The sequence below is a fragment of the Elephas maximus genome, chromosome 8, assembly GCF_024166365.1.
Source record: "Elephas maximus indicus isolate mEleMax1 chromosome 8, mEleMax1 primary haplotype, whole genome shotgun sequence".
Taxonomy (NCBI): Eukaryota; Metazoa; Chordata; class Mammalia; order Proboscidea; family Elephantidae; genus Elephas; species Elephas maximus.
Genome location: NC_064826.1, coordinates 7413715 through 7485803, shown reverse-complemented (window position 1 = coordinate 7485803; position 72089 = coordinate 7413715). Strand labels below are relative to the sequence as shown.

General features: G+C 45.2%; 2 pseudogenes and 4 gene segments (V, D, J or C); all 6 read left to right on the top strand.

Annotated features, from left to right (window-relative positions):
* Window positions 1-21607: 21607 nt before the first annotated feature.
* Window positions 21608-22639, top strand: LOC126082152 (T cell receptor beta variable 20-1-like). The segment is given in 2 exon segments: window positions 21608-21696; window positions 22230-22639. Coding segments are annotated over 2 exon segments (441 nt in total).
* Window positions 22640-31834: 9195 nt separating this feature from the next.
* Window positions 31835-33073, top strand: LOC126081536 (T cell receptor beta variable 3-1-like). The segment is given in 2 exon segments: window positions 31835-32339; window positions 32677-33073. Coding segments are annotated over 2 exon segments (402 nt in total).
* An 8254-nt stretch (window positions 33074-41327) lies between these two features.
* Window positions 41328-42297, top strand: LOC126082151 (T cell receptor beta variable 20-1-like; annotated as a pseudogene).
* An 8875-nt stretch (window positions 42298-51172) lies between these two features.
* On the top strand, window positions 51173-52108 carry LOC126081533 (T cell receptor beta variable 19-like). The segment is given in 2 exon segments: window positions 51173-51516; window positions 51635-52108. Coding segments are annotated over 2 exon segments (405 nt in total).
* A 1028-nt stretch (window positions 52109-53136) lies between these two features.
* LOC126082150 (uncharacterized) lies at window positions 53137-67477 on the top strand (annotated as a pseudogene).
* A 3086-nt stretch (window positions 67478-70563) lies between these two features.
* Window positions 70564-71064, top strand: LOC126082149 (T cell receptor beta variable 10-2-like). The segment is given in 2 exon segments: window positions 70564-70614; window positions 70724-71064. Coding segments are annotated over 2 exon segments (390 nt in total).
* Window positions 71065-72089: the final 1025 nt, after the last annotated feature.

Here is a 72089-nt window from a genome sequence, read left to right as displayed (position 1 = left end):
CAACAAATATACACTTAAAGGGGAAAAGTCACTCAACTTCAGTGAATATTGCTAACACTACTCATGTTCAAGAAGTAACAGGACAAATTAAAAAAAAAAAAAACATTTTAAACATTAAAAAATTCAGCTAAATCTTTCTTAAGGAATTAGGTAATGACAGAGCAAAGTGATTATACTTGTATAATTGTAAAACTAAAAAGCTGTAATTGAAATTCTATGTAAAGCATGGAACCATCAAGATTTGGGAAAACCAAGTGTGTTGATGAAAAATTGGTGACTTATATTGCTCTCTCCTATAGGGTTGCTATGAGTCGGAATCGACTCGATGGCACGGGGTTTGGTTTGGTTTTTTTATACCCTTACAAGGAATTTTTCTAATGGAAATAGTATATATTCAAATTTGGGGCACCACCAGGCATTGGCAATTTATAATTGGCGAGTTGCTATGATACCATTTAATCTTGCTATTTGTCTTAGTTTCTTAATGCTAACCTAAACCTAACCTAACCCATTGCTGCCGAATCAATTCTGACTTGTAGCAACCCTATAGACAGAGTAGAACACCTCCATAGAGTTTCCAAGGAGCCCCTGGTGGATTTGAACTGCCAGCCTGTTGGTTAGCAGCCATATCTCTTAACCACTACACTGCCAGGGTTTCCAAAACCTAACCAAATGCCATCGAGTCTATTTCAAATCATAGCAACCCTACAGGACAGAGTAGAACTGCCCCATGTTTTCCAAGGAGCACCTGGTGAATCTGAAAAGCAGACCTTTTTGGTTAGCAGCTATAGCTCTTAACCACTATGCCACTGCTGTCACAGAATTACCACAAGTAGGTGGCTTTAATGAACAGAAATTTATTTTGTCATAGTTAAGGAGTCTCTAGAGGTCCAAATTGAAGTCACTAGCTCTCAGGGAAGGCTATGTCTGTCAGCTCTGGGGGAAAATCCTTGCCTAAACTTCTCTAGCTAGCCAACCTAGGAGTTCCAGGGCTTGCGGACCATTCTTTCCCAGTCATCTTCAGAGAGTATTATTCTTCCGCCTGTGTCTGTCTTCTTCTCTGTCTAATCTGCTCTTTTTTTAATCTCAAAAGCAGTTGGTTTAAAATATACCCTACACTGATCTGGCTTCATTAGGATAACAAAGAAAGCCCTATTCCCATATGAGATTACATCTACAGGTATAGGGGTTTGGATTTACAACACATATTTGGGGGGACACAATTCAACCCTTAACACTGTTGAACCTCTGCGGTGTCACAATGGGCAAGACAGCAGCACAGACTGGGGGGACAGGAGAATAGAAAGCTAGTTCTCAGGTGTCAGCTAGTGTGGCCTCAGGGGTAATTTAATTGATCTACTCTTGTAAACCATTTCATGGTCTCTGGGACCTGACCTGATTGCCCAGTGGTGGTCCCACGAGCAGATCCAAAGGAACAGCAGTTGGTATTGAGGAAGAGGCCTCAGAAATGCCCCAAAAGGCTGCTCATCTCTTGCTGTTCCCAGGCATAATGGTTGGGTCTGAGGTGTTAAGAAAACCCCAATCCTGAGAATCTTAGAGGAAAACATTTGTTCTCAACTCCCTCTTGGGGAGGAGGGAGGTTGTCCAGAACAATGTCTGGCCCACCTCCTTCCCCTCACTCTCCCACAAGTAGAAGAAGGGGATCATTTGATTAGTGACTTTGAAAGGACCTGGCATGCTCAGTTCCAGCCTCCTGCTTCCATTTTTGTACTTGTCTCCCTGTGGGACTGATGTTTTCTCTTCTCCTGCCTCTGATTATAGGGAAGTTAGTGAGAGGACCCTTTACTCAGTGGGGATGCCTGGATGCTTGGGAGGGCTGGTCAGGGATGGATAGATCCAAGTCAGGAGTGTGCCTGTCTGATGCCCTGTTTAGCTCCAGCTTGAGCCCCAGCTTTACCGGCACTAAAGCTGACATTCTGACTTCAGTACCCCTCTCTCAGGTGTTCAGTCTTAGAAAGAGGGTCATTATTTTTGAATGTCTTAAACACCAACTGTAACTCTCCCTTGCGCCTAAAACAATGTAACACAGCATGGTTCAAGTTCACTTTGGAGCTTGACCAAAGTTGGCTCATTTCTGGTAGCTCTGCCCCACTGGCCACTAGGAGGCGCTGCGGGCTGGGCAATGGCTCCATGGGGGCTCTGAGAGAACTGCCTGGTATTGGGGCCTCAGGAAAAGCTCAGGCTTGGTCTCTGAATCCTGAGGTCCATTTGCAGACACCAGCCCAGTGTTGGAGAGGGGAGGGGAGGCCTTAAGGCTTCTCTCATTGTTGTGCAAAAGGCTTCAGACCAGTGGTGAGCACGGAATTACAGGGAAGCTTTGGATTGGTGTCATGCAAAGGATTTGCAGATATGCACAACACTAGCATCTCCACCATTAGGAAAGTCTCACTGTTAGAACTCGGAAGCTACAGGTCCTAGGCTCCCCTGTCTTCTCACAGGCTCCCAGATGTGGGGAGTTGGAGCAATGTCACTCTGTGCCAACAGCAAAGGCAGGAAGTGTATGTCTGTCTTCTCTGCAAACAGAGGTCTTGTTATTTATGCACAGCCCATTCTCCAGTTTTGTCGCCTCACCACCAGAAGTAGTTGATCTGTGAGTACTGGCTGCTTGACTAGTGAGAGAACACCAGGTGTTAGTCCTTGAAGAGCCTTGCTAGAAGTTAGAGGAAGATGAGCGTTAGCTGGTAGGCACGTTCATGTGGATCCCTGGAGAGTGTTCAAATCCCCTCCAACACCACAGAGCTCACACCAGAGCCTGAAAGATTTCTGCCATGTTGAGCCTCACCGTGGAGAAGCCAGGTGGGACCCCCTACAGGGTGGAAATAATAAACTTACAGGAGGTGCTGCTCTGTGGGCTGAAGACACCAGGCTCAGCCTTCACCAGAGAAATTCTTCACAGTCCTCTCTCTTTTCAGGGCGTCAATAGGCCCCTTAGTCACAAACACTGTGGCCAAGTTGAAATGCTCCAAGAGGGATTCTGGGACAAAGCCCCAAATAAGAGACGGGTTATTTTGATTTTGTGTGTCCAACAGATAGGAAAGACAGTGAGAAGAATAATGAAGGTCTTGAGATTAAAACCGTAATTTACTTATATCTAGATTTTGAGGTCCTGAAGGCCCAGCCCAGTGGAATTTCCAGTAGGCTTCTGCTCTGTGACACATCAGAAAATGCAGATGCTCCATGTCATGTGTGGTCCCTGAAACACTGGGGCTCTGACAGGCAACACCTGATGGATGGGATTGTGTGGCATCTTTAAGTGAGCCGCCTGCACACGGGTATAGGTATAATTCATTTCTGTCACTCCTGCAGGCACCCCCACAAAGGGTGATGTTCTTCTTGGGGATGAGGTCCCATCGTGGCATCAGAGACTGCAACATCACTGCCCTCTGCCCTCCACCACGTGGAGACAGGAAGGCCTAGGCTCCTCACCAACCTCCTTCATGCCCACAATTAGGGAAAGCCTCCTCCTGCCTGTCCCTGCCATGGCCACCAGGCTCCTCTGCTGGGTTGACAGTGTCTCCTGAGGGCAGGTGTGATCCCAGAAATAAGGAATCTGCCTTTTCGACATTCCCAGTAACGATGACAATTATTTGCCTTACGATGTTCTCTAATTCTGTCTTCTTCTGCAGAGCACAAGCTGGAGTGACTCAGACACCCAGGTACATGGTAGCAGAGATGGGACATGGGGTCACCCCAAGATGTGAGCCCATTTCTGGACACCATGCCCTTTTCTGGTACAGACAGACGTTGGCGTGGGGACTGGAGCTTCTGATTTATTTCCACAGCCAGGCTGTTATAGAGCAGGCAGAGATGCTCAAGGACCAGTTCTCTGGTGAGATGCCTGATGGATCATCCTCTACCCTGAGGATCCAACACGTGGAGCTGGCGGACTTGGCCTTGTACCTCTGTGGCAATAGCTCAGCCACAGCTCTGCAGAGTCATTCCCTCCTTGGGCAGAAACCCTTGTACTTCCTTTCGCCCCCTCATAGCATACACAGGTGACACCTGCTATGGAGAAAGGAAAAGGCAGGCTAAGGTAAAGCAGCCCTGGAGTGCCTGAGTAGGAAGCTTTGGAACTGTAGCTAAGTTGTTCAGAGTTGGCCCGATGAGAAGATGATCTTTGAACAAAGACTTGTAGGAGATGAAGGAGAGATACATGCAACCACCTTGGGGAAGAACAGTGCAGGCCAAGGGCCTAAGGAATATTCAAGGGACAACAAGGAGTCTAGGATGACAAGAAACCAAGGAAGAGAGCGGTGGGGGATTATGTCAGCAAAGTGATGGGCCAGGGATGGACCATGTAAGACATCCAAGGCCTTAAGAGCTTTGCTTTCTTATTCTAAATAAAATTGGGAGTGAGTAGAGGGCCTGGAGCCAATGAGCAGCACGCTCTGACATGATCTAGAAGCTCTCACTTTGCCAGCTAGTTAGGAAGTGAGGTGAAAGCAGAGAGACGAGGTAGGTATCTACTGTAGTAATCCAGGCCAAAGGCGGTGGTGGTCTGGTCCAGAGTATTAGCAATGGAGGTGATGAAAGTGAATGGATTCTGAGTACATGTTGATGATATAGCCTGTTGCATATCCCAGTGGATTGTTGATAGCGAGAAACAGACGATCAGGAGTCGAGGATATTCTACGGGTTTTAACCCAATCAATCAACAAGCTGCAACTGGAGCACAGTGGAGGATAATTTTTCACTTTCTGAGCAGGCTGAGTATTAGAGTAATGGCGACAAAAACTTGATTGGAGTGAGTTTAAGAGCAACTAGGAACATAGACTTTTGACATAACAAATGTTGATAATAAGAAATGACAAGAATAGCAAGCAGAGCCACTTTGAAGTTGAAATTTCCATCTTTTGGGATGTGACATGTGAGAGAAAGACGGGCTAGGTGGGGCTGAGTAGGATCCATGCATCAGACCTAAGACTATGTGAGTGCTGACTTCTCTCTCAACACATATGCAGTTAACACCTATTTAAACACACAAGCAGGAAAATTTTTATTGATTTTGGTTCTTCTCCGTCACTCATCAAGCTCAACTGCCCCAGAGAACCCTTGCTCTCTTCTGCTCCTACTTCCCTAGAGGAAGCCACCGAGGCTGTGGATGTTGGCAAGCACAGTGATGTCACTATAGGGCCACACCTCACAAGGCCAAGGGGAGACAGATGTCCTTCCTCCTTCTGCTCAGAATTAGCTGCTCCCTCATCTAGAGATGTTCTAGCTGTTACCTTGGCCATGCCCTTGGCTCCAGGCTCCTCCTTCTTTGTCTCTTGGGAGCCAGTGAGTCCTCCGGAATTTGAGCCCCTCCACCCTGCCCTTTCCCAGTCATCACTCCTGCACACTTTGTCTTAAACTCTGTGTTTTTGTCTCCTCCACAGGGCATGTGGTGGCTGGGTCACCCAGGTTCCCAGGCATAGGGTCACTCTGAAATGTGACTCAAATCATAGACATGATGCTCATGTCTGGTACCAGCATGCTGAGGGGCAAGGAATAGACTTTCTGGTTTACTTTCTGAGGGCAGACGCACAGGACGACTCGGGGGCCCAGCACCCGTTCTCAGTGGAGAGGAACACAGTCCACTCTACAGATCCAGCCTAGGAGCTGGGAACTGGAGTGCATTTCTGTGCCACCAGATATCCTTCCTGGGCAAAACTATCCCCTTCTCCCCTTTCCTTTCAGCTCAGAGCAGCCTGAACTGGAGATTTTCCCTGTTTCTCCTCCTCAAGGAAGTGGAGAGGAGAACCAGGATTGACTCTTGAAGTATGAGAGTATCTCAAGAAAATTCGGATAGGATGTTTGTGACTTGGGAGCTTTCCAAAGTACCTTACAAGAGCTCAAACTGTGTTCTTCTATTTTCTAAGTGTGCATGTTATTTGGAGCCCTGGCAGTGCAATGGTTAAGAGCTATGGCTGCTAACCAAAAGGTCACCAGTTCTGATCCACCAGCTTCTCCATGGAAACCGTATGGGGAAGTTCTACTATGTCGCATGACCCTGCTGGCATCTGAATATCGGTGGCATAGCTTCCACCATCACAGCAACACACCAGCCCCCAGAGTATGACAAACTGACAGACACGTGGGGAGGACAGGTTTCAGCTGAGCTTCCAAACTAAGACAGACTAGGAAGAAGGACTCGGCAGTCTACATCTGAAAAGCATTAGCCAGTGAAAATCTTATAAATAGCAGTGGAACATTGTCTGATACAGTGCTGGAAGATGAGCCCCCCAGGTTGGAAGGCACTGAAAAGATGACTGAGGAAGAGCTGCCTCCTTAAAGTAGAGTCAACCTTAATGATGTGGATGGAATAAACCTTTCGGGACCTTTATTTGCTGATGTGGCATGACTCAAAATAAGAAGAAACAGCTCCAAAACATCCATTAATAATCGGAACCTGGAATGTACAAAGCATGAATCTAGGAAAACTGGAAATCGTCAAAAATGAAATGGAACACATAAACATTGATATCCTGGGCATTAGTGAGCTGAAATGCACTGGTATTGGCCATTTTGAATTGGACAATCATATAGTCTACTATGCTGTGATTGACAACTCGAAGAAGAATGGTGTTGCATTCATCGTCAAAAAGAACCTTTCAAGATCTATCCTGAAGTACAACGCTGTCAGTGATAGGATAATATCCATATGCCTATAAGGAAGACCAGTTAATACAACTATTATTCAAATTTATGCACCAACCACTAGGGTCAAAGATGAAGAAATACAATATTTTTATCAGCTGATGCAGTCTAAAACTGATCGAACATGCAATCAAGATGCATTGATAATTACCGGTGATTGGAATGGGAAAGTTGGAAACAAAGAAAAAGGATCTGTAGTTGGAAAATATGGCCGTGGTGATAGAAACAATGCTGGAAGTCGAATGATAGCATTTTGCAAGACTAATGACTTCTTCATTGCAAATACCTCCTTTCACCAACATGAACGGCGACTATACACATGGACCTCGCCAGATGGAACACACAGGAATCAAATTCACTACATCTGTGGGAAGAGATGATGGAAAAGCTCAATATCATCAGTCAGAACAAGGCCAGGGGCTGACTGTGGAACAGACCATCAATTGCTCATATGCAAGTTCAAGCTGAAACAGAAGAAAATCAGGGCAAGCCCACGAGAGCCAAAATATGACCTTGAGTATATGCCACCTGAATTAAGAGACCATCTGAAGAATAGTTATGATGCATTGAACACTAGTGACCGCAGACCAGACGAGTTGTGGAATGACATCAAGGACATCATCCATGAAGAAAGCAAGAGGTCACTGAAAAGACAGGAAAGAAAGAAAAGACCAAAATGGATGTCAGAAGAGACTCTGAAACTTGCTCTTGAGCATCGAGCAGCTAAAGCAAAATGAAGAATTGATGAAGTAAAAGAACTGAACAGAAAATTTCAAAGGGCCTCTCGAGAAGACAAAGTAAAGTATTATAATGACATGTGCAAAGAGCTGGAGATAGAAAACCAAAAGGGAAGAACATGCTCGGCATTTCTCAAGCTGAAAGAACTGAAGAACAAATTCAAGCCTCGAGTTGCAATAGTGAAGGATTCCATGGGGAAAATATTAAACAGCACAGGAAGCATCAAAAGAAGATGGACAGAATACACAGAGTCATTATATCAAAAAGAATCAGTCGATATTCAATCGTTTCAAGAAGTGGTATATGATCAGGAACCGATGGTGCTGAAGGAAGAAGTCCAAGCTGCTCTGAAGGCATTGGTGAAAAACAAGGCTCCAGGAATTGATGGAATATCAATTGAGATGTTTCAACAAACAGATGCAGTGCTGGAGGTGCTCACTCACCCATGCCAAGAAATATGGAAGACAGCTTCCTGGCCAACTGACTGGAAGAGATCCATACTTATGCCTATTCCCAAGAAAGCTGATCCAACCGAATGTGGAAATTATAGAAAAATAGCATTAATATCACACACAAGCAAAATTTTGCTGAAGATCATTCAAAAACGGCTGCAGCAGTGTATCGACAGGGAACTGCCAGAAATTCAGGCTGGTTTCAGAAGAGGACATGGAACCAGGGATATCACTGCTGATGTCAGATGGGTCCTGGCTGAAAGCAGAGAATTCCAGAAGGATGTTTACCTGTGTTTTATTGACTATGCAAAGGCATTTGACTGTGTGGATCATAACAAACTATGGATAACACTGCGAAGAATGGGAATTCCAGAACACTTAATTGTGCTCATGAGAAACCTTTACATAGATCAAGAGGGAGTTGTTCAGACAGAACAAGGGGATATTGATTGGTTTAAAGTCAGGAAAGGTGTGTGTCAGGGTTGTATTCTTTCAGCATACCTATTTAATCTGTATGCTGAACAAATAATCCGAGAAGCTGGACTATATGAAGAAGAACAGGGCATCAGGATTGGAGGAAGACTCATTAACAACCTGTGTTATGCAGATTACACAACCTTGCTTGCTGAAAGTGAAGAGGACTTGAAGCACTTACTAATGAAGATCAAAGACCACAGCCTTCAGAATCGATTACACCTCAATAAAAAGAAAACAAAAATCCTCACAACTGGACCAGTGAGCAACATCATGATAAACAGAGAAAAGATTGAAGTTGTCAAGGATTTCATTTGACTTAGATCCACAATCAACAGCCATGGAAGCAGCAGTCGAGAAATCAAAGGACACATTGCATTGGGCAAATCTGCTGCAAAGGACCTCTTCAAAGTGTTGAAGAGCAAAGAAGTCACCCTGAAGACTAAGGTGCGCCTGACCCAAGTCATGGTATTTTCAATCACATCATATACATGTGAAAGCTGGACAGTGAATAAGGAAGACCGAAGACGAGTTGACACCTTTGAATTGTGGTGTTGGCGAAGAATATTGAATATACCATGGACTGCCAAAAGGACAAACAAATCTGTCTTAGAAGAAGTGCGGCCAGAATGCTCCTTAGAGGCAAGGATGGTGAGACTGCCTCTTATATACTTTGGGCGTGTTGTCAGGAGGGATCAGTCTCTGGAGAAGGACACCATGCTTGGCAGAGTACAGGGTCAGCGGAAAAGAGGAAGACCCACAACGAGGGTCGCTATGAGTTGGAACCGACTCAATGGCACCTAACAACAACAACAACTACGTCTCGTAGGGCCGCTATGAGTTGGACTTGACTTCATGGCAACAAGTTTGGTTTTCTGGTTTTGTTGTCATTCTGGCACAAACAATATATGCTCAACTTACTAACTTAAAGGCTGATGCTTTGAACCTACCCTGGAGCTCTGCAGAAGAAAGGCCTGGAGATATGCTTCTGCAGAAATTACAGCCAAGAAAACCCTGTGGTGCAGTCCTACTCTATCACATGGAGTCTCCATGAGTTGGAATTGACTCACTAGCAATGCGTTTATTTCAGTGTGTTTATCCTGGTATAACTCAAGAAGGCCCCTTGTCTACCCTGCTGCCATAAGCTGAAATATTTGGGACTCGGACTGTAACTACCTCCTCATGTCTTTCCTATCAGTAAGATTAAGGAAGTCTCCCTGATGAAAATAAAAATGAATAAAAATTCATCCACTGCTGGTTTGAAGACTCTTGATGAGAATGACGGTGAAGTTGGTGGTTATTTTTAAGCTAAATTTGTGTAGAATATATTCATTTCCAACTACTTTTAAAAGTCTGTTTTTTTAGTGAGAGAGCCAGGTACATTATCAGATTAAAGCTAATATCCCTTTCTCCATAGGGAGACACTTTTTGGTGTAAATAGCATGGGTTGTGTATAAAATGTTAGGTGTAGTACGAACCCCCAATGTGGAGGTGTTCTAGAAATAAGCAGAAGAAAAGCTATGGTTATAGAAGGGGAGAAAAAAAAAAACATCATAGGAAGCTGATATAAAGACTGAATATCAGGGGCAGTTAGGGCAATATTCTGGTCCATTTCCCCAAACATCTGAACAGACTCAGCATGGTCACAGGAAAGGCAGGAACACCTGCAGTGAGTACTGTATAGCCAGACTTAAAGAAAGGAGAGAAGGAGCTAGAAGACTTAATCACCCCAGTCCACTAGTGAGGTGGCCTGAACACACAGGTCTGGTAGCACAGCGAGGAACTGGAAGATTTTCTAAGCCCCACTGTAGCTCATTCTAGTGCACAGGTTTCCTTTGACCAGTATAGGAAGGGAGCTTCTAGAGACTTCCCCACTGGCCACAAGGAGGCATCATGGTGCCACTGATAGCTGAGAGTGGTTGAGTATTTCTAGACACTCTCTAAAAAGTGGACAAAGACAGAGAAATCTCTGGGCTAGAATGCTGTATTAGGGTGAAGATAGTTTGCAGATGGAGTTGCTGGGTGGTGCAAAAGGTTGAAGCACTTGGCTGCTAACTGAAGGGTTGGAGGTTCGAGTCCACCCAGAGTCATCTTGGAAGAAAGGCCTGGTGATCTGCTTCCAAACATTCAGTCACTGAAAACACTATGGTGGACAGTGTACTCTACACACATGGGGTCGCCACAAGTCAAGTCAACATCACAGCACTTGTTTACTTTTTATGTATCAGCCATCCATCTGTGATGTGGGTGTAAGATGCAAAAGCACTCTCTCAGCAGGTTTGCAAAACTGTGCATGTGTAGAGGGACCTCTGAGCCACCCTACACCAAAAAAAAAACTGCTGCCATCGAGTTGACTCCAACTCATACTGACCTCATTTAACGGGGTAAAACTGTCGCATAGGGTTTCCTATGTTGTAAATCTTTATGGAAGCAAACTACCACATCTTTTTCCTACAGGATGGCTGGTGGGTTCACACCACTGACCTTTTTTTTTTGGCAGCCGAATGCTTAAACACTGCACCACTAGGAATCCTTAAGCCATGAGCCAACCTATAGGATGTGAGAAAACAGGGGTTGGGTGGAGAGGTCTGGAAGGACATGGTGCAGAGACAAATAAGGGAAACCCTGTGTTAAAGAAGCAGTAAATGGTGTCGGGGACGAACTATTGCTCTGTGCCTGACCAGCCACGCCCAGACTTCCTGCCAAAAAAGAAGCTGGCTATAATATCACAGAGACAGGTGAGCTTCACCCTGTGACGTCAACAGCAGCTCTGTCACCACAGGCAAATCTATCTACCAGGGACCAGGGACCAGGGACTCTGAACTCTCTCTCCCGACCCAGAGATCAGAGCCTGGAACAGACAGACACTCCACTCCCGCTCTGGACCTGCCATGGGCCCCAGGTTTCTCCCCGTATGGTCCTTTGTCTTCTGAAACCAGGTGAGTCCTGTGAGAAAGGATGTCTTTGACTAAGGCTCTCTTGTGCTCAGTTCTAAAGTCCCTGGGTGGTGCAAATAGGTAACACACTTAGCTGTTAACTGAAAGGTCAGAAGCGTAAGTCCACCCAGAGGGGCCTTGTAAGAAAGGCCTGGACATCTGCTTCTGAACAGTCACTGTAAACCCTATAGCACCCAGTTCTACTCTGATACACATGGGTCATGATGAGTCGGAGCCGACTTGAGACAACAGGGCTGTTCCTCCGTTCTGTGACTTTCTTTTGTGGCAAAACATCAGCCTCTTTCTGACCCTGAGTGTCCCTTGTCTCTCTACAGGTCCCATGGGTGCTATGGTTATTCAAAGTCCAAAATACCAGGTCACCAGGGTGGGAAAATCAGTAAGCCTGAGTTGTTCTCAGACTCTGAATCATGATGCCATGTAGTGGTACCAGCAGAAGCATAGCCAAGCTCCAAAGCTGCTGTTCTACTACTTCCATACAGAACTTAACAATGAAACAGGCACCTCTGATAACTTCCAACCCAGTCGGCCCAACACTTCCTTCTGTGGGCTTGGCATCCGCTCACCAGGTGTGGGGGACTCCGCCGTGTACCTTTGTGCCAGCAGTAGAGACACAGAGATGAGCCCTTGTCTCCCCTCTGCTCATAAACCTCCTGTACCCCAGATAAAAGGGCCTTCTCTAGGGCCCACCCTCCTTCTTACGGCAACAACAGGAAGTGGGTTTATGGCTGCTATGATCTCATCTGTAGGCAGGAGATAGGCATAAACCTGCAAAAACCATTGTCAGGTATGCAGAGAGTGGAGAAGTGGCTACACTCACCTGATATTCAGTTTGCAGTATTTTCCCCAACATTCAGTTTGTGGTATTTTCCTCCGTATTCAGTTTGTGATATTTTCCTCAATACTCAGTTTGTGGTATGTTTCCAGGATGAACTTTATTACACACTCTTCCTTGCACCATTGATTTAAAGTTAAATGCATTCTGTCTACTTCAACAGAAAAATAAGAACTCCTTTCTTTTTTTTATTTGTTTGTTTTAATGTAAATTAAAACCAGAAACCAAACCTGTTGCTGTGAAGTGGATTCCAACCCATAGCAAACCTACAAGACAGGGTAGAGCGCCTCATAGGGTTTCCAAGAAGCACCTGGTGGATTAGAACTGCCGACCTTTTTGGTTAGCAGCCAAGCTCTGAACGAATGCATCACCAGGACCCCTAAATCTAAATTAGAGGCTTAGAAATACAAGAGGCGTCATGTGAAGGATTGGGGAATCCCAATGCACATGAACTTGATTCTCTGGCACTTGATCAACTCTGACAGTCTTCAGTATGCCAGAAGGATCCATGGGCTTTCAGCACAGACCTGGGGCAACTTGCACACTAATAGGAGAATGAAAGCAGAAATACCCCCTAAATAAAAATACCCCAGGGGAGAAACCATCTTAGAAAAAAAGGCACTACTCTAGACTGCTCATATCTGGAGTTGGAGGTGATGTTGGAACGGTCAAATGAAAGCCCAAAATAGTTAAATCAGACTGCAAGAGAGTTTGTTTGGAAATCTATAGAATGGAGTCATTTGTATGGAAGAGGACGATAAATCCACTGAGTCACAAGAGAGCTCCAGGCAAAGTCAAAAAGGAAGGTTCCAGGAGTGAGGGAGATGGGCTTCCCATGTCTAGCTAAATGGAACTCCTTGTGCCTGGTCACAGGGGAGTGTGATGTCTTATAATTCATCCCTGGGTAAGAATGGTGTTCTGAATTCAGGCAAAAACCATAAAGACTGATAAGGTTGTCCACCTAAAAATGTAAAATCCTCTACATTAAAAAAGTATGATAATCTAGAAAAATATTTCAGGGGTAGTAAAAAGAGGTATTTACATATTTATAATGTGTTTAATGATGGTAACGATAGTAATAATAGCTGTTGTTCGATAAGCACTTGGTATAAAGAGGCACTAAGCTTGTTTCTTTTTTTAACGTATTTTAGCTTGTGTGAGGAAATAAAGAAGGAAGGAAGGCAGAGACCATGAGCATTCTTTTTCTCCCTCCTCCCACCCCCAGTTCTGTGTCACAGAAACTCTATTCCGGGCAAGCGCAGCCAAGAGCCCTGCACTCCCTACTTTCAACCAGCACCCACTTGTAGGTTGGAAGTTCTGCCCCAGGCTCAACAGGCCAAGAATACTGGGACCAGTCTTCCTCACCCAGCTTTTTCATGGGGAGGATATTCCACACAGGGAGAGGCAGACCAAAAAAAATGCTGACTGCCACACCTCCCCCAGGGTACCCCACTCATGGAGCAGGGGTATTCTTCTAGGAGATTCAAAGAGAGCCCAGCTGAAATCTTTGTCACCCCTGTAAGGACGGGAGTCAGGGAGACTTCACCACGCCAAGGCCATGCCCTCTGAGGAGTGACAGCATCGGAGACTGCACACAGCAGAGGAAGTTGTCTGTTCCAGTCAAGCCACTAAACAAACAAGTAAACAAATAAACAAGGAGCCGGCTGGAGCAGGGAACTCGGTATCCAGAGCTGCTGAAATACATGACATAAAATGTTTAGATCCATTCAAAGCACTGAAAGAAAAGAAAAAACAAACTTGTCAACCAAGAATCTTATACCCAGCAAAACTATCACTCAAAGAAATGAAGGTGAAATAAAGGCATTTTCAACAAACACAAGCTGAGAGAATTTGTTGCTACCACACAACCTTATAAGAAATACTAAAGAGAATTTTTCAAGCTGAAAGCAAGTGATATCAGTGACATTTGCCCTGTGATTCTAGCCCACCTAATGAAACAAAGAGCACCAGGAAAGACGATGACGTAGGGAGTTACAGTAGAGAGTGTAACTGCCTGTTTCTTCTTTGTTCTTATCTTAACCCATTTCAAAACAATTGCATGTACAACAATATGTATATAATTGTATCATTGGGCCTGTGGCTACAGAAATGTAATATATTTTATAATAATAGCACCTAGGAGGTGAGTGGGAGCAAAGTTCTGTTGGAGAAGAAAATGATGTTTGCTGCTGTTAATTACTGTGGAGTTAATTTCGACTCATGGTGACCCCGTGCACGTCAAAGTAGAACTTTGCTCCATAGGTTTTTCAGTGGCTGATTTTTTCCAAGTAGATTATCAGGGCTTTCTTTCAAGGCACCTCTGGGTGGTTTAAAACTGTGAAACTTCTGGTTAGCAGTAGGGCACAAGCCATTTGCAGATCAAATCCACAGGAAGAAATGAAGAGAACCAGAAATGTAAATAAGAAGGTTAACATGACAAACTATAAATATAAACTAGCTCTCCTTTTCTCTCTCAGCTTCTTTAAAAGACATAGCAGGGTCACAAGACAGAATGTTTGAAATGAAATGAGCACGAAAAAGAATAAACAATATATATAAATCATGAATCACAAGCATAATTTTGAAGTTAAACCATGTATATTGTAGAAAAATACAGTGTGATTCCAATTATAAAACAAAACAAAATGATACAAATTTTAGATATGTTTACAAATCTGCAAAAACTAGGAAGAAATTCAAGGGATTAGTAGAAGTGTTTAAAATAATGGTCGACTCTATTGGGGAGGGAGAGAGGAGGATGGTTTAGGGAAGAGAACTGACTACAGGATACTGCACGAATTGTACCTATTCATCTGCTTTTGAGTACATGGGTATTAATTTTATTAAAATCCTTTCTACATTATTTATAGTTAAAATATTTTTACATGTTCAATATAAAACTTTTTTTCAAAAGTGAAATATGAATATATGAGCATGTAAAGGCCAGGAAAAATCCACATAACACTATTGGTTGGTTACCTGGAATGGGTGGGAATTTCTGAAAAGGTAGAAAGGGTAGGGGATGGGAGACAAGAAAAGCATTAAAGTATTGTCTGAGACCTTTTTTTTTTTTTTAATGGAAGAAAAGCAGAGACGGAGAAGCACAGAAAGGCATGTTAAGCATGATTTACCTAGAAATTAACAATGTCACATGGTCTCCCCTTTGAGCGAGGGTAAAGCTCCCTCCCGTGTTCTGTGAAGTACTCTTGTCTCATAGAGACCCCATGTGTGCAGAGTAGAACTGTGCTCCATAGGGCTTTCAAGGCTATGGTCTTTCAAAAGCCGATTTCCAGGCCTTTCTTTCAAGGCACATGTGGGTGGGTTCCTATCACCAATCTTTTGGTTAGTAGTCATGCGCGTAACCATTTGTATCACCCAGGGACTCCATAAAACATCAAAACAAGACACAGAAATTGCTCAGAAACAATCTGGAATGAAGTCTTACAACTATGACATGGCCGACTTTACAACTGATTTCTCTTTCCACCTTGTTTGTGTCATGATTCTTCCTTTTCATAAATTGTCTTCTCCATTTCTTAGATCTCATAATATGTAGATTATAGATTCTGATTGTAGTCTTCCAACTACATTGAGAATGGCCAATTTGACTTTCTCTCAACCTACATTATAAAATCCAGAAGACAGGACAGATTGGCTCTGCTTTTCTCAAGAAAGTGCTCTTGGAAAACCCAACTCTAGTTACAGGGGTTGTGTCGTTTTGAACAGCACACCTGGGGCCTGCCGCTTTTACTTGACGGAGCAATAAGGGAGGACTTCAGGGAGTCGAATTTCCAAGTTAGGGGCCCGGGCACCCAAGAGGTGTCCATTACAAGTGAGCAGGGGAATCGTTAATGTATTTGCTGGATAGAGAGACCCTGGGAGAAGAGAAAGAAATGGCGAGGATATCAAACGTGAGTTTTCAGAAGCATGTCCAAACCAGTGAAGACTCCAGTTAATCTCTTTTTAAGGGGTTAAGCCTGGGCAGCACTAATAGCACGCTAATTTTAAGCGTGACAACATCAGAATCTGCGAAGTCGCTTATTGGTTTCTAGAAAGCTGAGAAGAGCAGACTAGTGTGTTATCAGTGGGAAGGTACCTGAGGTGCAGACAAGTAAACAGTTGTCAGGTGTGTGATTGAAATGTAGTAGGGACAACACACTCAACATCGATACAGGTGTAGCGAGCCGCTGGGTTATTAACTCACCTAGCTGGGTCATTACATTTACACAGAGCAGACCAAGAATTCAACACAGCTCTGTTAAAATTATGTAATCCATTCTGGCCACAAAACTGGCCATTTCTAGCCACCCCTCCACTCAGCTTTGGAGAAGTTATAGATTCTGACTAGACACATCTTCCCTTTTTCAATATAAGCTGAACTAATTTGTCTTACCCTCAGAGTTCCAAACCTACTTCTTTTTTCAGACTTAATTTCATTCTGACCCCTTGAAACAGCAGCTCTCACTTTGCTGCTGTAATTTTATGGCCTCTTATTTTTATTTATAAAAATAAATAAAAATTTTTTTCTTATTTTTGTTTAAGCGGGAACAAATCAGTCTCAGAAGAAACACAACAAGAATGTTCCTTAGAAGTGAGGATGGAGAGTCTTCTACTCTCACACTGTGGACCTATCATCAGGAAAGAGCAATCAATAGAAAAAGACAGCAAAGTAGAGGGTCAACAAAAAAGGTGGCGACCCTTAATGAGATGGGCTGACAAAACTGCCGAAACGATGGACTCAAACATAACAAAGATTGTGAAGATGGCACAGGACCGGGCAATGTTTCATTCTGTTATATCTAAGGTTGCCATGATCCAGAGCCAACTCGACAACAACTAACAATATTTCAGATTACTTTTCCAGCTCTCTATAAGGAGTGTTCCTTAGTGCCCCATTCTTGGTCCCCTCCAAATCCACTGTTACTCCTGGTGCCCAACACCTTTGCTCTTGTCACAGGGGAGTCATGCTGTCATCAACCTTCTCTTGGACCTACTTCCACTCTGATGAAGCTGCTGTCCTACCAGTCCAAACTGCCTATGACCAGACCAAAAAACATGTTTACTTCTTTGCCTGCTTGATCTCTTTGAAGAATGTGGCAATACTGACCATACAATAAGTCTGCAGATGTCTCTCAGCTGTGTCATTCATAGGCTTTCCAATTAACTTTTTTATTTTCTTTTGTTTTCTTGAATGCGGTATTCAGAACCTAAATTTTTCCATTGAATCTTTCCTTTCCCAGGAAAATTCCTCTTGTTCTCTTTATATTTTAACCTTTTAGTTTAATGACTTAGCTATTCATTATTCTTGTTGTTGTTGTCAGTTTAAACTTTTAAAAATCTCTCCTCAAAACCTATTAAAATGTCATGTGCAGACAACTTGTCCAGGGTCACCTGAGGTACAGGTACAAGGCCTTTCCAGGGTGTGGTCAGAAGTTGAGAGTCAGAATATCTGGAGGTAGGCTATGGGAATACGTATTAATTTTACTAAGCCCCTAATGATTTCTTGTTAGTGGTAAATTTGAGGACTACGATTACAGGGACTTTAAAACCCATTGCCATTGAGTCCGTTCAGACTCAGCGACCCTATAGGACAGGATAGAACTGTCCCATAGGGTTTCCAAGGCTATAAACTTTACGGAAGCAGACTGCCACATCTTTCTCCCACACAGCGGCTGGTGGGTTAGAACTGCCCACCTTTCAACTAACAGCCGAGCACTTAACCACTGCACCACCAGGGCTCATAGCCAGACTTAAGGGACTAATAAAACAGCAGCTCCACCTAAGCTTCTACCATTTTGTCTTTGCTCTTTTTCTTCTCTCTCTTCTTTCTTTTTTCCATTTGCTCTTAGGTTTTCCCTAAACTTCCACTTTCCAGAGGCCCCTGAAATGGGGCTGGAGGCTTGTTTGCATTGTCCATGTAAGAAAACAAAGATAAGGTCAAGAATTTGGACAGAGGTCTCTCCTCTGCGGAGGGAGCCCTGAGGTTGGGGTGTGTCCAGGGCAGGGAAGTAACTGTAGAATGCACTTTGCAGGCCAGGGTCACAGCATCTCCCTTCCTCTCTGCCTTGAGCATTGGGAACCAGTGCTGAGAGACTCCATCCTGCTCATCCACGTGGACACCAGGCTCCTCAGCTGGATGGCCCTCTGCTTCCTGGGGGCAGATTAGCTCAGGGACACGGGAGAGTCTGAAGAAAGAATGCTTCTCCAGTTTGCCCTGCATGCTCCCTGACCTCGGTCCTCTTCTCCTGCAGGCCACACAGAACCTGGAGTCCTCTAAACTCCCCATCACAGGCTCACAGAGGTGGGCCAGAAGGTGACCCTGAAGTGTGACTCCTCCCTTCTGGTCACATATTTGTGTACTGGTGCCATCAGAGTCAGGGACAGGGCATGAAGTTCCTGGTTTCCTTTCAATATCAAAAAGCTGAGGTTGTGTCAGGGATGCCCAGGGAGTGGATCTTGCCCAAGAGGCCCAAAAGGCCCTTCTCCACACTGAGCATACAGCCTGAGGAGCATGGGGACTCAGCGGTGTGCCCGCATGCCAGAGGCTGCGGGGACACCACACAGTGTGGCCAATCCCTCAGCCCATGCACAAACCCTTGGCTTTCTCCCACTCCTGACTTTAAAAACACCTTCCAGCTTGGTCTTCCCGCCACAGAAGCAATACAAAGATTGACTGTTTTGGTTCCAGCTGCTCCCAGTGGAGAGAAAGACCATGAACGATGTCTTCAATCATCACCATGGGTGTGCTCTGGGGCACTGGCTTCTGAAACACCTAAAAAAACCACACAGCATCGGGCAGTCTGAAGAAGACAAGCTTAGAAGTAGAGGCTCCAGGACAAATCTTATATATGTATATATATATATACACACACACACACATATACATATATATATATATATATATAGTGTATGCATATATGTATTTATATATTATATATGTATAAGAAACCCTTTGCCGTCAAGTCAATTCTGACTCATAGCAACCCTGTAGGACAGAGTAGAACTGCCCCATAGGGTTTCCAAGGAGTGGCTGGTGGATTCGACTATGGATCTTTTGGTTAGCTGCTGAGGCCTTAAGCACTGCACCACTAGGGCTACAATATATATGTACATATGTGTGCATATACATATATCTGTTTAGATATGTTTTATACATATATTTATACATGTGTATGTGTGTATGCATACACCTATATGTATATAGATATTACCAAAGGACATTGAAGAAAGGCCAGGAAACAACCAAGAGGATGAAATTGACATAAATAAACACCTAAAACTGGCCAGAGAGGAAGTGGCCAATTGGAGGTAAGACCCTGGTGTGAGGGCCCTCGTGGACCCAAGTGCAGCCACCATGCTCGGCTCGGCAGCAGACATGAGTGGTGCGTTGATTTCCACAGCTGCTGCGGGTACCTGGGACCGAATCCAGGGGTCCCTCTTACCCTGAAAAAGATGACGGGATCTAGAGGCATCCTGCAGGACCAGGGTCTCTGTGAGCTCCTATGGGCAATCAAAGCATCACCATAAAAAATAAATAAATAATTTTTTTTTTTTTTTTTTTACCTTAAGCAGAAGGTAAAACAGACCCGCCAGTCCGAGGAAGCTTCCTGGGAAGTGCGGAGGCACCGCCCCCAGGGCAGAGGAAAATGCACAGGCCCTGAGACCCATGAGGAGGTGCACTGACTCCTGTCTCCTGGCCTTAGGCTTCTCATCTGCAGAATTAGGGAGCCTGCATTGAGTGGCCTCAGGATCCCTGCCGCTGTTCATCTAGCCTTCTAAGGATTTCGTATATTCGGCCAGGGAGTCCCCAGAGTGTTCCCCTTCCCCTCTCTCCTCAAGTGCCGGGGACACAAGGAGAGCCCTCCCCGCAATGGCCAGACAGGCCCTCTGCTTCATGGCCCTTTGTCTCCTGGGAGCAGGTGAGTGTGGGCTCAGGGAGGGATTCCTGCCCCACCTGCCATGATCTGCTCTCAGCCCCCCAGGGACAGCAGCATCAGCACCTCCTCTCTGGGCTACAGCTTCTTTCTCTTCCCTCACAGGCATCGCAGATTCTGGAATCTCTCAGACCCAAAATACCTGGTCTGAGAGAAAGGACAGAACATGTCCCTGAGCTGTGAACAGAGTTTTGATGACTACTCCATGGACTGGTACCAGCAGGACCCAGGGCAGGGGCTGAAGCTGGTCTACTACTCACCTGTGATAAATGACATCCAGAAAGGAGGTGCAGCTGCAGTCCACAGTGCCTCTCCGCAGAAGAAGGAGTGCTTCCCTCTGGCGGTGACACGGGACCAAATGACCCACACAGCTCTGTACCTCTGTGCCAGCAGCAAGCCACAGAGAAGCACAGCCGCCTCCTCCCCGTGCATAAACGTGTCCCAACCACAGGCCTGGGCATTCTGTGTCCACACCCTGCCCTCCTCCTACAGCCCAGCCAGGCACACAAAGCTGCTGCAGCTATATAAAAATGAACTAAAAGGAGGGCATATAAAAATGAAAGCAAAATGCTTTGGAGAAAACCCTCAGGCTCTTTGCAATTGCTCTTCATTTCCAGGAGTAATCCTGCAGGTCAAGTAGTCCAGCACACGCAAAGCAGAGAGAAATTCCCTAAATTTCCTAGGACCCGTTTCCACGGGCCAATACTCAACTATGACGTCCACTACAGTAAAGTAACTCGAATTAATTATCCTCCAGTCTCCATGTTGCTTTACACAGAGACCTGTGAGCAATGATCAATAAACACTTCCAGGATCAGGCCCATCATTCTATGAGGTGAACTGTCATGCCATAGTCCTGAAGTAAATGCCACATGGAGTGAACAAAGGGGTGTCCTCATCACCCAAAATACCAAACCCACTACTGTGGAGTCAATTCTGACTCCTAGCTACTCTATAGGACAGAGGAGAACAGCCTCATAGGATTTTCTAGGCTGTAATCTTTATGGAAACAGACTGCCACATCTTTCTCCTGTGGAGAGGCTGGTGGGTTCAAACTGCCTTTCAGTTAGCAGTCGAGTGCTTAACCACTGCGAAACCAGGCTCCTTTGTCCTCTTCACAGCCATGAAGAAACACTGCACCTACAGCCTAGGATTTCCTATGCTCACCAGTAGCTGTCATGATTAACCATGATTTGTCTTAGTCTGATAACTGAAAACATTGCACAGAAGAAAAAAACTGACCATAACACCATCCACTACACAGATACCCCCTTTCCTTTTATACGGCTAAGAAAGTTGCGTAGTTGTTGTTGTGAGCTGCCATCGAGCCGATTCCCACTCATTACAACCCAGTGTGAAGGTGCATAAGCCATTTCAAAGCTCCAAGTCTCAGCTTATCTCTTATAAAATTAGAGGCTGGGTTAGAAAGCCTGAGCCCCCTTTTGGGAATGCCTAGTTCTCTGACCTTTGAGAAATGGATGCAGGTTGCACCATTGGTGAGCTCATCCCAAGGGGGCAGATCAGAGCGTTCCTCAGGAGAGCCCCCTAGGGGTGCAGAGAAGAACGCAGAGCAGGACCCAGTCTCTTGAGAGAAAGTGTGGTGAGAGGCCAGCAGTGGAGGATGCTGGTGCTGCTTCTGCTCCTGGGGCCCGGTATGTGCCTCATGTGGGTGGGTGTGTGTTTGTGTGGGTGTGTTTGAGTGTGTGTAAGTGTGTGTATGTGTGTGAAGGAGTGTGTGTATGAGCGTGAGAGTGAGTATGTGTATGTGTGTGCATGTGTGAGAGTGTATGTGAGTGTGTGTATGAGGTGTGTACAAGTATGTGTGTATGAGTGGATATGTGAGTGTCTGCATGAGCATGTGTACCCGTGTGTATGTGAATGTGTGTGTATGTGTATATGTGTGTGAACGTGTAAGTGTGTGTATATGACTGTGTCTGTCTGTCTGTGTGTGTGCGTGTGACTGTGAGAAGGTGCGGCCGTGCCCTCCAACAGCTAAAGGGCAAGGTGAGAGATGACCAGTCAGGGGGCTGGGGTTGTGATCCTGAGAGCAGGACAGGGAGATTTCACAGAACAAATAGGGCTCTCTGGAGCTGGGGGAAGAGTGGGGAGTGAGGCTGAGGTATCTCCTTGGGTCAGTTAGGGCTTCTGGCCTAGAGCCCCTCACCCTTGGCCTCTGTGTCTCCAGGCTCCATGCTGGGTGCCCTTGTCTCTCAACACCCGAGCTGGGCCATCTGCAAGAATGGGACCTCAGTGGAGATCAAGTGCCGCGTCACGGGCATCCAGGCAACAACGATGTTCTGGTATCTCCAGCTTCCAGAGCAGGGCTTCACCCTGATAGCAACTTCTGTCCAGGGCTCCGGCGTCACCCACGAGCAAGGCTTCACTGGGGCCAAGTTCCCCATCAGCCACCCAGACCACACGTTTTCAAATCTAACGGTGACCAACGCACAGGCTCAGGACAGCAGCCTCTACTTCTGTGGTGCCAGTGACACAGTGCCAGGCAGAGATCAGGGACCTGAGCAAGAACCTCTGCCTGGACGCCCCCTTCTGTTCCCCAGGGGTCCGTGGGCCCTGTGGGAGGGGTGTGCAGGGTAGGAAACCACAGCTCCTTGAACTGAGACACCTGTGAGTGTGTGTGTGTATAGAGGGAGATTGAGAGTGTGTGTGTGCGTATGTGTAGAGAGGGAATGTGTATGTTCGTATGTATATATAGAGTGTCTGAGTGTGAAGTATGGGGGCACCTTGTGTGAAACCCAGAAAACGGTCATGGCGCTGGGTCTATAAGTGACCACCGACATGGAGACATCCCTGGACTGAAAGTTATAAAACCTGGATGGTTGTCCTGACTCTGCCACATGTTAATCATGGAAAACATGATTGGAAAAATTCACTATAGGTAGAAAAAAAAATGTAATAATAAAATTCCTGAGATTTTTGTGGTGAACGTGGACTTCAGCTTTCCTAGACTATTCAACACCATCTTCTCACCATGTTGGGCCCTCGAGATAAAGAGGGATAAGTCAGCCAAACAAGAGCTTCACTCATGAGAACATTTCCATGATGAACTACATAGTGCTTTGCTTGATGAATGAACAGGTAAGAAGAGGTACAGGGAAGGTGTTGGCTGAGCTAACTCTTGAGAGAGGTGACTAAGGAGAGAGAAGGCAGAGGAGCATATAAGGGAGACTTCTAACAACACGGCTTGTCTAAGGACATAGAGAGCTCTGTCAGAAGCCAGATGCAGAGAAGTGAAGCAGTGAGTGCAATCCCTTGCACAGAAACCTTTCCCTAGGGAAAACCAAATATTACACTGACCACTGATCTTGTATGACCCAGAAGGAAGGGGAAAAAACAAACAAACATGCACATGCGTTTAATAGAAGAAGAAATATATTTGACCAATAAACAGAGGAAGAGATATTTAATTTTATTGGAGATCAGGAAAATTTGAAGCAAGACATAATGATATGCAAGCTTAGATGCATACGATTATTGTCTTAGTTATCTAGTGGTTGTTTTTTTACTCTAACAGAAAGACCACAAGAGGATGGTTTCAACAAACAGAAGTTTATTCTCTCACAGTCTAGTAGACTACAAGTCCAAATTGAGGGTGCAGCTCTGGGGGAAGGCTTTCTCTCTCTGTCGGCCCTGGGGGCAGGTCCTTGTCATCAATCTTCCCTTGATCGATGAGCTCCTCAGCACAGTCACCCCAGGTCCAAAGGACAAGCTCTGCTCCTGGCACTACTTTCTTGGTGTTATGAGGTGTCCCTGGTGAGTCAAGGGGTTTAGGAATGTTCAACTATATGAGATAATGCCTAACTGCCTCCAGATTGTTTCTGTCATTATGCTCCCACCAGCGATGAGCAATTCATCCTGTCTATCCTCACCTTTGCCAACATTCGATGTTGTCTTTTCATACTTTTATAATTGTTATGGATTGAATTGTGTTCCACTTGGTTAGGCCATGATTCTAAATATTGTGTAATCATCCAACATTTTGACATCTGATGTGATTTTCTATGTGTTGTAAATCCTCCATCTATGATGTTAATGAAGCAGGATTAGAGGCTGTTATGTTAATGAGGGAGGACTCAGTCTACAGGTTTACACCCAGGGAGACTCTCACATACACACACGGAAGGACACAGATGTCACGGTGCTCTTAGGTAGCTCTGTTCACAATAGCAAACCATGAAACCACACCGCATAGGCATTGACAAGAGTGAATAAATACAGAAAGAAAGTGCTACATCTAAAAAAGAACTACACATTTAGATCATGAAAATGCTCTACGATTTTACTTTGATGGTCCTGGTCCGAGAAGGACAAATTTGGATGGAATTGCAGTCAATACTGTGGCCATATTTGCCCAAGGGAATGGATGTGAGCCGAGTCTCCAACAGTCAGCAGGGTTGAGAAAGGCAAGTCTGGACACAGCCCCAGTTCATGCCAACTGACACAGGGATCTTGTACTCTTAAGATGGTCTAGGACGATGATGGTGTGGGTAGAAATACAGGGAAGTGAGGGATTTAAAATATGTTTAGGTAGTCAAACAAAAGGATGGGTAACTGGTTAGACATGGGAGTCACTAGACAGGGAGGCAGTGGAGATGACTACTAGAGCTGGGTGGCTTGGGAGAGCCAGGGTGGGGAAGACCACGATTTACTTTCAGACCAGGTGCTGTTGGGGCAGAAATCCCACAGGAAGTACGCAGGAATCAGCTGGATGCTCAAGAAGGGAACTGGATGGAGGGAGAGACTCGGCACATTTATCACATCTGGAGAATGAAATTGCATACGATCCCTCGATGAGCAAATGTACAGGGAGAAAGGCAAAGAGCTTAGAATAAGAGACTCAGGAGCACACTCCCCTTGAGTGCAGCTAGAGAGGTTAACGAGGCAACTGTCAGTTCATATTAATGGCCGGATAATGGTGTAGCTATAACAAAATTCAGCGGAGGATGCTGGCAGGTCACCACACCAGCTACAGCTTCTTCCCAACTCCACTACGTACTGGCTGTTCCTCACCCGCTGGAGCCGTCCACTCCCCACTGACCTCAGGGGAGGGGAAGGACTGTAGGAAATGTCCACAGACGTCTGGTGAATACATCCCTTTGACCACCACGGAACAATGCGGATCTTTCTGTAAAATACGCCTACAGCCTAAAGAGCAGGCCCAGATCTTCACCTGGCAAGAGAAGCTGTTAGATCTTTGTACCAGGTGGATAATTGCCAGGGGTGGATTAACCAGTAAGCACCATAGGCACTAGTTTACAGTAACCAAGGTACCCACTGCAGTCAAGTCGGTCCTGATTCATAGCAACCCCATAGGTTTCAAGGCTGTAAATGTCTGCCAAAGCAGACTGCTACATCTTTCTTCTGCAGAGCAGCTGGTGATTTCCCCCCAACAAACTTTTCATTTAGCACTCTAGTGCTTTAACCACTGCGCCACCAGTGCTCCTAACTGTGTTTACTTACTAATCTGTAGTTTACAATTTCACATGTGTTTCACCACATCTTTTGAAAAACAGGCAAAATTGTGCATTACAGATTGGTAAGTAAGTACAATTAAGCCCGTGTGTACCCTGCTTATTGGATAGTTCATCCCTGATAATGACTTGCACATATCCTGGCATGCGAACAGATCCTATAAGAGAAGGATCTGATCTGACACTTTGGAATCCCATAGCATCTACTGTAACTTGGTCCCATGAATGCCAGTAAATTTCTATTAGTACTTAAACTAGCCCAAGCCAGATTTGGCTCACCCTGCATGCACAGAAGGGCCAGCTGTGACCACTAAAGGACCTCAACAGAGGACGCTGCAACAGGAGGAATGAACCAGAAGGAAAATCACCATCTGGACTCTATTCTGAAGCAAGAAGTCCGACAAGAACCATGTCACCTCCTGTTTTCTGGCTGCATTCTGGAATTTTCCCTCCCAAGTACACCTGCGCAGCCACCGTCTTGATGCACGAATCACAGATAAGCAGTGCTTCCCCATACCCCAGGGAGCTGGATCTGAGGAACTTCCTCCCGGCTCCTTGCTCTGGGCATTGCATTAAAGTTACTTTCTCTTCCTCAAGGATTGGTGTCCAGATATGTGGCAAGTCACAGAGTGCTCGATAAGGACTCACCTTCTAGGGTTCAGTAACTCTACCTCATTGCTGACACCTGTATTTGTCTGATTCATACATAACTGACAAATAAATAAATAAAGAAATATGTATGAAGAGGTATGCGACTGAGTCTAGGGTAAGATCTTTATACCACACGATTCTACTTTAAACCAAAGCTGTTATGCTAGGGAGTCACCCTGGCATTACATCAGTGATAAAAGAGGTATTAATTTGTGGAAAAACTGATGTCCAAATTCTCCGTATTGGGAAAAGAGATTTATGGAGGAACACTCACTAGCTTTCCTGGAGAAGAGCCTGGCCTGGGTGTGGATGAACTGAGGAACAAGGGATCTCCCTCTGACTCAGCAATCTCACTCCTAGGCACCTTCCTGAGGAACCTGCTAATATGTTTAACAGGAATGTTCGTAACATCTTTATTCAAAATAGCTAAAACCCAGAATCGATCAAATTCCAATAAAGAAGAAAAAAAAGTTAATGTATTCATATAATACTACCCAGAAGAAGGAGGAAAAAGAAGGAGTAGAAGGAGGAGGAGGGGGAGGAGGAAAAGAAGGAGAATGAGAAGAAGAAGGAGAGAGGGACAAAAGGGGAGAGGATGAGAAGGAGAGAGAGAAGAAAAACTACTGACACACAGAACAAAATGGATAAATCCCAGGACATTATGTTGTGTGAAAGAAGCCAGGCATGAAGGGTACATAATTTATGATTTTATTCATATACAAGTTAAGAACAGGTAGAACTAATATTTATTCATAGAAATCCAAACAGTAGTGAGGAGGAACAAGGGATTGGAGGATTACTGCATATACTGAAAATATGTATTCTGTAGTGTAATCTGGGAGGTGGTTACATGAGTGCATACAATGTAAAAATCTCATGTAAGTACAGCAAAGGGATTAAAAATGACATAAGCCCTTAACAAAAGGTGACCGGGAAAGAAGACAATAACGAAGCTTTAGGGGCATAGAGAACATGACAAAGTGAGTGATAATGGGTGTAGCAGACCTCAGACAGTTAACAACTGAGTTGGCAGTTGGGGGAGACCAGAAAGTAGCTAATTCCCATTCCTCAGGATCCCAGAAATATTTGGGAATTGGAAGCCCAAATAATCCCTCTGAAATGCATGGTGCAGCTGTGCTGAAATGAGGGTGACTGATTCAAGGCCTGCTTAGGGAGCTTTTCCCCTCCTAGATGCCCTGCTCCACCCTGCACAGCTCTGACCCAGGAGAGCCTGGGTCGCTCTCCAGAGAAGAGAAACAAGATGCAGGGCTTCTCAACCCCAGCAGGACCTTAGAATCACGTGGGGACATTTCAAGAATGCCAATGCCAAGGGCACACCCCATGCCAGCTAAATCAGAATTTCTGGGCATTATCACAATCAACACCCGTGGAAGCAGTAGTCAAAAAAAGCAAACAACGCGTTGCATGGAGCAAACCTGCTGCAAAAGAACTCTTTAGAGTGTTAAAAAGCAGAGATGTCATTTTAAGGACTAAGGTCCACCTGACCCAAGACATGATGTTTTCAATGGCCTCGTGTGCATGTGAAAGCTGAGCAACGAATGAGGGAGACTGAAGAATTGACCCCTTTGAATTGTGGTACTGGCGAACAATATTGAATATGCCATGGACTGCCAAAAGAACCAACAAATCTGTCTTGGAAGAAGCACAGCCACAATGCTCCTTAGAAGCGAAGATGGCAAGACTTTGTCTCACATACTTTGGGCATGCTATGAGAAAGGATCAGTCCCTAGAGAAGGGCATTCAGCTTGGTAAAGTAGGTGGCCAGCAAAAATGAGGAAGACCCTCAACGTGATGGATTGACACAATGACTGCAACAATGGGCTCAAATATAACAACCATCACAAGGATGGTATATGACTGGGCAGTGTTTCTTTCTGTTGTACACAGGGTCTCAATGAGTTGGAATCAACTCGATGTCACCCAACAACAACAGTGGCCCAGTGGTTAAGAGCTCAGCTGCTAACCAAAGGTTGGCAGTTGGAATCCACCAACCACTCCTTGGAAACCCTATTGGGCAGTTCTATTCTGTTGCCGTGAGTTGGAATCTACTGTATGGCAACGGGTTTTTTGGTTTTTGGTATCAGTAACTTTAAAGGTAAGCATCAGATGCAGAGGAGAGAGAATAGTCCACACTGAAAACAGATTAACAGAAGCCTAAGCACTGAATTTTGAGCCCCAAATGCTTTTCCCCTACTTGGATATTCACGTCTATACCCCACCGCTCTCCAATACAAAATTGGAATGTCCCTTTCTGTGAATATTTACCAACTGAAGGGGAAAGTCTAAAATTTACAAGGACAGTTGGGGTCGTCAGTCCTCAAAACAATCTAGAATGTCCACCCTACATTGATGGTCTGCCTAAAAAATAAAATTAAAAAAAAAAATTAATGGCAAGAGAGGAGAGAGAACATTTACAAATAATAATATGACATATAAAACACCTAGGGGGAAAAAATCTATCAGAGGGTAAACAGATCTTAGTGGAGAATGTTGTTTTAAAAAATTAAGAGGAAGACTTTTAAAAGTCTGAAATAGAAAGATATACTATGTTCATGAATAAGTAAACCCAGTCATAAAAATATTCCAAATGCCTGAAATATTAGCTACGTCTTGATTGAATGCATTATTAACCAAAATCATCAGAAATATTTTTATGAAATTTGACAGGGAGAATCTAAAGTTTATGTGAAAAAGAGAGACAAGGAAAGGCAAGATAATCTTAAAGAAGTACAGCATAAGGTGACTTACTTTACTGTTTATCAAATTATTGTACAATTTCAGATAATGAAAGATGCACAAATAAATGGACCAATGGAAAATAATAGTAAGATGAAAACTAGGCCCATGAATATATAGCAACTTAATACATGATAGAGCTGTTGTTACCGATATATGGGAGAAAATGTAATATAAAATAAGTTATTGTGGAACAAGTGGATAACTGCACACAAAAAGAAAAAGTGAAATTAAACCCTTCCTCACAGCATAAACAAAACACATTCTAAATGGGTTAAATGTTTAAACGTAAATTGTAAAAATTCTAGTAAATAATATGGGAGAATATCTTTATGACATCGGACTACAGAAAGATTTCTTATAAAGACTGAAAACTGTATGCCCAAAGGAAAGAATGATAAATTCTCCTATATTAAGAAATTGTGCTCAGCAGAAAGCATGAGAAAAAGAGTGCTAACACAAGCCAAAAAAGACTAAAGACATTAGCAACACAAATAACTGACAAAGCTTTAGTACCCAAAATTTGTAAAGAACTCCTAAAAATAAGTATTAGCAAATCAACCAAAATGAAATATGGCCAAAACGCACTTTGCAGAAAACACTCCCAGTTGCCTTTGGGTCTATTCTGACTGATAGCAACTGTGTACGACAGAGTAGAACTCCCCGACAGTATTTCCTAGGCTGTAATTTTTACGGGAGCGCATGACTAGGTCTTTTCTTTCTCGGAGTGGCTGGTGGGGTTGAACCACCAACCTTTCAATTAGCAGCTGAGTAGTTAGCCACTGCTCCACCAAGGCGCCTGCAGAGAACACTAGAGACCTATAAATATAAAAATGTCTTCAATCTCCTGAGCAATCAGAAAAATACAAAGTAGAACTAATGTACACTTTTGCCCTAATAGACTGGCAAAATTGAAGGGATGTTAAATATTAACTGCAGTCCTAGATGTGGAACACTTACAAAGGTTCTTGGAATGTTGGGAGGACTACTTATTTGCATGACTTAATCGGAAAACATTTTGTTGTTATTCCGCAAAACAGATATGTGGACGCACAGACTCAGTCTTCACCTTCCAGGTAAAGGGACCCTCTTGCACATAGCAGGGCAGAGACAGGTACAAGAGTGCAGTACTGATTCTAGTAGCTTTGTGGTCCTTGTTAGGTGCCCACGAGTTGGCTCCGACTCATAGTGACCTTATGTGCAACCAATAAAATGTGACCTGGTCCTGCACCATCCTCAAAATTGTTAATATGTTTGAGGCCGTTGTTGCAGCCACTGTGTCAATCCATCCCGTTGAGGGTCTTCCACTTTTTCACTCGCTCTCTACTTTCTCGAGCATGATGTCCCTCCCCAGGGACTGGCCCCTCCTGATGGCCTGCCACAGCCAGAAGATGAAATCTCACCATCCTCACTTCTGAGGAGCGTCCTGGCTGCACTTCTGGCAGCTCTGCAGAAGATAGGCCTGGAGATCTGCTTGTGTAAAAATTACAGCCAAGAAAACCCTATGGGGCAGCTCTACTGTGTCACGTGGGGTCTGCATGAGTCGGAACTGATCCAGCAGCAGTGGGCTTATTTCTGTGTGTTTATTCTGGTGTAACTCCAGAAGGCTCCTTGCTTACCCTGTTTCTCTAATCTGAAACATTTGGGACTCGGACTGTGACTACCTCCTCAAATCTCTTCTATTAATAAGATTAAACAAGTTTCCCCAACAAAAACTAAAATGAATAAAAATCCATTCACTGCTGGTTTGAAGGACTCTTGATGAGAACGATGGTGATGTTGGTGGTTATTTTTTTAAGTTACATTTGTGTAGAATATATTTATTTCCAACTACTTTTAAAAGTCTGATTTTTTAGTTAGAGAGCCAGGTCTGTTATCAGAGATTGAAGCTAATTTCCCTTTCTCCAGAGGGCTGACTTTTTTTACTGTGAAGAGCATGGGTTGCTTATAAGATGTTGGGTATATTACAGATCCCCAATAAGGAGGTGTTCTAGAAATAAGCAGAAGAAAAGCTATAGTTATAGAAGGGGACACAAAAAAATGTCATAGGAAGCTGTATATAAAGTGAATATCAGGGGCATTTAGGGTAATATTCCTGTCCATTTCCCCAAACATCTGAAGAGACTCAGCATGGTCACAGGAAAGGCAGGAACACCTGCACTGAGTACTGTATAGTCAGACTTAAAGAAAGGAGAGAAGGAGCTAGAAGACTTAATCTCCCCAGTCTACTAGTGAGGTGGTCTGACCACACAGGTCTGGTAGCATAGTGAGGAACTGGAAGATTTTCTAAGCCCCACAGTAGCTCATTCTAGTGCACAGGTTTCCTTTGACCAGTGTAGGAAGGGAGCTTCTAGAGACTTCTCCACTGGCCACAAGGAGGCATCATGGTGCCACTGATAGCCAAGGGTGGTTGAGAATTTCTAGACACCCTCTAAAAAGTGGGCATAGATAGAGGACCCCCTGGGCTGGGATGCTGTATTAGGGAGGAAATAGTTTTCAGACGGAGTCCCTGGGTGGTGGAAACAGTTGAAGCACTCGGCTGCTAACTGAAAGGTTGGAGGTTCGAGTCCACCCAGTGTAACCTTGGAGAAAAGGCCCCATGATCTGCTTCCAAACATTCAGTCACTGAGAACACTATGGAGGACAGTTATAATCTACACATGTGGGGTTGCCGTGAGTCGGGATCAGCTCGACAGCACCTGCTTAGTTTATACATATCAGTCATCCATCTGTGATGTGGATGTAAGATGCAAAAGCACTCTCAGCAGGTTTGCAAACCTGTGCATGTGTCGAGGGCCTCTGAGCAACCCTATTAAAAAAAAAAACTGTTACCATCAAGTTTATTGCAACTCAGGATGACCTCATGTGACAAGGCAGAACTGGCCCATAGAGTTTCCTAGGTTGTAAATCCTTATGGAAGCAGACTACCACTCCTTTCTCCCACAGAACAGCTGATAGATTGGCATTTGAACACTTAACCACTGTACCACCAGGGCTCCTTAAGCCATGAGCCACCCTACAGGAAGTGATTAAACGGGGGTTGGGCGGAGAGGTCTGGAAGGACATGGAGCAGGGGCAAATAAGGAAGCCCTGTCTCAAAGAAGCAGTAAATGCTGTAGGGGATCAACTGCTGCTCTGTGCCTGACCCAGCCACGCCCAGACTCCTTGCCAAGAAGAAAGCTGGGTATAATATCACACGGGGGGTGAACCTCACTCTGTGACGTCAAAAGCAGCTCTGTCACCACAGGCAAATCTACCTACCCAGGACCAGGGACTCTGAACTCTCTCCCTCGATCCAGAGATCAGAGCCTGGAACAGACAGACACCTCACTCCCACTCTGGCCCTGCCATGGGTTCCAAGTTTCTCCCCTGCATGGTCCTTTGTCTTCTGACACCAGGTGAGTCCTGGGCACAAAGGACATCTTTGACTAAGATGCTCTTGTCCTCAGCTCTGAAGTCCCCGGGTGGTGCAAATAGGTAACACACTTGGCTGTTAAATGAATGTTTGAAGGCTTGAGTCCACCCACAGGGGCCATGTAAGAAAGGCCGGTCCATCTATTTTTGAAAAATCAGCCACTGAAAACCCTATAGCACCCAGTTCTACTCTGACACCCATGGGTCGTCAGAGTCGGAGCCGACTCAACGGAACTGGGCTGGTCCTCAGTTCTGAGACTTTCTTTTGTGGCAGCAACATCAGCCCCTTTCTGACTTTAATTTTTCCTTGTCTTTCTCCAGGTCCCATGGGTGCTATGGTCACCCAGAGCCCAAAATACCACGTTACCAGGGTGGGAAAATCGGTGAACCTGAGTTGTTCGCAGAATCTGAATCACGATACCATGTACTGGTACCAGCGGAAGCATAGCCAAGCTCCAAAGCTGCTGTTCTACTACTACAACGAAGATTTTAACAATGAAACAGGCACCTCTGATAACTTCCAACCCAGCCGGCCCAACACTTCCTTCTGTGGGCTTGGCATCCGCTCTCCGGGCTTGGGGGACTCGGCTGTGTACCTGTGTGCCAGCAGTAGAGACACAGAGATGCAGCTTTTCCACCCCTCTGCTCATAAACCTCCCATCCCCCAGATCTAAGAGCCTTCTCTAGGGCCCACCTTCCTTCTTACAGCAACAACAGGAAGTGGGTTTATGGCTGCCATGATCTTAGTGTAGGCAGGAGCTGGGCATAAACCTGGAGAAATCATTCTCATTTATGCTGAGAGTAGAAAAGTGGTTACACTGGCCTGATGTTCAGTTTACAGTATTTTCCGGAATACTCAGTTTGTGGTATTTTTCCAGGATCAGTTTCATCACCCATTCTTCCTTGTAGCATTGATTTAAAGTTAAATGTGTTCTGTCCTCTTCAGCAGAAAAATAGGAACTTGTTTATTTCTTTTTTTTTTAATTGTTTGTTTTAATCTAAATTAAACCAAAAAACCAAACCTGTTGCTATCAAGTGGATTCCGACTCATAGCGACCCTATAGGACAGAGTAGAGCTTCCCCATAGGGTTTCCAAGGAGCAGCTGGTGGGTTAGAACTGCCAACGTTTTTGGTTAGCATCCAGGCTGTTAACCGCTGCACTATCAGGACCCCTTCATCTAAATTAAAAAAAAAACTATTAGTGTCAAATCACTTCTGACTCACAGCGACCCTATAGGTCAAAACAGAACTGCTCCATAGAGTTTCCAGACAGTGCCTGGTGGATGAGAACTGCTGACCTTTTGGTTAGCAGCTTTATCGCTTCACCACCAGGCCACCAGGGTTTCCTTAATCTAAATTAGAGGTTTAGAAATACGAGAGCCATCATGTGAAGGATTGGGGAAACCCAAAGCACATGAACTTGATTCTCTGGCATTTAATCAACTCTGACAGTCTTCAGTATGCCAGAAAGATCCATGTGTTTTCAGCACAGACCTGGGGAAACTCGCACACTAATAGGAGAAAGAAAGTAGAAATACCCCCTAAATAAAAATCCCTCAGGGGAGAAACTATCTTGGAAAAAAAGCACTACTCTAGACTGCTCATATCTGGAGTTGGAGGTGATGTTGGAACAGTCAAATAAAGCCCAAAATAGTTAAATCAGACTGCAAGAGAGTTTGTTTGGAAATCTATAGAATGGAGTCAATTGTATGGAAGAGGACGATAAATCCACTGAGTCACACGAGATCTCCAGGCAAAGTCAAAAAGAAGGGTTACAGGAGTCAGGGAGATGGGCTTCCCACCTTGCGCCTGGTTATAGGGGATTGTGATGTCTTATAATTCATCCCTGGGTAAGAATGGTGTTCTGAATTCAGGCAAAAACCATAAAGACTGATAAGGTTGTCCACCTAAAAATGTAAAATCCTCTACATTAAAAAAGTACGATAATCTAGAAAAATATTTCAAGGGTAGTAAAAAGAGATTTTTATATATTCATAATGTGTTTAATGATAGTAACGATAGTAATAATAGCTATTGTTCGATAAGCCCTTAGTATAAAGAGGCAATAAGCTTGTTTATTTTTTTAAACATATATTAGCTTGTGTGAGGAAATAAAGAAGGAAGGAAGGCAGACAGGAAGGCAGGAAAAAAGGGAGGAAGAGAGGAAGAAAGAAGGGGGGCAGGGGAAGGGGGGGAAAACAGAGGATAAAGTTGGAAGAGGCCAAGACAGGTAAAATTTGTGAGGAAGAGAAGGAAGAAGAAGCTACACAAAGAAAGAACTCCAAACACAGCACAGGACTCGCCGCACAGGGTTTGTGTTAGGAAAATTTAAAAGGTATTTGAGAGGAACCCAGAGAACACTCACCAGCACCCCTAGAAGGGCCATGCTTTGTAGAGGGGCAAAAGTAGCCTAGAGCAGGAGTTGGCAAATACAGCCCACAGACTGGTCGCCTGTTTCTGTAAAGAAAGCTTTACTGAGAGAGAAGCACTTCCAAAATGGCAGCATGAGGAACTCCACAGACTCTCTCCCCAGTGTAATGACAATTTCTCATTAAAAAAAAAAAAAAATCATTTAGTGTCTCCAGAAATTTTCCCAAGGGCATATAGCATATGGAGAAAAATTTATTCAAGAAAATCTACTAAATCATGGTAAAAACAGTGAGAGTCTGTGGCATTTGAGCATTGACAACCCCCTTCTCCCCAGCTAAGTGTGACAGAATTTCTACTTTCTGTTAGTTGAAAACATGGAGCTCCCTCTTCCAAGCACCCACCCCCACTCCCACCCCATCTAGGGCTACAGTTTCTCTCTGGAGGGGCAGACTCTGAGCATAATTTCCCACCCCTCTCCCTTAGTTCTGTGTCGAAGAAACTCTATTCCAGGAAAGCACAGCCAAGAGGTCTATGCTCCCTTCTTCCACCTAAGACAGGGAATAGAGGGCCCCCCAAATCTGCAAGCAAAATAACAAGAAATGGGCCAGGGCATAGAAACAAAGACATTCCCCAGAACAATAGAGTGGGTTATCAGAAAACAGTGCACAAACTTCTTTAAAGTTGTCTCACAGAAAAAAAAAAAAAAAAATTTTTTTTTTTTTTTTTTTTTATAAAACCAGTCCCAGGGTCATGTGCAGAACATCCACCTGTGACCACTGTGTAACCTTCCACCAGGGGCAGTGAGGGGTAGCAGCAGCAGCCAGGAATCGAACTTGGGGAGTGAGAAGATTGCACAGGCCTCTGGGGCAGGAGCCAACCTAGAAAGCTGCTGCACGTGCACCATAGTTAACATACCCCCGCCTACGCCTATGAATAAACATGAATCTTTTCCCACCCAAGAACATTTAAAAACCCAGGCAAGTTTTTGTTCTGTGAGACGGGGTAAGCTTTGCTTTAGGCCCTCCTGGTCTCAGCTTACAAGGCTCTTCAATAAAGCTTTGCTCATGTGGAAAACTCTACATGCCTTACCTGCTCATTCTTGACCTGTGAGAGGCAGGAACCTTATTCTGGGAACACACCCAGCACCCACATGTAGGGTGGAAGGTCTACCCGAGGCACAAGAAGCCAGGAATACTGGGACGGGTCTTCCTCATCCAGCTTGTTCATCAGGAGGGTATTCCATAAAGAGAGAAGCAGACCAAGAAAACAAGTGACTGCCAGCCCCCCTCCCCAAGTAGCCTGCTCATGGAGCAAGAGTTTTCTTCTAGGAGCTTCAAAGAGAGCCCAGCCAAACTCTCTGTCATTCCTGGAAGGATGGGAGTCAGGAAGAGTGTGCCATGCCAAGGCCATGCTCTCTGAGGGGTGACTGCATTGGAGACTGCACACAGCAGAGGAAATGGGCTGCTCCAGTCAATCACTAAACAAACACACAAACAGATAAACAAAGCAGGGATGGAGCAGAGAAATCAGTATCCAGAGCTGCTACAATACATGGCATAAAATGTTAAGATCCATTCAAAGTACTGAAAGAAAAGAAACGAAAAAAAAAAACTTGGCAGCCAAGAATCTTATACCCAGCAAAACTATCACTCAAAAAAACGAAGGTGAAATAAAAACATTCTCAATAAACACAAGTCTAAGAGAATTTGTTGCGAGCACAGGCACCTTATAAGAAATACTAAAGAGAGTTTTTCCAGCTGAAAGCAAGTGATATCAGTGACATGTGCCCTGTGATTCTAGCCCACATAAAGAAGCAAAGAGCACCAGAAAAGGTGATTATGTAGGTAGTTACAGCAGAGAGTATAATTGCCTGTTTCTTCTCTGTTCTTATCTTGACTGATTTTTAAAGCAGTTGCATGTAAAACAATACATACATAATTGTATTGTTGGGCCTGTAACTACAGAAATGTAATATATTTGATAATAACAGCACCTAGGAGGTGAATTGGGGCAAAGGTGTGTTGGACAAGAAGGTGATCTTTGGCTGCTGTTAGTTGTTGTAGAGTTGATTTTGACTCATGGTGACCCCATGCATGTCAAAGTAGAACTGTGCTCCATAGGGTTTCCAATGGTTGAGTTTTTGGAAATAGAATACGAGGGCTTTCTATCAAGTCACCTCTGGGTGGTTTAAAACTACCAGATCTTGAGTTAGTAGTCGAGCAGAAACCATTTGTAAACGAAATCCACAGGAAGAAATGAAGAGAACCAGACATGTAAACAAGAAGGTTAATATAACAAACTATAAATACAAGCCTGCTCTCCTTTCCTCTCTCAGCTTCTCTAAAAGACATAGCAGTGTCACAAGAGAGAATATTTAAAATGAAATGAACAGGAAAAAGAATAATCAATGTATATAAATCATGAATCACAAACATAATTTTGAACTTAAACCATGTATATTATAGAAAAATACAGTGTGATCTCATTTATAAAATAAAACAAAATGATACAAATTATAGATATGTTTATAATTGAAAAAACTAGAAAGAAATTCAAGGGATTAGTAGAAGGAGTGTTTAAAATAATGGTCACCTCTATAGAGGAGGAAGACAGGAGGATGGTTTATGGAAGAGGACTGACTACAGGATACTGCACAAATTATATCCATTCATCTGCTTTTGAGTACATGGGTGTTAATTTTATTGAAATCCTTTCTACATTATATATACTTAAAATATTTTCATATGTTCAATATAAAACTTTTTTTTCAAAAGTGAAATGTGAGTATATGAGCATGTAAATAAAGGCTGTGGAAAATCCACATAAAGCCATTGGTTGGTTACCTGGGGTGAGTGAGAATTTCCGGAAAAGTAGAAAGGGTAGGGGATGGGAGACAGGAAAAGCATTATTGTCTGAGACCTTCTTTCTTTATGGAAGAAAAGCAGAGACGGAGACCAAAGAAAAGCAAACTAAACACCATGTACCTACAAATTAACGTCACATGGTCTCCCCTTTAAGCGAGGGTAAAGCTCCCACCCATGTTCTCTGAATTTCTCCTGTCTCAGGTACAAAGCCACACACCAAGGACCATTGGGTTCTATGAAATGGCATGTCACAGAGAAGCTGTGTATAGGAGCTGTGTATACAAGTCTCAGAGAAAATCACCTGCCTCCATTCTGCCCCTGACTCTGCCATGTACTCAGTAGTCATCCGTTTTATGGTCCTTTGCCTACTGGGTACAGGTAAATCTCTGTCCCGAAGGTGCTAGTCCACAGCCCCAAGCCTTTCCCCATGCCCATGTCACCAGATCCCCCACTGGGACTCACTCCACAATCTCTGGCTCCTTCCCTTGCAGGCTCCTTTGACACTAAAGTCACCCAGATGCCAAGATATCTGCTCAAAGGGAAAGGACAGAAAGTGAAAATGGACTGCGTCCTGACAATAAGACACAGCTATGTTTACTGGTATCAACAGATTCCAACCAAAGAGCTCAAGTTCTTGATTTCCTTCCAGAACAAATATGTCCTTAGTGGAAATGAGATGCCCAAGGAGAGATTTTCAGATAAGTGCCCCCAAGACTCAGCCTGCATCCTTGAGATCCAGCTGGTGGTGCTACAGGACTCGGCCATGGATCTCTGTGCCAGCGCACTGTCCATAGTGTGAAACATCACCTATTGTTGGTGCACAAACTCGTGGTGGCCCAGCACAGGAAGCAGATGCCTCACTGGCTGGAAGGAAGTAAGAGAAGCTAACTAGAGGTGCCCTTCTCCAACAGGGAGTTTGTTGCAAGGCTGAACATGAGCCCCTCCTGAAAAAGACAAACCAGTTGCTGATCTTACAGAGACCCCACGTGTGCAGAGTAGAACTGTGCTCCATAGCACAGGGCTTTCAAGGCTGTGGCCCTTCAAAAGCAGATTGCCAGGCCTTTCTTTCAAGGTACATGTGGGTGGGTTCCAATCGCCAACCTTTTGGTTAGTAGTAATGTGCTTAGCCATTTGTATCACCCAGGGACTCCATAAAAGATCAAAACAAGAACACAGAAATTTCTCAGAAACAATCTGGAATGCAGTCTTGCAACTATGACATGGCCGACTTCTTTTTCCACCTTGTTTGTGTCCTGATTCTTCCTTATTATAAGTTGTCGTCTCCATTTCTTAAATCTCATGGTACGTAGAAGATTATAGATTCTGATTGTAGTCTTCCAACCACATTGAGAAGGACCGATTTGACTTTCTCTCAACCTACATTACAAAATTCAGAAGGCAGGACAGATTGGCTGTGCTTTTCTCAAGAACGTGCTCTAAAAACACATCTCTAGTCACAGGAAATAACCAAGAGGATGAAATTGACATAAATGAACACCTAAAACTGGCCAGAGAGGAAGTGGCCAAGTAGAGGCAAGACCTTGGTGTGAGGGCCCTCGTGGACCCAAGGGCAGCCACCGTGTTCCGCTCAGCAGCAGACATGAGTGGTGCATTGATTTCCATGGCTGCTGCGGGTACCTGTGACAGGCTCCAGGGGCCCGTCTTGCCCTGAGAAACATGATGGGATCAAGCGGCATCCTACATCCTGCAAGACCAGAATGTCTGCAAGCTCCTACAGTCAGTCAAAGCATCTCAGTCTCTCAGAGGTAAAATAGAGTGGCTAGTTGGAGGAGGCGTGCCCGGAAGGTGTGCAGATGACGCCCCCAGGGCAGAGGAGGATGCAGAGGCCATGAGAAGCATGAGAAGGTGCACTGATTCCTGTCTCCTGGCCTCAGGATCCTCGTCTGTAGAATTAGGGAGTCCACTTTGAGTGGCTTCAGGATCCCTGCCGTTGTTCATCTAGCCTTCCTAGGAATTCATATACTCAGCCTGGGAGCCCCCAGAGTGTTCTCCTTCCCCTCTCTCCTCAAGTGCTGGGCACACAAGGAGACCCCTCCCCGCACTGGCCAGACAGGTCCTCTGCTCCGTGGCCCTTTGTCTCCTGGAAGCAGGTGAGTGTGGGCTCAGGGAGGGATTCCTGCCCCACCTGCCATGATCTGCTCTCAGCCCCCCAGGGACAGCAGCATCAGCACCTCCTCTCTGGGCTGCAGCTTCTTTCTCTTCCCTCACAAGTATCGCAGATTCTGGAATCTCTCAGACCCAGAATACCTGATCTGAGAGAAAGGACAGAACATGACCCTGAGCTGTGAACAGAGTTTCGATGACTACTTCAAGTACTGGTACCAGCAGGACCCAGGGCAGGGGCTGAAGCTGGTCTACTACTCACCTGTGATAAATGACATCCAGGAAGGAGTTGCAGCTGCAGTCTACAGTGCCTCTCGGCAGAAGAAGGAGCGCTTCCCTCTGGCGGTGACACGGGACCAAATGACCCACACAGCTCTGTACCTCTGTGCCAGCAGCAAGCCACAGAGAAGCACAGCCACCCCCTCCCCGTGCATAAACGTGTCCCAACCACAGGCCTGGACATTCTGTGTCCACACCCTGCCCTCCTCCTACAGCCCAGCCAGGCACACAAAGCTGCTGCAGCTATATAAAAATGAACTAAAAGGAGGGCATATAAAAATGAAAGTAAAATGCTTTGGAGAAAACCCTCAGGCTCTTTGCAATTGCTCTTCATTTCCAGGAGTAATCCTGCAGGTCAAGTAGTCCAGCACACGCAAAGCAGAGAGAAATTCCCTAAATTTCCTAGGACCCATTTCCACGGGCCAATACTCAACTATGACGTCCACTACAGTAAAGTAACTCGAATTAACTATCCTCCAGTCTCCACGTTGCTTTACACAGAGACCGGCGAGCAATGATCAATAAACACTTCCAGGATCAGATCCATCATTCTATTAGGGGAACCGTCATGCCATAGTCCTGAAGTAAATGCCACATGGAGTGAACAAAGGGGTGTCCTCATCACCAAAAATACCAAACCCACTACTGTGGAGTCGATTCTGACTCATAGCTACTCTATAGGACAGAGGAGAACAGCCTCATAGGGTTTTCTAGGCTGTAATCTTTATGGAAACAGACTGCCACATCTTTCTCCTGTGGAGGGGCTGGTGGGTTCAAACTGCCTTTCAGTTAGCAGTCGAGTGCTTAACCACTGAGAAACCAGGCTCCTTTGTCCTCTTCACAGCCATGAAGAAACACTGCACCTACAGCCTAGGATTTCTTACGCTCACCAGTAGCTGTCATGATTAACCATGATTTGTCTTAGTCTGATAACTGAAAACATTGCACAGAAGAAAAAAACTGACAATAACACCATCCACTACACAGATACCCCCTTTCCTCTTATACGGCTAAGAAAGTTGCGTAGTTGTTGTTGTGAGCTGCCATCGAGCCGATTCCCACTCATTACAACCCCGTGTGAAGGTGCATAAGCCATTTCAAAGCTCCAGGTCTCAGCTTATCTCTTATAAAATTAGAGGCTGGATTAGAAAGCCTGAGCCCCCTTTTGGGAATGTCTGGTTCTCTGACCTTTGAGAAATGGATGCAGGTTGCACCATTGGTGAGCTCATCCCAAGTGGGCAGATCAGAGCGTTCCTCAGGAGAGCCCCCTAGGGGTGTAGAGAAGAACGCAGAGCAGGACCCAGTCTCTTGAGAGAAAGTGTGGTGAGAGGCCAGCTGTGGAGGATGCTGGTGCTGCTTCTGCACCTGGGGCCCGGTATGTGCATCATGTGGGTGGGTGTGTGTTTTTGTGGGTGTGTTTGAGTGTGTGTGCAAGTGTGTGTATATGTGTGAAGGAGTGTGTATGGGTGTGTGAGTATAAGTGTGTGGGTGTGTGTACAAGTCTGTGAGTGCCTTGTGAGTGTGCATGTGTGTGTACAAGTACGTGTGTATGAGTGTGTATGTGAGTGCCTGCATCAGCATGTGTACCAGTGTGTATACAAATGTGTCTATATGTGTATATGAGTGAATGAGTGTATGGTGTGTGCATATGAGTGTGTGTGTGTGTGTAATTGTGAGAAGGAACGGCCGTGCTCTCCAAGAACTTAAGGGGAAGGTGAGAGATGACTAGTGAGGGGGCTGGGGTTGTGATCCTGAGAGCAGGACAGGGAGATTTCACAGAACAAATAGGGCTCTCTGGAGCTGGGGGAAGAGCGGGAGCGCGAGGCTGAGGTATCTGCCTGGGTCATGTAGGGCTCCTGGCCTGCAGCCCCTCACCCTTGGCCTCTGTGTCTCTAGGCCCCACACTGTGTGCCCTCGTCTCTCAACACCCGAGCTGGGCCATCTGCAAGAATGGGACCTCAGTGGAGATCGAGTGCCGTGTCACAGGCATCCAGGCAACGAAGATGCTGTGGTATCTCCAGCTCCCAGAGCAGGGCTTCACCCTGATCGCAACTTCTAACCAGGGATCTGGAACCGCCTATGAGGAAGGCTTTACCAAGACACGTTCCCAATCAGCCACCCAGACCTCACGTTTTCAACTCTGACAGTGACCAGTGCACAGGCCCAGGACAGCAGCCTCTACTTCTGTGGTGCTAGTGACACAGTGCCAGGCAGAGATCAGGGACCCGAGCAAGAACCTCTGCCCAGATGCCCCTTTCTGCTTCCCAGGGGTCTGTGGGCCCTGTGGGAGGAGTGTGTAGGGTAGGAAACCGCAGCTCCTTGAACTGAGACACCTGTGAGTGTGTGTGTACGTGTACTGTGTGTGTGTGTGTAGAGAGAGAGATTGAACGTGCGTGTGTGTGTTAGTGTAGAGAGTGTATATGTGTGTATGTTATATACACAGAGAGTGAGTGTGAAGAGTAGGGGCACCATGTGTGAAACCGAGAAAACGGGCATGGGACTGGGCCTATAAAGTGACACCAACATGCAGACGTCCCTGGATGGAAAATTATAAAACCTGGATAGTTGTCTTGACTCTGCCACATGTTAATCATGGAAAACGTGATAGGAAAAACTCACTAGAGATAGATCTATAAAATGTGTGAGTTTTCCGTGGTAAACGTGGACTTCAGATTTCCTAGACCATCTGACAACGTCTCGTCACCATGCTGGACCCTCGAGATAAAAGTGGGATAAGTCAGCCAAGCAAGTGCTTCACTCATGAGAAAATTTCCATGATGAACTACATAGTGCTTTGGTTAATGAATGAACAGGTAAGAACAGGTACAGGGAAGGTGAGAGGACTACTTATTTGCATAAATTAATCGGAAAACATCTTGTTGTTATTGTGCAAAACAGATATGTGGACACTCAGACTCAGTCTTCACCTTCCAGGTAAAGGGACCCTCTTGCACGTAGCAGGGCAGAGACAGGTACAAGAGTGCAGTACTGATTCTAGTAGCTTTGTTGTCCTTGTTAGGTGCCCACGAGTTGGCTCTGACTCACAGTGACCTTATGTGCAACCAATAAAATGTGGTCTCGTCCTGCACCATCCTCACAATCGTTAATATGTTTGAGGTCGTTGTTGCAGCCACTGTGTCAATCCATCCCGTTGCGGGTCTTCCACTTTTTCACTCGCTCTCTACTTTCTCGAGCATGATGTCCCTCCCCAGGGACTGGTCCCTCCTGATGGCCTGCCACAGCAAGAAGATGAAATCTCACCATCCTCACTTCTGAGGAGCGTCCTGGCTGCACTTTGGGCTGCTGTACAGAAGAAAGGCCTGGAGATCTGCTTGTGTAAAAATTACAGCCAAGAAAACCCTATGGGGCAGCTCTACTGTGTCACGTGGGGTCTCCATGAGTCGGAACTGACCCAGCAGCAGCGGGCTTATTTCTGTGTGTGTTATTCTGGTGTAACTCCAGAAGGCTCCTTGCTTACCTACCCCGTGGTATAATCTGAAATGCTTGGGACTTGGGAAGTGACTACCTCCTCATATGTCTTCTATTAGTAAGATGAAATGAGTTTCCCTGAAGGAAAAAAAATGAAGAAAAATCCATTCACTGCTGGTTTGAAGGATGCTTGATGAGAATGATGGTGGTGTTGGTGGTTATTTTAAAGTTACGTTTGTGTAGAATATATTCATTTCCAGCCAGTTTTCGAACTGCCATTTTTTAGTGAGAAAGCCAGGTTCATTTTCAGAGATTAAAGCTAATTTCCTTTCTCCACAGGGCTGGCATTTTTTAGTGTAAATGGCATGGGTTGCTTATAAGATGTTGTCTGTAGTACAGACCCCCAATGAGGAGGTGTTCTAGAAAGAGGCAAGAAGAAAAGCTATGGTTATAGAAGGGGAGAAAAAAAACATGCCGTAGGAAGCTGTATATAAACTGAATATCAGGGGCATTTACAGTAAAATTCCTGTCCGTTTCCCCCAAAATCTGAAGAGACTCAGCATGGTCATGGGGAAGGCAGGAACACCTGCAGTGAGTACTGTAGAGTCAGAGTTAAAGAAAGGAGAGAAGGAGCTAGAAGACTTAATCACCCCAGTCCACTAGTGAGGTGGTCTGACCACACAGGTCTGGTAGCACAGTGAGGAACTGGAAGATTTTCTAAGCCCCACTGTAGCTCATTCTAGTGCACAGGTTTCCTTTGACCAGTGTAGGAGGAGAGCTTCTAGAGACTTCCCCACTGGCCTCAAGGAGGCATCATGGTGCCACTGATAGTCAAGAGTAGTCGAGAATTTCTAGACACCCTCTAAAAAGTGGGCATAGATAGAGGACCCCCTGGGCTGGAATGATGTATCAGGGTGGAGATAATTTGCAGACAGAGTTCCTCGGTGGTGAAAATGTTTGAAGCACTCGGATGCTAACTGAAAGGTTGGAGGTTTAAATCCACCCAGAGTCATCTTGGAAGAAAGGCCTGGTGACCTGCTTCCAAAATTTCAGTCACTGAAATCCCTATGGAGGACAGTTGTACTCTACCCACGTGGGGTCGCTGTGAGTTGGGTCAACGCGACAGCGCTTGTTTAGCTTGTACATATCAGTCATCCATCTGTGATGTGGGGGTTAGGTGCAAAAGCAGTATCTCAGCAGGTTTGCAAAGCTGTGCATGTGTGGAGGGACCTCTGAGCAACCCTATATCAAAAAAAAGAAAGAAAGAAAACACTGTTATCATCGAATTGTTTCCAACTCACATTGACCTGAAGTGACAGGGTAAAACTGCCACATAGGCTTTCCTAGGTTGTAAGTCCTTATGGAGCAGACTACCACATCTTTCTCCCACAGAACAGCTGATAGGTTGGCAGTTGAGCACTTAACCACTGTGCCACCAGGGCTCCTTAAGCTGTGAGCCACCCTATAGGAAGTGAGTAAAAGGGAGTTGGGCGGAGAGGTCTGGAAGGACATGGAGCAGGGGCAAATAAGGAAGCCCTGTCTCAAAGAAGCAGTAAATGCTGTAGAGGAAGAACTGCTGCTCTGTGCCTGACCCAGCCACGCCCAGACTCCTTGCCAAGAAGGAAGCTGGGTATAATATCACACAGAGGGGTGAACCTCATTCTGTGATGTCAACAGCAGCTCTGTCACCACAGGCAAATCTATCTACCAGGGACCAGGGACTCTGAACTCTCTCTCCCTCGATCCAGAGATCAGAGCCTGGAACAGACAGACACCGCACTCCCACTCTGGCCCTGCCATGGGTTCCAGGTTTCTCCCCTGCGTGGTCCTTTGTCTTCTGACACCAGGTGAGTCCTGGGCTCGAAAGGATGTCTGACTAAGATGCTCTTGTCCTCAGCTCTGAAGTCCCTGGATGGCGCAAAGGGTTAACACACTTAGCTGTTAACTGTCCACCCAGAGGGGCCTTCTAAGAAATGCCTGGCCATCTACTTCTGAGAAACCAGCCATTGAAAACCCTATAGCACCTAGTTCTACTCGGACACACGTGGGTCATCATGAGTCGGAGCCCACTCGACAGAACTGGGTTCCTCCTCAGTTCTGTGACTTTATTTTGTGGCAGCAACATCAGCTTCTTTCCAGCTCTAAGTATCCCTTGTCTCTCTACAGGTCCCATGGGTGCTATGGTCATCCAAAGTCCAAAATACCACGTTACCAGGGCAGGAAAATTGGTGAACCTGAGTTGTTCGCAGAATCTGAATCATGATGCCATGTACTGGTACCAGCAGAAGCATAGCCAAGCTCCAAAGCTGCTGTTCTACTACTTCAATACAGAATTTAGCAATGAAACAGACACCTCTGATAACTTCCAACCCAGTCGGCCCAACACTTCCTTCTGTGGGCTTGGCATCCGCTCTCCAGGCATGGGGGACTCCGCCATGTACCTGTGTGCCAGCAGTAGAGACACAGAGATGAGCCCTTGCCTCCCTTCTGCTCATAAACCTCCTGTTCCCCAGATAAAAGGGCCTTCTCTAGGGCCCACCTCCCCTCTTACAGCCACAACAGGAAGTGGGTTTATGGCTACCATGATCTTATCTATAGGCAGGAGCTGGGCATAAACCTGCAAAAACCATTGTCAGTTATGCCAAGAGTGAAAAGTGGCTACACTGGCCTGAAGTTCAGTTTCCAATATTTTCCCCAATACTCAGTTTGTGGTAGTTTCCTCAATATTCAGTTTGTGATATGTTTCCAGGATGAACTTCACCCACTCTTCCTTGCACCATTGATTTAAAGTTAAATGTGTTCTGTCCCCTTCAGCAGAAAAGTAAGAACTTGTTTCTTCCCTTCTTTTTAATTGTTCATTTTAATCTAAATTAAAACCAAAAACCAAACCTGTTGCCATCAAGTGGATTCCTACTCATAGCAACCCCTTAGGACAGAGTAGAGCACCCCATAGGGTTTCCAAGGAACAGCTGGTAGATTAGAACTGCTGATCTTTTTGGTTAGCAGCCAAGCTCTTAACCACTGCTCAACCAGGGCTGCTTAATCCAAGTTAGAGGCTGAGAAATACAAGAGGCATCATGTGAAGGGTTGGGGAAACCCAGTGCACATGAACTTGATTCTCTGGCATTTGATCTACTCTGACGGTCTTCAGTCTGCCAGAAGGATCCATGTGCTTTCAGCACAGACCTGGGGCAACTTGTACATTAATAGGAGAATGAAAGCAGAAATACCTCCCAAATAAAAATCCCCCAGGGGAGAAACCATCTTAGGGAAAAAGGCACTACTCTACAGACTGCTCATATCTGGACTTGGAGGTGATGTTGGAATGGTCAAATGGAAGCCCTAAATAGTTAAATCAGACTGCAAGAGAGTATGTTTGGAGATGTATAGGATGGAGTCATCTATATGGAAGAGCACAAAAAATCCACTGAGACACACGAGAGCTGCAGGGAAAATCAAAAAGGAGGGTCACAGCACTGAGGGAGATGGGCTTCCCATGGCCTAAATAAATGAGACACCTTGGGCCTGGTCATAAGGGAGTGTGATGTCTTATAATTTATCTCTGGGTGAGAATGGTGTTCTGAATTATCACAAAACCCATAAAGACTGATAAGGTTGTCCGCCTAAAAATGTAAGTCAAGTATCAGTTTAAAAAAAACTCATACAAGAGCCTGAAAATGGTTCAGAAAATCCACATAAAGTTATTGGTTGGTTACCTGGGGTGGGCGGGAATTTCTGCAAGAGTAGAAAGGGTAGGGGATGGGAGAAAAACAATAAAGACCTTTCTTTTTTAAAGGAAGAAAAGCAGAGACAGAGAAGCAAAGAAAGGCAAATTAAGCACGATTTACCTATGAATTAACAACATCACATGGTCTCTCCTTTAAGTGAGGGTAAAGCTCCCTCCATGTTCTCTGAATTTCTGCTGTCTCTTTTTTTTTTCAGGCACAGAGCCATACACTGAGGACCACTGGGTTCTATGAAGTGGCTGCATCACAGACAAGCTGTGTATACAAGATGGGAAGTCTCTGAGAAAGCCATCTGCCTCCATTCTTCCCCTGACTCTGCCATCCGCTCAGCAGCCATCGGCTTTATGGTCCTTTGCCTACTGGGTACAGGTAAATCTCTGTCCCGAATGTGCTAGTCCACAGCCCCAAGCCTTTCCCCATGCCCATGTCACCAGATCCTCTTCTTGGACTCACTCCATAATCTCTGTCTCCTTCCCTTGTAGGCTCCCTTGATGCTGAAGTCACCCAGATGCCAAGATATCTGCTCAAAAGGAAAGGACAGAAAGTGAACATGGACTGCGTCCTGACGATAAGACACAGCTGTGTTCACTGGTATCAACAGATTCCAACCAAAGAGTTCAAGTTCTTGATTTCCTTCCAGAACAAATATGTCCTTAGCGGAAATGAGATGCCCAAGGAGAGATTTTCAGCTGAGTGCCACCAAGACTCAGCCTGCAGCTTGGAGATCCAGCTGGTGGCACTACAGGACTCAGCCATGTATCACTGTGCCAGCCGTCTGTCCACATTGTGAAACTTCAGCTATTCTAGATGCACAAGCTCATGGTGGCCCAGTGCAGGAAGCAGGTGGCTTTCTGGCTGGAAGGAAGTAAGAGAAGCTAACTAGAGCTGCCCTTTGCCAACAGGGAGTTTACTGCAAGGCTGAAGACATGTCCCACCTGAAAAAGACTCACCAGTTGCTGGTGTCATGGAGACCCCACCTGTGCAGAGTAGAACTGCGCTCCATAGCATAGGGCTTTCAAGGCTGTGGCCTTTTAAAAGCAGATTGCCAGGCCTTTCTTTCAAGGTACATGTGGGTGGGTTCCAATTGCCAGACTTTTGGTTAGTAGTCACACACTTAACCATTTGTATCATCCAGGGACTCCATAAAACATCAAAATAAGAGCAAGGAAATTTCTCAGAAACAATCTGGAATGAAGTCTTACAACAATGACATGGCCGACTTTACAACTCATTTGTTTTCTCACCTTGTTTGTGTCATGATTCTTCCTTATTATAAGTTGCCTTCTCCATTTCTTAGATCTCATAGTACGTAGAAGATTATAGATTCTGATTGTAGTCTTCCAACCACATTGATAGGGACCAATTTGACTTTCTCTCAACCTACGTTACAAAATCCAGAAGAAAGGACAGATTGGCTCTGCTTTTCTCAAGAACGTGCTCTTAGAAAACCCAACTCTAGTTACAGGGGTTGTGTCGTTTTGAACAGCGCACCTGGGGCCTGGCCCTTTGACTTTATGGATTAAGAAGGGAGGATTTCAGGGAAATGAATTCCCAGATTAGGCACCTGGGCACCCAATAGGTGTCCATTACAAGTGAGCAGGGGAATTGTCAGTGTATTTGCTGGATACAGAGACCCCAGGAAAAGAGAAGGAAATGGCAAGGAGATCAAATGTGAGCTTTCAGAACAATGTCCAAGCCAGTGAATGCTCTAGTTAATCTCTTTTTAAGGGGTTAAACCTGGGCAGCAGAAAAAACATACTAATTTTAAGTGTGACAACCTCAGAATCTGCGAAGTCACTTACTGGTTTCTATAAAGCTGAGGGAGAAGAGCAGACTAGTGTGTTATCAGTGGGAAGGTACCGGAGGTGCAGACAAGTAAACAGTTCTCAGGTGTGTGATTGAAATGTAGTAGGGACAACACACTCAACATCGATACAGGTGTAGCGAGCCGCTGGGTTATTAACTCACCTAGGTGGGTCATTACATTTACACAGAGCAGACCAAGAATTCAACATAGCTCTGTTAAAATTATGTAATCCATTCTGGCCACAAAACTGGCCATTTCTAACCACCCCACCACTCAGCTACTCAGCTTTGAAAAAGTTATAGGTTCTGTCTAGACACATCTTCCTTTTTTCAATATAAGCTGAACTAATTTGTCTTACCCTCAGAAGTCCAAACCTACTTCTTTTTTCAGACAAAATTTCATTCTGACCCCTTGAAACAGCAGCTCTCACTTTGCTGCTGTAATTTTATGGCCTCTTGTTAGAGCATGAACAAATCAGCCTCAGAAGAAACACAGCAAGAATGTTCCTTAGAAGTGAGGATGGAGAGTCTTCTACTCACACACTGTGAACCTATCATCAGGAAAGAGCAATCAGTAGAAAAGGACAGCAAAGTAGAGGGTCAACTAAAAAGGTGGACACCCTTAATGAGATGGGCTGACGAAACAGCCAAAAAAATGGACACAAATATAACAACAATGATGAAGATGGTGCAGGACCAGGCAACTTTTCATTCTGTTATACCTGAGGTTGCCATGAGCCAGGGCCAACTTCAAAGCAACTAAGAACATTTCAAGTTCCTTTTCTAGCTCTCTATAAAGAGTGTTCCTTAGCGCACCATTCATGGTCCCCTCCAAATCCACTGTTATTCCTGGTGGCTGAAACCTTTGCTCTTGTCACAGGGGAGTCACTCCTCTGGATGCTCTTGTCAGCCTTCTCTTGGACTACTACTTCCACCCTGATGAAACCGCTCTCCTAACAGTCCAAACTGCCTACAATCAGAACAAAAGATATGATTGCTCCTTTGCCTGCTTGACCTCTTTGAAGAATTGGCAATACTGACCGTACAATAAGCCTGGAGATCTCTCTCAGCTCAGGTTCGTTCATACCATTTCCCATTAACTTGCTTGTTTTCTTTTTTTTTTTTTTAATGAAGTATTCCGAACCTAAATATAAACCAAAACCAAACCCATTGCTGTTGAGTCAATTTTGATTCAGAGCAACCCTATAGGGCAGAGTAGAACTACCACATAGGGTTTCCAAGGAGCGCCTAGTGGATTTGAACTGCCCATGTTTTCGTTAGCAGATGTAGCTCTTAAGCAACACACCATCAGGATTTCCGTTTACATTTTAACCTTTTAGTTTAATGACTTAGCTGTCCTTTCTTGTTATTTTTGTTGTTCTTTTAGCCTTTTTTTAAATCTCTACTCAAAACCTTTGAAAATGTCGTGTGCAGACAACTCTTTCAGCGTCACCAGAGGTACAGGCATAAGGCCTGTTCCAGGGTATGGTCAGAACTTCAGGGTCAGAATATCTGGAGGTAGGCTAAGGAGTACATATTAATTTTACCAAGCCCCTGAAGATTTCTTGTTAGCAGTAAAGTTTGAGGACTACTGCCATGAGGACTTTAAAACCCATTGCCATCAAATCTGTTCAGACTCACACCAACCCTACAGGACAGAGTAGAACTGACCCATAGAGTTTCCAAGGACCAGCAGGTGGATTCGGACAGCTGACCTTTTGGTTAGCTCTTAACCACTGTGCCACCAGGGCTCTGATGTATATGTATATATGTGTGTGTATACCTATATCTGTTTATATATATTTATACCTATATTTATATCTGTATATATGTGTGTGCATATACATACATGTATATAGATATGACTAAAGGACATTGAAGAAAGACCAGGAAACAGCCAAGAGAATGAATTGATGTAAATGAACACCTAAAACTGGCCAGAGAGAAAGTGGCCAAGTGGAGGCAAGACCCTGGTGTGAGGTCCTTCATGGACCCAAGGGCAGCCACCATGCTCTGCTCAGCCGCAGACATGAGTGGTGTGTTGATTTCCACGGCTGCTGCGGGTACCTATGAAGGACTTCAGGGGACTCTCCTGCTTGAGAAAGATAATGGGATCACGTGGCATCCTGCATCGTACACGACCAGAGTGTCTGTGAGCTCATATAGGCAATCAAACCATCACAGTAACTAGAAGATAAAACAGACGGGCCAGTCATGGAGGTGTGCCTGGGAGGTATGGAGGTGCCGCCCTCAGGGCAAAGGAGGATGCAGAGGCCATGAGAAGCATGAGGAGGTGCACTGACTGACTCCTGTCTCCTGGCCTCAGTCTCCTCATCTGCAGAATTAGGGAGCCCGGCTTGAGTGGCTTCAGGGTCCCTGACACCTGTTCATCTAGCCTTCTGAGGAATTCATATATTCGGCCAGGGAGTGCCCAGAGTGTTCTCCCTCCCTTCTCTCTCCAAGTGCTGGTGATACCAGGAGACCCCACCCCATGATGGGCAGCCAGGTCCTCTGCTATGTGGCCCTTTGTCTCCTGGGAACAGGTGAGTGTGGGCTCAGGAAAGAATTCCTGCCCCACCTGCCATGATTGCTGTCAGCCCCCCAGTGACAGCAGCATCAGCACCTCCTCTCTGGGCTGCAGCTTCTTTTGCTTCCTTACAGGCATCACAGACTCTGGAATCTCTCAGACCCCAAAATACCTGGTCCGAGAGGAAGGACGGGACGTAAGCCTGGACTGTGAACAGAGTTTCGGTGATGACGCCATGTACTGGTACCGGCAGGACCCGGGGCAGGGGCTGAAGCTGGTCTACTACTCACCTGTGACAAATGATGTCCAGGAAGGAGATGCAGCTGCAGGCTACAGAGCCTCTCGGGAGAAGAAGGAGCGCTTTCCCCTGGCGGTGACACGGGCCCAAAGGAACCAGACAGCTCTGTACCTCTGTGCCAGCAGCAAGCCACAGAGAAGCACAGCCGCCACCTCCCCGTGCATAAACGTGTCCCAACCACAGGCCTAGGCATTCTGTGTCCACACCCTGCCCTCCTCCTCCAGTCCAGGCAGGCACATGAAACTGCTGCTGTGGTATAAAATGAACTAAAAGGAGGGTATATAAAAATGAAAGTAAAAAGCTTCGGAGAAAACCCTCAGACTCTTTGCAACTGCTCTTTGTTTCTGGTAGTAATCCTGCAGGTCAGGTAGCCCAGCACACTCAAAGCAGAAGGAAATTCCCTAAATTTCCTAGGACCCGTTTCCACGGGCCAATACTCAACTACGACGTCCACTACAGTAAAGTAACTCGAATTAATTATCCTTCAGTCTCCATGTTGCTTTACACAGAGACCTGCGGGCAATGATCAACAAACACTTCTAGAATTAGGCCCGTCATTCTATGAGGGGAACAGTCATGCCATAGTCCTGAAGTGAATGCCACATTGAGATAACGAAGGGGTGTCCTCATCACCAAAAATGCCAAACCCACTACTGTGGAGTCAATCCTGGCTCATAGCTACCCTACAGGACAGAGTAGAACGGCCCCATAAGGTTTTCTAGGCTGTAATCTTTATGGAAACAGACTGCCACATCTTTCTCCTGTGGAGCGGCTGGTGGGTTCAAACTGCTTTTCAGTCGAGTGCTTAACCATTGACCCACCAGACTCCTTTGTTCTCGTCAGAGTTCTGAAGAGACACTGAACCTATAGCCTGGGACTTCTTCTGCTCAGCAGCAGGTGTCGTGATTAACAATCACGATTTGTCTTAGCCTGATAACCTTGTAAACATTGCACAGAAGAAAAAAACTGACAATAATGCCATCCATTACACAGATACCCCCTTTCCTTTTATATGGCTAAGAAAGTTGCACAGTTGTTGTTGTTAGCTGCCATTGAGGTGATTCTGACTCATGGCTACCCCGTGCGAAGGTGCATAAGCCATTTCAAAGCTCCAGGTCTCAGCTTATCTCTTCTAAAATTAGAGGCTGTTTTGGAAAGCCTGAGTCCCGTTTCGCCAATGCCTGGTTCTCCAAGGATTGGGAAATGGATGCGGGTTGCACTATTGGTGAGCTCAACACCAGGGAGCAGACCAGGGCATCCCCCAGGAAATCCCCTAGGGGTGCAGAAAAGAACGCACAGTAGGGACCCAGTCTCTTGGGAGGTGTGGTGAGAGGCCAGCTCCAGAGGATGCTGGTGCTGCCTCTGCTCCTGGGGCCCGGTATGTGCCTCGTGAGGGTGTGTGTGTGTGTGTGTGTGTGTGTATGAGTGTGTGTGTGTATGAGTGTGTGTGTGTGTATGAGTGTGTGTGTATGAGTGTGTGTGTGTGAGTGTGTGAATGTGTGTGTGAGTGTGTGTGTGAAGGAATGTGTGTATGAGTGTGAGCGTAAAAGTGTGTGAGTGCATGTACGAGTGTGCATGTGTGTGAGTGTTTGTATGAGTGTGTGTACAGGTGTGCATACAATATGTGTGTATAAGTGTGTATGCGAGTGCCTGTATGAGCATGTGTACCAGTGTGTATACGAATGTGTCTATATGTGTATATGAGTGTGTGAGTGTATGGTGTGTGTATATGAGTGTGTGCGTGTGCCCGTGTGACTGTGAGAAGGAGCGGCCGTCCTCTCTAAGAGCTAAAGGGCAAGGTGAGAGATGACCAGTCAGGAGGGTGGCTTGTGATCCTGGGTGCAGGACAGGCAGATTTCACAGAATAAATAGGGCTCTCTGGATCTGGGGGAAGAGTGGTGGCGCGAGGGTGAGGTATCTGCCTGGGTTATGTAGGGCTCCCGGCCTGAGGCCCCTCACCCTTGGTTTCTGTGTCTCCAGGCCCCATGCTGGGTGCCCTCATCTCTTGACACCCAAGCTGGGCCATCTGCAAGAATGGGACCTCAGTGAAGATCGAGTGCCGCGTCACGGGCATCCAGGCAACAACGATGCTGTGGTATCTCCAGCTCCCGGAACAGAGCTTCACCCTGATTGCAACTTCTAACCAGGGCTCCAGGGTAACCTATGAGCACAGCTTAGCGAGGCCAAGTTCCCCATCAGCAGCCCAGACCTCACATTTTCAACTCTGACGGTGACAAATGCACAGCCCAGGACAGCAGCCTCTACTTCTGGAGTGCTAGTGACACAGTGCAGGGCATAAATCAGGGACCCGAGCAAGAACCACTGCCTGGATGCCTCTTTCTGTTCTCCAGGGGTCTATGGGCCCTGTGGAAGGGGTGTGCAGGGTAGGAAACCATAGCTCCTTGAACTGAGACACCTGTGATTGTGTGTGTGTGTTGTGTGTGTGTGTGTGTGTGTAAAGAGAGAGATTGAGCATGTGTGTGTGTATGTGTAGAGAGACAGTGTATACATGTGCATGTATATATACACAGAGAGTTTCAAAGTGTGAACTGTAGGGGCACCATTGTGAAACCCAGAAAACGGGCATGGCGCTGGGTCTATAAAGTGACACCAACATGGAGACGTCCCTGGATGGAAAATTATAAAACTTGGGTGGTTGTCTTGACTCTGCCACATGTTAATCATGGAAGACATGGTAAGAAAAACTCACTGTAGATAGATCTATAAAATGTGTGAGTTTTCTGTGGTAAACGTGGACTTCAGATTTCCTAGACTACTTGACAACATCTTGTACCATGCTGGGCCCTTGAGATAACAGAGGGATAAATCAGCAAAGCAAAAGTCTCAGTCATGAGGAACAATTCCGTGATGAACTACATAGTGCTTTGGTTGATGAATGAACAGGTAAGACCAGGTATATGGAAGGTGTTGGCTGAGCTGCCTCTTGAGAGAGGTGACTAAGGGGAGAGAAGGCAGAGGAGCAAAGAAGGGTGACTTTCAACAACATGGCTTGTCTAAGGACCTAGAGAGCTCTGTCAAAGCCAGAAGCGGTTAAGTAGAGCAGTGAGTATAGGCCCTTGCAGAAAAATCTTTCGCTAGGGGAAATCAAAATATTACAGTGACCACCAATCTTGAATGATCAAGTAGAAAGGGGGAAAAAAAACAAACATGCACATGCCCTTAATAGAAGAAGAAACTTATTTGACCAATAAACAGAGGAAGAGATATTTAATTTCTTTGGGGATGAGGAAAATGCTAAGCAAGACATAACGATATGCAAGTTTTTATACATGAGATTATTGTCTCAGTTATCTAGTCCTGCTATAACAGAAATACCACAAGAGGATGGTTTCAACAAACAGAAGTTTATTCTCTCACAGTCGAATAGGCTACAAGTACAAATCCAGGGTGTTAGCTCCAGTGGAAGCCTTTCTCTCTCTGTCAGCTGTGGGGGAAGGTCCTTGTCATCAATCTTCCCTTGACCAATAAGCTTCTTAGCACAGGCACCCCAGGTGCAAAGGACAAGCTCTGCTCCTGGCACTACTTTCTTGGTGGTATGAGGCACCCCTGTCTCTCTGCTTGCTTCTCTCTTTTGCATTTCAAAAGAGATTGACTCAAGATGCAACCTAATCCTGTACACTGAGTCTTCCCTCATTAACATAACTGCCTCTAATCCTGCTTCATTAGCATCATAGAGGTAGGATTTATGACACATAGGAAAATCACATCAGATGACAAAATTGTGGACAATCACACAATACTGGAAATCATAGTCTAGCCAAGTGGGCACATACTTAGGGTGGGACACAATTCAATCCATAACAGTTATGAAAACATGAAAAGTTTGACCATACCCAAGGTTGGAAAGGGTGAGAATGGACAAAATGAATTTTTAATCACTGTGGGAGCATAGTGACAGAAACAATTTGGAGGCAGTTTGGCATTATCTCATATAGTTGGACATTCCTAAACCCCACGACCCACCAGCTCACTCCCAGGTTTACACCCAGGGAGACTCTCACATACACACATGGGAAGACACAGATGCAACAGTGTTCTTAAGCAGCACTGTCAACAATAGCAAACCCTGGAGCCACACCTTGTGCTCATTGACAAGAGTGAGTGAGCACAGAAAGAAAGCGCTACACCTAAGAAAGAAATGCACATTCCGATCAACAAAAATCTGGAAGAAATGCTGAGGATTTTATTTTGATGGTCATGGTCCAAGGAGGACAAATTTGGTTTGGATTACAGTCAATGCTGTGGCCATATTCACCCCAGGGAATGGATGAGGACAGAGTCTTTACTAGTCAGCAGGCTTGAGAAAGGTAGATCTGGACACAGCACCAGTTCATGCCGACTGACACGGGGACCCCGTATTCTTAAGTGAAGCTAGGATGATTATGGTGGTGGTAGAAATACAGGGAAAGGAGGGATTTAAAATACGTTCAGGTAGTCCAATCAAAAGGACAGGTAACTGGTTAGACATGGGAGTCACTAGACAGCGAGGTGGTGGAGATGACTACTAGAGCTGGGTGGATTGGGAGGACCAGGTGGGGGAAGACGATGGTTTACTTTGAGACCGGGTACCCTTGGGACAGAAACCCTAGTGGAAGCATGCAGGCATCAGCTGGATGCTCAAGGGCGGATCTGGAGGGAGGGAGAAACTCGGGACATTTAGCACAGCTGGAGAATGAAAGCACATACAATCCCTCGATGAGCGAATGTACAAGGAGAAAAGTAGAGAACTTAGAACTTAGAACAGGGATTTAGGAGCACATTCCCCTTGAGTGTAGCTAGAGAGGTTAACAAGGCAACTGTCAATCCATATTAATGGCTGGATAATGGTGTAGCTATAACACAGTTCAGCAGAGGATGCTGGCAGGTCACCACACCACACCACACACAGCTTCTTTTAAACTCCACTACGTGCTGGAGATACCTGGCTGCTGCCTCACCTGCTAGAGCTCTCCACTTCTCACTGTCCTTGGGGGATGGGAAGGACTACAGGAAAGGTCCACAGGCATGTGGTGAATACTCCCTTTGACCGCCAGAGAGCCTTGCGGATCTTTCTGTAAAATACGCCTGGGGCCTAAACAGCAGGCCCAGATTTCACCTGGAAAGAGAAGCTGTTAGATCTTTGTACTGGATGGATAAATGGCCAGGGGCGGATTAACCAGTAAGCACAGTAGGCACCGGTTTACAGTAACCAAGGAATCCCCTGCTGTCGGGTCGCTTCCGACTTATAGCAACCTCATAGGGTTTTCAAGGCTGGAAATCTCTACCAAAGCAGACTGCCACATCTTTCTTCTGCAGAGCGGCTGGGGATTTCACAACACTGACTTTCCAGTTAGCAGTCCAGTACTTTAACCACCGCACCACCAGTGCTCCTAAACTGTGTTTATTTACTACTCTGTAGTTTACAATTTCACTTGGGTTTTACCACATCTTTTGAAAAACACATAAAATTCTGCACTACAGATAGGTAAGTAAGTACAATTAAGCCTGTGTATACCTTGCTTATGGGGTAATTCACCCCTGATAATGACTTGCACATATTCTGGAATGCCAACAGGTCCTCTAGTAGTAGGATCTGATCTTACACTTTGAAATCCCCATAGCATCTACTGTAACCTGGCCCTACAAATGCCAGCAAACTTCCATTAGTACTTAAACTAGCCCAAGCCAGATTTGGCTGACCACGCACACACAGAAGGGTCAGCTATGACCTCTAATTGCCATCGACAGAGGACACAGCATCAGGGGGAACGAATCAGAAGGAAGACCATCACCTGGACCCTATTCCAAAGCAGGAGGTCCGACAATAACTATGCCACCTCCTGTTTCCTGGTTGCATTCTAGAATTTTCCCTCCCCAGTAGCCTGCACAACCACCATCTTGCTGCCTAAATCACATACAAGCCCTGCTTCCCCATAGCTCAGGGAGCCGGATCTGAGGAACTTCCTCCAGGATCCTTGCTCTACTAATTTCAATAAAGTTATTTCCCTTTCTCAAAGATTGATGTCCAGATAATTGGCAAGTCTCAGCTCACCAGATAAGGACCTACCTTCTAGGAAATGGTAACATCACCACGTAGCTGACACCTGTATTTGTCTGATTCATACCTAATTGACAAATAAATACATCAATAAATAAGTATAGATAGATATGTGACTGAGTCTAGGGTAAGATCTTCATACCACAAGAATCTACTTTAAGCCAAATGTGTTATGCTAGGGAATCACCCTGGCATTAAATCAGTGATAAAAGAGGTATCAATATTTGAATAAGGAGTGTCCAAATTCTCTGTATTGGGAGAAGAGGTTCCTGAAGGAACACTCAGCAACTTTCCTGGAGAAGAGAGTTTGGCCTGGGTGTGGATGAACTGAGGAACAATGCGTCTCCCTATGATTCAGCAATCTCACTCCTAGGCACCTGCCTGGGAAATCGCCTTATCTGTCGAACAGGAACGCTCATAGCATCTTTATTCACAACAGCCAAAACCCGAAACAACCAAATCCCAATAAACAAGAAAAAAATATTGGTATATTCATACAAGACAATAGTACCCAGAAAAAGAAGGAGGAGATGGAGGAGGAAAAGAAGGAGAAGCAGAAGAAGAAGGAAGAGAAGAAGAGGAAGAAGGAGGAGGATGAAGGGGGAGAGGAAGAGAAGGAGAGAGAGAAGAAAAACCACCGACACATACAACAATATGGCTAAACTGTATGAAAGAAGCCAGGCATTAAAGAGTACATAATTTATGATTCTATTCATACGGAGGTCAAGAACAGACAAAACTAATCTTTGGTAATAGAAATCTAAACAGCAATGAGGAAGAACAAGTGGGGAATTTCTGCATATATTGAAAATATTCTGTATTGTAATCCGGGTGGTGGTTACCTAAGTGCACACATATGTAGAAAGCTTATGTAAGTATAACAAGGGATTAAAAATAGCATAAGCCCTTAAGGCAAGGTGACCAAGACACCAGAAACTAGCTGATTCCCTTTCCTCTGGATCCCAGAAAGATTTGGGAATTGGAAGCCCAAGGAATCCCTCTGAAATGCATGGTGCAGCTGTGTTCAAAAGAGGGTGAGTGATTCAAGGTCTGCTTAGGGAGCTTTTCCCCTCCTAGATGCCCTGCTCCACCCTGCACGGCTCCAACCCAGGACAGCCTCTGTTGCTCTCCAGAGAAGATAAACAAGATGCAGAGTTTCTCAACCCCAGCGGGACCTTAGAATCACCTGGGAGAATTTCAAGAATGTCAATGCCAAAGGCACACCCCATACCAACTAAATAAGAATTTCTGGGCATTACCACAATCAGCACCCATGGAATCAGTAGTGAAAAAATCAATCAATGCATTGCATTGGGCAAATCTTCTGCAAAAGATCCCTTGAAAGTGTTAAAAAGAAAAGATGTCATTTTAAGGGCTAAGGTGCACCTGACCAAAGACATGGTGTTTTCAATTGCCTCATATGCATGCAAAACTGGGCAATGAATAAGGAAGACTGAAGAAGAATTGACGACTTTGAATTATGGTGTTGGCAAAGAGAGAATATTGAATATACCATGGAGTGTCAGAAGAACCAACCGGTCTGTCTTGGAAGACGTACAGCCAGAATGCTCCTTAAAAGTGAGGATGGCAAGACTTTATCTCACCTACTTTGGATATGTTATCAGGAAGGGTCAGTCCCTGGAGAAGGATATCGTGCTTGGTAAAGTAGATGGTCAGCAAAAAAGACGAAGACCCTCAACGTGATGGGTTGACACAATGACTGCAACAATGGGCTCAAGTATAACAACAATCATGAGAATGACTGGGCAGTGTTTCATTCTATTGTACATAGGCTTGCTATGAGTTGGAATCAACTCAATGCCACCTAACAACAGCAACAGTGGCCCAGTGATTAAGAGCTCAGCTGCTAACCAAAAGGTTGGCAGTTGGAACCCACCAGCCACTCCTTGGAAACCCTATGGGGCAGTTCGACTCTGTCGCTGTTAGTTGGAATCTACTCTATGGCAGTGGGTTTTTTGGTTTTTCATGTCTGTAACTTTAAAGCTAAATATCAAATGCAGATGAGAGAGAATAATCCACACTGAAAACAAACAGATTGACAGAAAACTAAGCACTAAATTTTGAGCTACCCAAATCCTTTCCCCCTAATTGGATATTGGTGTTTGTACTCCACCTCTCTCCATTACAAGACTGGAATGTTCTTTTCTGTGAATATTTAGTAACTCAAGAGGAAAGTCTAAAATTTACCAGGATGGTTGGGGTCGTCGGTCCTCAAATAAAACAATCTAGAAAGTTCACCCGACATTGACGGTCTGCCTAAAAAAGAAAAATTTTTAAAAATCAATATTTTTCAATTTATCATGTGTTTATTGGTCCAGTTGTGAAGATTTTTCTTTATGTTCAGATATAATCCACACTGAAGTAGTCTTTTACCTTCATCAGTAAGTGCTTCAAGTCATCTTCACTTTCAGCAAGCAAGGTTGTGTCGTCTGCATATCTAAGGTTGTAACAGCAAAAACCTGGAAAAAAAAAAGTAAGCATTAATAGAAGAATTGACAATACATTCTAGAAAATTAATACAATGGAATGCTAAGATTTGCCCAATGCAATGAAAATGGATTATCTAAAATTATATGCACTGACATGAGAAAATATCATACACATCTGTTGGATGGAAAAAACAACATGTTATGTTATAGAGAAATGTGAAGAGAATGATGCCATTTAGACAAAGTGAAACATACCAAATTAAATATGTATTTTATAAACTCTAATATAAGTATTAAAACGAAATGAAAATCTGGCATATGACAAATCTAAACTGCAGGTTGTGGTTACTTGACATAGCGGAAAGGACAATGGAATCTCATAAAGTGACAGGAGACTTAACACCTCTCAGCAATGATCTATCTTTTAAATTGATTAGTTCAAGCAAGGGATTCCATATTGTTGTTATTCTATATCCATTGCACAAGAGTATTAAACGTTGCTTTGTGTAGTTCAGCATTTAATTTTGACTATAAAGTAGCTATAAATGATTTTGTAAGTAAGGCAAAAACTATGATTGATACACATCCTATTGTATGATTTATTACCTGAGATGGAAAGAGGTAGGGAAGAGGCAAAAAGACAAGTCAAAAAAGCAAACAAATAATATTAAAGTGGTTTTACAAAAAAGACAGGGTCAGGAGAGAGAAAGAAAAGCAGGCTAAAAGGAATACCAGTTGCTTTTCTGGCTAAAAAACATTCCCCCTCCCCTCCCCGCCCCCGTCATGGGGACCATGGTCTCAGGGAACATCTAGCTTAATTGGCGTAACAGAGTTTAGAAAGAAAATATTCTACATTCTACTTTAGTGAGTAGCATCTGGGGTCATAAAAGCCTGTGAGTGGCCATATAGGACATTGCGCTGGTCTCACCCCTTCAGGAGCAAGGAAAAATGAAGAAAACTAAAGACACAAGGGAAAGATTGGTCCAAAGGACTAACGGACCACATCTTCCACAGCCTTCACCAGACTGAGTCCCGTATACCTAGATGGTGCCCAACTACCACCATTGACTGCTCTGACAGGGATCATGATAAAGGGTCCTGGACAGAGCTGGAGAAAAATGTAGAACAAAATTCTAACTAAAAAAGAAAGACCAGACTTCCTGGCCTGACATACTGGAGAAACCCTGACAGTATGACCTTGGACACCCTTTCAGCTCAGTAATGGGGTCACTCCTGAGGTTCACCCTTCAGCCAAAGATTGAACAGGCCCACGGAACAAAACAAGACTAAAGAGGCACACCAGCCCTGAGCTGGGGACTGAAAAGTAGGAGGGAACAGGAAAGTTGGTAATAGTTATCCCAGGGATGAGAAGGGAGAGTGTCAACAGCCCATGTGGTTGTTAACCAATGTCATAGAACAATGTGTGTACTAGCTGTTTGATGAGAAACTAGTTTGTTCTATAAACCTTCATCTAAAGTTCAATTAAAAAAAAAAGTCTATCAAGACAACATAGCAGTCATAAACATTTACGCACCTAATAACAGAGCTTCAAAACACAGAAGCAAAAGCAGAACTGCAAAGAGAAATAGACAAGTCCACAATTTTAGTCAGAGGTTTCAAATCTTCTCTCTCAGTAATCGATAAAACTAGTAGACAGAAAATAAATAAGAATATAGAAGAGCTCAATGACACTACCAACCAACTTGACTTATCAGGCATTGATAGAATACCTTTCCCAAACCCCAAAGAACATACATTCTTCTCTAAAGCACACTGAGCATTTACCAGGATGGACTAGACTCAGGCATTATATGAGTATCGATAAATACAAAAGTGTTCAAGCTATACAAAGTTTGTTCTCTGACCTCAACAGAACTAAATTAGAGATCAATAACACAGAAGGAACTCTGGCAGTTTTTCAAATATTTGGAAATGAAATAATAATCTTTTAAATAGCCGGTGAGTCAAAAAAGAAGCCAAAAGGAAAATTAGAAAGTGGTTTTCAAAATGAACAAAAACATAACCAATCAAATCGGTAGGATGCCACTAAAACATTACTTCAGGGAAAACTGAAGAGCAGGGAAAAATTCCCAACCCATTCTGGGGTCAGCATTCCCAATACTAATATCAGATAAAGATATTACAACTCATCCTAAGGCCAGCATTGCCCTGGTACCAATATCAGATAAAGATATTACAAGAAAAGAAATCTACAAATCAATGTCCCTCATGAACACAGATTCAATAATTCTTTTAAACTGTCGAAGCAAACTAAGTCCAGTAATATCTAAGAAGGATATAACACATTACGACCAAGTGGCGCTTAACTCAGTCATGCCAGGTTGGTTTAACATTCAAAACATAGTTTTATAATAGTACAAAACAAGTAGCATATCAAATATTAAAAGCAGAAAAAGCATACGATTCTCTCTATGTTGTTGTTTGCTGTCAAGTTGATTCTGACTCATAGTGACCCTATAGGGCAGAGTAGAGCTGCCCCATAGGGTTTCCAAGGAGCAGCTGGTGGATTAGCAGCTGAGCTCTTAGCTACTTCGCCACCATGGCTCCATCCTCTCTATCCTCTCCATAGATATCCCAAAATTATTGACAAAACCCAACATCCATTCTTGATAAAACTCTCAGCAATTAAGAGTAATAGCAAATTTCCTTTATCTAATAAAAGACATTTCTGAAAAACACACAGCTAAATAATAGAATATTTTTGTAGGTAGACTATGTTAAGTTAAAGACGCATATTTTAGTTCCTAGATCAAAACTAAAAAGAGCATTAAAAGGGAAAAGAATACTCTTTTCAACAAATGATGCAGGAAAAAATGTATATTGATACGGAAAAAGGAGAATCTCAATCTTTATCTCACACCACAATCCAGGGCTCAACAAACTACAGCTCATGTGTCAAATCCAGTCTCTGCCTATTCTTGCATGGCCCAGAAGCTAAGAGCGTTTTTGTTCATTTGTTTGTTTTTATATTTTTTAATGGTTGAAAAAAAATCAAAATGAGAATAATATTTTGTGGCATGTAAAACTTATATGACATGCAAATTTCAGTATCTATGAACAAAGTTTTATTGGAACACAGTCACACTCATTGATTTATATGTTGTCTATACCTGCTTTCAGTATCCATGAATAAAGTTTTACTGGAACACAACCATGTTCATTCATGTCCATGTTATCAATGGCTGCTTTTGAGTAGCTGGGACAGAGAACAGATGGCCCGCAAAACCTGTTATTCTCAGTATCTGATGTTTCACAGAAGTTCGCTGATCCTTCCATAGAAAAATTAGTTTGAAATGGATCAAAGTCCTTGATGAGTTAAACTCTAGAATTATAAAATCTTCTGGAAGAAAACACGTGTGAGTATCTTCATTGCCTTGGAGCAGGTAAAAATTTCTTAGAGAAGACAAAAAAATCTGACCATAAAATTAATAATAATAATAATAAATTATTCTTTATTCAACTTAAAAAAATCTGTTCATCCAAAGATAACACTAAGCAAATTAATCTGAGACATAACTATATATGTATGTGCTATATACTATATAGGAGTCCTGGTGATACAGTGGTTAGAGCACTCAGCTGCTAACCAGAAGGTCCAGGGTTCAAACTCATCAGCTACTCTTTGGGAGAAAGATGTAGCAGACTGTTTTCATAAAGATTTTGGCCTGGGAACCCTTATGAGGCAGTTCTACTCTGTCCTATAGGGTCACTGGGAGTTGGAATCGACCCAACTGCAGTGGCTTTTGTTTTTTGGTTTTACGTATACATGGGGAGCCCTGGTTGTGTAGTGGCTAAGAGCTTGGCTGCTAACCAAAAGATCAGTAGTTCAAATTCACCAGTTGCTCCTAGAAAACCCTATGGGGCAGTTCTACTCTGCCGTATCGGGTTGCTATGAGTCAGAATCAACTTGAAGGCAACAGGTTTGGTGTCATGGATTGAATTATGTCCCCCCAGAAATGTATCGATTTGGCTTGGCCATGATTTCCAGCATTGTGTGGTTGTTTTCCATTTTGTAATTATAGTCTTATATTAAAAACGATTAGGGTGGGATTGAAACACCACTGTTACCCAGGTCACATCCCTGATCTAATATAAAGGGAGTTTCCCTGGGGTGTGGCCTATACCACCTTTTATCTCTCAAGAGATAAAAAGGAAAGTGAAGCAAGTAGAGACTTGGGGACCCCATACCACCAAGAAAGTAGTGCTGGAAGCAGAGGGAGTCCTTTAGACCCAGGGTCCCTGCGCTGAGAAGCTCCTAGTTCGGGAGAAGGTTGATGAGAGGCCCGACAGAGAGAGAAAGCCTTCCCCTGGAGCTAACACCCTGAATTTGGACTTTCAGCCTACTTTACTGTAAGAAAATAAACTTCTCTTTGTTAAAGCCATCCACTTGTAGTATTTCTGTTACAGCAGCACTAGACGGCTAAGACATTTGATTTTGGGTTTTATATATATCTGGAGCCCTGGTGGCACAGTGGTTAAGAGCTACAGCTGCTAACCAAACAGTCAGCAGTTCGAATTCACCAGCCACTCATTGTGAGACAGATAGGGTTAACTGTGCTGGTGGAACAAAACATCTGTTAAAAGATTACCATCTAGAAGTTGGGTAAACTGGAACCACACCCTGTCAATGTGAGATAAGGTTGAAACAATCCCTTGAATTACCACCTCCTTTTTTTTTCTTAGTGTTTTTCTAGCCTTTTTTCCTTTACAGGCTCCTGTATGTGCAGAAGAACAAAGTATAACCGATGTTTAACTTTCCTTAGCCCTCCAAAGATGGAGATGTAGGGCCAAAGATCACTGCGCTTGCACTATATCCCATAATAAGTGATGCCAAGGGCTGCCGAGAGGACTCCATCTTGAATATCAGCAGGTTCCGTCTTGGATTCCAGAAGTGAGTACAATCTAATTATCATGCACCACCATTCTGAGAAGTACCAGCCCCTTGAAAGAAGCCCACTAAATATTCATTACTCTGTTGTCTCCACCAAACCCATATAAGCCCAAGCATTGCTTCCCTTTTCAAGTCAGCCTTTTGGAGAGGCTTAGTCCCCCACTGACTCCTTTTGCTTGACTCAAGCAAAATAAAGCTTGCTGAAGATAGTTTGTCTTTCACTTGTATTCTTACTCGGGAAAAGATGAGGACCATTTGTGTCAGACTGGCAGTTGGTAACACTTGGAAATCCTATGAGACAGTTAGTTCTACTCTCCTGTAGGGCCGCTATAAGTGGAATCAACTCTAACGCAATGGGGAGATATATATACAAATAAAAGAGTCCCTGGGTGGTACAAACAGTTAAGTGCTCAACTGCTAACTGAAAGGTTGGCGGTTCAAATCTACCCAGAGATGATTTGAAAGAAAGCCTTGGTGATCTGCTTCTGGAAGGTCACAACCTTGAAAACCATATGGAGCAGGTCTACTCTGCACACACTGTTGAGCACACATGGTCTGGAGTCAACTTGATGGCACCTTTTTTTTTTTTAATCCCTAATGTAAAGAATTCCTACAGATCAAACATAAAATGGCAAGCAAACTCAATACGAAAGAGCAAAATAGTTGAATGGGTATTCACAAAACAAGACCTGCAAAGAGGCAGTTTCCCCTTCAGGGTTACTCCACGCACTGTGGAGAAGATTTTCGAGCTGAGAAAATCAGGACCTCCTCTATTCAGGAATTAAGTTTGGTTAAAGAGGGGCTTTGCCCAGGCTCCACCCCCTTCCCAAGGCAGCTGGCATCTAATGACTGGCTGGTCTCTCCCTGACTAGAACACTAATTGATGAAATTTAGAGTTTGCTTTCTCCTTTTAGGCAAATGTTGGCTTTGTGCCTCCCTCTCTGCTGGGAAGCCTGCACTGGAGGCAGCAAATATGAAATGGGCCTGTGCCCAGCAGTGCTGGGGGTGTCTTGCCTCCCAGGTGAGGCCCAGCCTCCTCTGGTCACATCATAGTGCTGCATCCTGTGGCCACACCACTGGCCGCGTGAGGGCGTTGTGGCTGACAGCTGTGTGGGAGACACAGGTTAAAGAGTCTAGGTTGGGCCCTGGCAGGGGGCAAATCTTTGATGAACCAGGCTAGTGCGAGGAACGAGGGGTTAAATGCAGTCCTCTTGCATCCGCTGACATGATCTGCAGGTGCTTTTCCCACGGCAGGGAGGGAGCACTCTGGAGCCTATGTTTGGTGAGGGTGTGAGGGGTTTCAGGAGGCAGCCCCCAGGGTAACCAAGGCCAGGTGCATGCAAAGGATCAACAGTCTCAGAGAAAGATCAGAGAGGCTGTGAGATGGTTACTGCCCAGACCCTGCCCGGATGACTCAGCCTGCTGGCCCCACCTGCTTCCCGGGAGCTGGACAGAGGGGAGGACCTGGGTCCACTGAGCCTGTGCTGTCACGGGGGATGGGGGAGGTGCTTGCGATCCTACAGGGACGGTGATGTCAGAACAGCAGCTTCACAGGGGACGTTCTAGTCAGAGGAAGGGGAGGACATACCCTGTTATCTCCAAACACTGAGCTGGAAATACCCACCTCCATCCTGCCCGACCCTGCCAGGGGCTCCGGGCTCCTCTGCTGGGTGGCTCTGAGTCTCCTGGGGGCAGGTGAGTCCTGGGCTTGGAAGAGACCTCCCTGAACTCACAGGTCTCAGTTGACGCTGAGTGTCAGGCTCCCCATGAGCTAGGTTCCAGCTTGTCCCCTTCCTCACAGGTCCTGTGTACACTGGTATCGTCCAGTCTCCAAGACACCTTATCACAGGAAAGGGGGCACAAGCCACTCTGCAAAGCCACCTTATCTCTGGACACAGCAGCATGTACTGATACCAGCAGAACCAGGGTCAGGGCACCAACTTCCTAGTAGAGTATTTTGAAAAGGTGAAGAGAGAGAAAGGAGACATTCCAGGCCAGTTCTCAGCCAAACAGTTCACTGATCACCACTCGGAGCTGAACCTGAGCACCCTGGAGCAGGGGGGCTCAGCCATGTTCCTCTGTGTCAGCAGCAGCGACACAGCCCTGAAGAGCAACCTCCCAACTGTACCCAAACCTCTGGCCCCCGCTCGGGATGTGAGGGGAGGCCAAGCGGGTGGCAGCCCAGCCCCAGCCCAGCCCCTCGGTACTGCGGCCCTTCCCCAGCACCCCCTGCCACCGAGCGAGGCTGGAGCTTCCTGACCATCAGGTCACTCAGGTCCTCAGCTCTCACCGGCACCCTCCAATCCTAGCAAAGAGCAGCACCTGAGGGCGCTGTGGCTCCATGGAGAGCTGCTGACAGCTGTGTGGGAGACACAGCTTAAAGAGTCTAGGCTGGGTCCTGGCAGGGGGCACCTGGTGGGAGAGAGTGGGGTACAAGGAAGGGCATTGTTGTATCCCCTTGATAGTTGGCGACGGCTCCCGTCATTTTACAGACAGGAAGCTGCGGCTCATGGAGGCTCCCTGTATTTCATATTTACAAATATCGGAGCCAGGTTTCAAGCCTAGGTCTCTAGGCTCCAAAACCAATGTTTCCTAACTCCCACAGTGTCCCTGGTCTTGGTTAGTAAGATGCGATGGAGCACACCTCTCTGTGCAGGGACCAGCTGAGCAGGTGAGGGAGGCCACGAGCCATGGTGTGTGGTTCCTGCTGCTTATTTCCCCGACTTCCAGGACCTAAAGCTTCAGCCAGAGAACACGTGTTGGTCCCGAGCTGTGGCTCCGTTGGAAGACGCTCTCCTCTGCTCCGTCATAGTGCCACATGGAGCAGAGCCATGACATTCTCCTAATCCAGAGCTAAGTAACTAGGGGGTTTCCCAGGACCACGGAGGATTCAGCCAAGGTAACAGCAGCCCACCAGGAATTGAGCGCAGGGTGGGAGTTAACACAGGGAATTGGTGCTCTCAAAGCGTCAGAAGGGCTGGGGAGGAAGTGCCTGGGGAGGCTGCAGCCAGCTCTCAGGCACCCACTAGCCATCAGAAATCTGAAGTTACTACAGCTGCCCGGGTCACGAGCCTGAGAAAACAGCAGAGGGTCAGAGTGGACCTGAGCCACCATGTGGGTGATTCACTGGGAAATGTCCAGAGGCCCCTGCAAAGCACCTACCTGCTGCTATGGATGAAATGTTTTTCTTCTGTCTGCCAAATTTTCCCCACTTTAGCTTATTGAAAGAAGCTAAACTGTTTCCAGAAATGTGCTGTCAGGGGACTCTGGTAAATGGAGATTCAAGGCTTCTGGCTCTTGTGAGTGTTGGAGGGCATTTAAGGGTGCCTGGGACCCTGGCGGTGCAGTGGCTAAGAGCTCAACTGCTAACCAAAAGGTCAGCTCTTCGAATTCATCAGCAGGACCTGGAAACTCCATGGGGCAGTTGTTGTAATCTATCCTATAGGGTTGCTATGAGTCGGAATCAACTCGATGGCAACGGATCTGGGGTTTTTTTTTTTTTTTGGTGCCAAGAGGGAGCCTTGGTGGTGCAATGGTTAAGCACTCTCCTGCTAACTGAAAGGTCGGAAGTTCAAACCCACCCAGCAGCTTCTCAGGAGAAAGGTGTGGCAATCAGCTTCTGTAAAGCCTTGGAAACCATACCGGGCAGTTCTACTCTGTCCTATAGGGTCGCTATGAGTCAGAAACAACTGGACAGGAATGGGTATGTTTTGAGTGCCAAGACCATATCTAGCGCCCCTGCTGCATAGACCAGAAAATGAAAGGCATGAGAGTAAACGTAAATTTGCTGTCCTCTTGTTCCTAAAAACCTATTGTAGTTTAGATATAGGATAGTTGTTACTCATGTGTTAATTTCTGGGATATCTACTATGGAAAAAATCTTCGAGGTTTGGGAAACAAGATGTAATTTTAAAAATTCACATTCCTTATCTTTAAGAACAGAGCCGCTAGGTGGAGCAAAGAGTTAAGCACCAGGCTACTAAACAGAAGGTTGGCAGCTGAAACCCACCCAGCAGCACCACAGAAGAAAGACTGGCAATCCGCTTCCATAAAGATTACAATCAAGAAAGCCCTGTGGCGCAGTTCTGCTCTAACGCAGACGGTCGCCATGAGCCAGAATCAACTCAACAGCAGCCGATAGCAGCAACACAAGGTGGTAACACGCTGAGCGAGCAGATGACTTGAGATCCAACCATCTCCCTTTTGCAAATATTACCTTAAAATGCATGGTCACAGAAATAGCTCCCACTGAGCTATGGCCCGTATGTGAAACAGCAACATGGACTGCTGTTGACCACACTTAAGTTCTGAGCTATAGCAAGCTCGTGACTCAATCCATAGTTCTCCATTTGGTGGGGACAGACTTTCTGAATGGAGACAGAGCTTTTCCCTGTGACCTGGGAGGCTCTCTGTGAACCTCATTTGCAACTCAAAAGAGCCACTTTTCCTCCAGGACAACACAGTACCAAGGACTCAGGCAGCTCAGTCCTCTTCACCCTCATCCCAAACAAGGAAGGACCTGGCCCCCAAGAACACATGGGATTCCAGAGTGGAGGGCAGCTAGAGACCCTGCAAAATGAGCCTTCACCTCTGAAAATGTGCTGTCAGGCTGCTTCTTTTAACCACGGGGTCTCTGTGGGCAGACACCGGTGACCCAGAAGAGTCTGGGTGAGGAGGAAAACTGATAAAATATTCCTGGAGGAGAATTTTGATCAAACAAAAGGCATAAAAGGCACCAGGGTAGCCAGGAGGATCTTTCCTATAAACCCCAAAACCCACAGCCGTCAAGTCGATTCCGACTCATAGCGACCCTATAGGAAAGAGTAAACACTTTGTTGTTGGTGTTAGTTACTAATGAATTATCTCAGACATGTGGTGGCCCCATGTGTGCAGAGCAGACTGGTCCACAGGGTTTTCGAGGCTGTGGCCTTTGGAAACCAATTCACCAGGCTTTTCTTCCAAGATGCCTCTGAGTAAGTTCAAACTGCCAAACTTTTGGCTGGTAGTCGAGGGCTTAACATTTGTGACACCCAGGGACTTCAGAAACATTACTAATGAGGGATTGTTTCATAGTGGGAATAAAATATGCATAAAGAAACAAATCTCCTCCCAAAAGTCAGGGACAGGGCATATACGCAGATAAACTGCTTTACAAACAGAGCTACAAATGTTCCCGTTCTGAGCTTTTCAGCTGTACATCTGTGATTGACTTGTTTCTGTCGGGAGGGGCATAGCTACTAAGCTCCTCAGCCCAAGTGCCTGTGGGGATGATGACATCACTGAGTGTCTTCACCGAGGCTCCGCTTCCTACCACTGAGCCGGGAGACACAGATTCTCTCGCAGTGCAATGCACCCCAGGCTCCTCTTCCCTGTGGCCCTCTGTGTCCTGTGGGCAGGTGAGTCCTGGTCCCAGGTTCGTCTCCTTCCTTGGGCCTCCCATGGACTCCATACAAGCCCTTCTCCTGGGACCACAGCATCAGGCTCTGCTGCTCTCTGTCCCCACAGGGCACACAGATGCTGGCGTTACCCAGACCCCGAGGCACAAAATCACAAGGACAGGGGGGAAGGTGACCCTGCAATGCTTCCAAGACTTGAACCACAACAACATGTTCTGGTACCGACAAGACCCGGGACTGGGGCTGCGGCTGATCTACTCCTCTGTCGGTGCTGGTGTCACTGACAAAGGTGATATCCCTGACGGATACAATGTCTCCAGACCAAAAACGGAGCACTTTCTTCTCACACTGGGATCGGCTGCCCCCTCACAGACAGCTGTGCACTTCTGCGCCAGCAGTCTCTCCACAGTGCTGCAAGGCCACCCCAGCCTCTCACAAAAAGGCAGTTAGAGGGTCTGAGGTGCCTTGTGCTCACAAGCCCTGGCCCCAGGAAGGCCACCTCCAGAAGCTCTTGACAGCACAGTGGTCTCCAGAGACTCAACAAAGGCATTTTCAACTGTCTGTATTTGTGCGTTAAATGAGTTCCTAGTGCATTAAAATATTCCTTAGTAAGAGCTTCTGATGATGACTAAGGTGCACCTGACCCAAGCCATGGTCTTTTACACTGCCTCATGCATGCAAACGTGGATAAAGAAAAAGGAAGACAGAAGAAGAATTGATGATTCGAATTGTGGTGTTGGTGAAAAATACTGAATATACTCTGGGCTGCCAGAAGATGGAACAAATCTGTCTTAGAGGAAATACAATCACAATGCACCTTAGAAATGAGGATGATGAGACTTTAACTCACTTACTTTGGACATGTCATCAGGAAAGACCAATTGCTGGAAAAGGACATCATGTTTGGCAAAGTAGTGCCAGCAAAAATGAGAGAAACTGTTAATGTGATGGACTGACATGATAGCCACAAAAAGGGACTCAAACATATCAACGATCATGAAGATGGTGCAGGACTGGGCAACATTTCATTCCGTTATACCTAAGGTCTCCATGAGTCAGAGCCAACTCCGTTGCAACTAACAGTAAGAACAAAGAACTAATTGATTCCCCTGATCCAGTCACCACCTCTGATAATACACTTTGTCTCCACATCATCTACTCTTAACTCCTGCCTGGATTCTCCAAGGCAACACTAGACATCACTTGGAAGCATTGGTTACAATTACTGGGAAGCAGTTTACTGGGAATCCCTTGAAGGCATTGTCACTGTCCCTCAGCCCTGCCTGGCCTCACTTCCCTCCTTATCCAACCTAGACTGCAAGCTGTCATTTATGTGAGCTCACCCATTATGTGAACTCAACTCCTATGCCCATGAAGACACACCCTTCTCAATCCTTGATGAGCACAACCATTCATCATCTACTTGGCAGAATTTTTATTGAGTTTCTTTGGAAATAAGTTATGTTATTATTTAT